Source organism: Thalassophryne amazonica, chromosome 10 (assembly GCF_902500255.1).
Source record: "Thalassophryne amazonica chromosome 10, fThaAma1.1, whole genome shotgun sequence".
NCBI classification, from domain to species: domain Eukaryota; kingdom Metazoa; phylum Chordata; class Actinopteri; order Batrachoidiformes; family Batrachoididae; genus Thalassophryne; species Thalassophryne amazonica.
The window spans coordinates 60,704,745-60,776,833 of record NC_047112.1 but is presented as its reverse complement, the minus strand read 5'-3'; the positions used below and the strand labels follow the sequence as shown (position 1 = coordinate 60,776,833).

Sequence of the window (72,089 nt, the reverse complement as noted above, 5' to 3'; positions counted from 1 at the left end):
GTTCTGTCCCCTGTTTGTTTCTTATGTATGTTAGGTGTCATAGTGGTCTGTCCCTATCTGTGTCTTATGTTAGGTGTCAGTGTGGTCTGTCCCCTGTCTGTGTCCGTTTCTCCAGCCCATCGCAAAAGTGATATATGTTTTTATGTATTTCCATGTGAGGACAGCAAGCAGGCGCGTGTCCGTCAAAACATGGTATATGTTCTGCAGCTGTGACATCCAGAACCAGAGATCTCAACACTTGCAGCTGTCGGCGAACATACCCCATCAGTCCAGCGCACACACCAACACACCATCTATACATCCATATCAGCAGCCCATGCAAGTGCACTGCCACTCCCCCCCACCACTCCCCGACAAGCCACATGCAACATACATGCAATTCACATGCACGGCACATGTGTGTGTGTGCGGGGAGCTGACACTCTGGCACCTCACATGTGTGTTGCTGTTTTGCAAAACCACACTTGTGGGGGCACTTAGACAAATTTCACTGCCAGGTCGAAAGTGATCGTCTGCTGACTGTTGTCGTGCTAATAGCGCGAATGTCCACACATTTTCTAAGTGCCAAGCGAGTGGTGTTAGATGTTCGTGTGTGCACATGCGCAGTTGCGTGGAGGACAGGAATGACATTCAACAGGAATGACATCTCATCGGAACACCGGTCAGGGCGCGGAGTAATACATCCAAATGTGAAATGGTTGAATATTTTGCCACTGTTAATTTTGCCACCCGATATTATACTATATCATACTGTCTGAAATCTCACACACTTAATCCTCTGGGGCAGACACCGTCGTATACGATGGCTGAGACCAAGTTTTACTAAATTATAAATAACTTTTTAATGATATGAGATAGAAACTTACTTTTTTTTTTGCTGTAAAATTAACTCCACGGACCTTCGAGCCAGCCATCCACCATCTTTTCCCTCCTCATAGAAGCTGTGTGATGACATGCACAATGTGAGTGTCCAATCGGAATTGGTTCACCGTCACATGGCTTTCCAAATCCAATCGTAGGGCAGATTTACCTCACGTGATACACCAAATATTGTTTTTAAGAGTGATGTGTTACTAGTTGGCCTGTTTGAATAGCCCCCTGGCTGCTGGCTCCAATGCGCCCTGCGCCATTACGCACAGCGATCAGTGAAAGTGAGCAGACGGAGCAGACAGAGGGACTCTCATACAATCTCACGTGCTCAAACAAAGAGTATGTGAGTATCTGGATTGCTCCACTAGTTTGCCTGTGAATGTTATTGGATAAACCTGTGGCAAGCTCTCTCGCTCCGGCGTAAAGCACTGTTTACCATATCAATGGAGTGAGGGGGAGGAGCCGCTCCTCAGAGTGTAAATGGGCCTCGAAGTGTGAAAGCTGCTTTCAGAGCAGGAGAGAACAAACACACAGTCAACTTCATAGAAGTATAAGTTTGTGATGTGACCTTTGTGTAATAGCAGACAGAAATTGCTTTGAGATGAAGACAAACAAAACGCATAGACCATTTTGTATATAGTGTTCAAAATGTGCATTTGTGTTTATTGTTTGAACCTTTTTGTTGTACAGTCTTTCACACAAGACCTCAAATTACCTTTATACAGTGTCAAAACAGTTGTTTATTATAGTTTGTTGTGTGTTTTGAAAAATGTGTGTGAAAATTATTTTCCGCTTTACTTTTTCCTTTCTTATTTCTGATTGGAATCCTTTATTACACTTATAAAACATCACTATAGCATATATATTCTTAAAGTACAGGTTGTCCTGTACTTTAAAAGAGACTGTAAAAAAAAGAGACATAAAACTTGATTGTGGGATGCAAGGAGAGCTGTTAACAGCAATAATAAAACATTTATGCCAGGCGAGTGAACTGTTCAAAAACCTTGGACCCCAGAGGGTTAACCAATCAGATTTGTGGAAAAAATGTAATTGGATTACATTTTTCATTGCAGTTCAATCCCCACACCTGCCACATTTCTCCATGTGATGTGGAGTTGGGTCAGGAAGAGCATCCGGCGTGAAGCTTGTACCAAATCAACATGCGGCTCCACCTTGGAACTGCTGTGGTGACCCAGAGTGAAAAACAAGGGAGCAGCTGAAGGGGCTTACCTTTTTAATGCAAAATTTTTGTTAAACCCCTTTAATTAAAGCTGAAATTAGACATTACAAGGACATTTTCGTTATTTCACTTCTGCACCATTCTGGTGATGAACAGAGGCAAAATTATATAAATTACCACTTTTCAAATATGGATGTGACTGTACGCATTGTGAGGGAGGGTCAACTCTGGCACTACGGCCATGTGATGCATTTTATCAAACATGATCCAGCACACAGAAGCCTTATTGCTGAATACCTCAGTGACCTGGGCCTACTGTACAAAGGCTGCGTAAGTACAAAAACATGCACGGCATGTTTTTGTCCTTCTCCACGCTAACGTTCAGATGTATCAAAAGTGAAATGTGGAAATGTGTGGTGCACCAAACCAAGTTCGTTTCTACAGCTATTGGTCCACTGGTGACACACAGAGGTGATGCTAAAAAACTGTTAATAATGTGAAAACAAGAAGTCATCAGAGTGATGTGCACATCACAGACACACTTATGAACAATTAAAACACCCACGTGTAGGGGTGGGCAATATTAGCTAAAATCCATATTGTCATATACATTGCAGCCTCTTGCAATAATGATATATATCACAATATATGAATTATAACAGCACTACTTCAGAACAGGTTACATACAACCCCTGGCAATAATTATGGAATCACCAGCCTCGGAGGATGTTCATTCAGTTGTTTAATTTTGTAGAAAAAAGCAGATCACAGACATGACACAAAACTAAAGTCATTTCAAATGGCAACTTTCTGGCTTTAAGAAACACTATAAGAAATCAGGAAAAATAATTGTGGCAGTCAGTAACGGTTACTTTTTTAGACCAAGCAGAGGGAAAAAAATATGGACTCACTCAATTCTGAGGAATAAATTATGGAATCACCCCGTAAATTTTCATCCCCAAACCTAACATCTGCATCAAATCAGATCTGCTCGTTAGTCTGCATCTAAAAAGGAGTGATCACACCTTGGAGAGCTGTTGCACCAAGTGGACTGACATGAATCATGGCTCCAACACGAGAGATGTCAATTGAAACAAAGGAGAGGATTATCAAACTCTTAAAAGAGGGTAAATCATCACGAAAATAAATCATGTTGCAAAAGATGTTGGTTGTTCACAGTCAGCTGTGTCTAAACTCTGGACCAAATACAAACAACATGGGAAGGTTGTTAAAGGCAAACATACTGGTAGACCAAGGAAGACATCAAAGCGTCAAGACAGAAAACTTAAAGCAATATGTCTCAAAAATCGAAAATGCACAACAAAACAAATGAGGAATGAATGGGAGGAAACTGGAGTCAACGTCTGTGACTGAACTGTAAGAAACCGCCTAAAGGAAATGGGATTTACATACAGAAAAGCTAAACGAAAGCCATCATTAACACCTAAACAGAAAAAACAAGGTTACAATGGGCTAAGGAAAAGCAGTTGTGGACTGTGGATGACTGGATGAAAGTCATATTCAGTGATGAATCTCAAATCTGCATTGGGCAAGGTGATGATGCTCGAACTTTTGTTTGGTGCCGTTCCAATGAGATTTATAAAGATGACTGCCTGAAGAGAACATGTAAATTTCCACAGTCATTGATGATATGGGGCTGCATGTCAGGTAAAGGCACTGGGGAGATGGCTGTCATTACATCATCAATTAATGCACAAGTTTACGTTGATATTTTGGACACTTTTCTTATCCCATCAATTGAAAGGATGTTTGGGGATGATGAAATCATTTTTCAAGATGATAATGCATCTTGCCATAGAGCAAAAACTGTGAAAACATTCCTTGCAAAAAGACACATAGGGTCAATGTCATGGCCTGCAAATAGTCCGGATCTTAATCCAATTGAAAATCTTTGGTGGAAGTTGGAGAAAATGGTCCATGACAAGGCTCCAACCTGCAAAGCTGATCTGGCAACAGCAATCAGAGAAAGTTGGAGCCAGATTGATGAAGAGTACTGTTTGTCACTCATTAAGTCCATGCCTCAGAGACTGCAAGCTGTTATAAAAGCCAGAGGTGGTGCAACAAAATACTAGTGATGTGTTGGAGCGTTCTTTTGTTTTTCATGATTCCATAATTTTTTACTCAGAATTGAGTGATTCCATATTTTTTCCCTCTGCTTGGTCTAAAAAAGTAACCGTTACAGACTGCCACAATTTTTTTTCCTGATTTTTTTATAGTGTTTCTTAAAGCCAGAAAGTTGCCATTTGAAATGACTTTAGTTTTGTGTCATGTCTGTGATCTGCTTTTTTTCTACAAAATTAAACAACTGAATGAACATCCTCCAAGGCCGGTGATTCCATCATTTTTGCCAGGTGTTGTAGACCCCAAGGAAAGCCAAACTACTGTTTATCCAAGTCTTTGCAAGCTGTACAAAATCTATCTTCATATGACAGAAACTTCTGTGCTGTGTGAGAGGGTCGTCTCCAAAACAGGAGAGGTAATAACAAAGAAAAGGAACAGACTCAAACCTAACACCACTGAAATGATCTTGTGTATAAATAAAAACCTGTGAAGTTGTTGGGGAAAGTGTAGGAGCACGGACCCACAACAGGGGGCGCAAATGAACGGACAATGGATAAAGCCAAATACAACACTTTACTGTTGTGAAAATGCACAACAACAACAACAGATTACAATAGTGAGTCAAATACAAGATGTCATGTGGGCAGGCTCGAAGATAGGAGACATCAGTCCGAAGTCGAACCGGAACCACACGATTTCCTCCGCCACCGAACCCCGGGAATACTGGAGCCGCCAAGTCCCGAACTCCCAGGTGGCCACTGCCTCCGCGTGTCGGATCTGGTACTGCTGGCGAGGAGCAAACACAGTTAGAAGTGGGTGCGTGTGCACCCAGCAATACGTACAGTGGAAAACCACCTCCTCCTCTCGTCGAATAAAGAGTTCACAAAAAACGCTCAAGCAACAAAGGGTTATTATCTCACAACCAGCTGAGGTACGTTACCTTCAAGGTAGAACGATATCTCGGCAAAGAGGTGGAGATGTCGTCTGGCTGATATACCAATGCTGATCCTGTTGAGTGGTGACAGCTGTCAAGGATGATGAGCGTCAGGTGTCACCCTGGCTGCTCCTGTTAGGCGGCAGCGCCCTCTGGTGCCTGGAGCCCGCACTCCAGGCAGGGCGCCCTCTGGTGGTGGTGGGCCAGCAGTACCTCCTCTTCAGCAGCCCACACAACAGAAGTGCCCAAATCCCCATCATTTTATACAACAATTTTCATAACAGTCTAGTCTTGTGGTAGTTGCACAAGCATTTCTCAATTTACATTTCTATAACATACAGTATTTTATAACACATTATACATTATCACATTATAACACAAGTATATTATTAATGTATTTAAAAGAAAATATAGTCAAAAATTTTAAGATGCACATAGAACCTTTATTATTAAACATACATAACAGTGCCTGTTTCATAACATCTTGCCCTTTATTGTTCCATGCAAGTGCTATGTTGAAGACTGACCAGCAGATGTCGCTATATTTATTGTATTAAATGCTTTGAAGCACTGAACCATTTCAATACAACTGCGTCATATTGATTCAAAAAGCTTCGGTTTCTCTAACCCATGGAAGTTAGAGACATGAACTGCAACCTGCTGCAACACGCAATTGTCATTTTAATTAAATATGGCTGAAAGCGACATGGAGGAAAACACTGGTGCAACATCCATTATTTGGACTTAGTTCAGATTTAAGCCACCCGACGAGCAGCAGTAAACTCTGTAGAGTGTGTGGGGCAACAGTTCCGGGTACGAGAATGCAAATGCACTGGGTTGGGTTGGGAACAGGCTCGAGGCTGGCACAATTTGCGATGTTTGGTTGCTTAGTAAGGATACAGTGTATTCATGTAATTGTTCCTAATGATTTGAATCTGCTGGATGTTAGAGGATGGACAGACAGATGAATTCTGTCAGGTCTGCAGCAATCTTTTATTTTATTTTGAAATACAGGCTCTTATTGTGGAAATGTGTATTGTTCTAATCACCTTGCTGTTTTCATGACTTGAATTGGGCAACGCAATCTTGTTTGGGGGCGGGCGCTAAAGGGGTAAAATATGACGCATTTGATGTAATTTCTCTACTTCCGGGGAAAGAAACACAGCACTTTCTCTGAGTTTTTGGGCAAACTACACGCAAACAAAGTGAAAATGGAAAGAAAAAGTGGCAATGCAGTGGAAAGTGGACATGTGTTGCGGTTTGATTATGACCCGGGACTCAAAGGTGTTGAGGCGGTTGTGCAGGCAAGAGAATTAAGCTACCCTGGTTGATTGTGTAGGCACTTACTGACACAACCTCTCACATTTGATTTGCCTCGTCTTCCCTTCTTCACTGTGAACTGAAAAAAAAACTGCACTTTTCTTGACTGCTTCAATGATTGCAGCCAAAAACAAAACAGTACACCATTTATCCATGTGAAGATATGCTGTGTATATATGAAAAAAAACAGTATGCCTGTGGATGAAAGTCAGCTCTTTCTGGATTTCAATTGATGCTCCGGACACACAAACACACAGAGGCAACTTTCCTTTTATTATATGGATGCCACAAACAGGGTTTGTTTCTTGAAATAAAAGAGTGCTCACCTCTTGCAGATTTTATTTGTGGTAACACAAGGCTTCTGTCAGACATCAGCAAAAAGCAAAAGAAAAAAAAACCTGTGTTTTCCAGTTTAGTTGGGGCTCATGGTTTTTTCTAAAATAAATTAAACTTCAACTAATTTCACTTTAATTGCATTACTACTCAACAGCAAAATGAAATGAAGGGAAGAAAATCAACAGCTCTGCCATGTGCTTTTCCTGAAAGTGTAAAGTGAAATAATTTAAACTTTATAAGATTTAAGGAGCTTAATAGAATACAAATATCCACAACAAAACAAAACACAAGCAAGAACAAATAAGATGCTTGGCCCTAATGATCAGCTCCCTACTTCTTTACCTTAGTACTAAACATATAATACCTCGTTATCCACTTGAATCTTTCTATTTGAACAACGTCATGTAGATGGGTTAGTAAGGGAATGCCCATCTTCTTTATAGCCGCGCTATTATTGTCATCGGAGCTAGAGACAAAAATGTCACGACCAAAGTTTTATAACCATAGATGAAGGTGGGAATGTAAACTGACGGACAAAGCAAGACCTTTCTGGCTCAGTGCTTTCCTCATTACAAAAGTCAAAACCAATATCTGCATTGAAGCTGACATGTCTCATAGTCTACCAAATTTGGATAACCTTTGGGTGCTGAAATATGAAGTCAATGTCAACTGTCAAATGTTGCCATTCCCAGAATGGCCACTTGAAACTAAAAAGTAAGTCACTCCATATGGACTCTGATATTAAAACCTCTGACTTTACTGCAGAAAAAACACAACGAAATCAAAAAACAAAACATGTTTACAGCTTAGTACAAAAATGTTTTGGTCTCTAAAATGAGCTTGCCCGTCCATGTGCGGAAGTAAATTTTTTTTAACTCATCAGTTTATGCTGTATTAAACCATAAATTTATGAATAATTAGGGGTATGTTTACTTTGACTGACAGCTAAGCTACATCCGAAAACTCACACTAGCATACTATATACTTAATATATAACTGCAAAAAAGCAGCATGTCACAATCCATAGGATATCCCAAATAGTCAGTCAGCATTTACTAGTAACTAAACGATACTCAGACAATTAACTACCTACAGTATATAGTGTACAAACCACACTACACTACATGATCCCATAAGGCAGCTGGAGACCGGTATCCTAAGAAGGAGAACTTCCTGAGAAAATTCAAATAAGGCAGCTAGCATACATGAGAAAGAAAGCAGTGTCCTACAGTGTCCTACAGTGTACTACAGTGTACTACAACCCCAATTCCAATGAAGTTGGTACGTTGTGTAAAATGTAAATAAAAACAGAATACAATGATTTGCAAATCCTCTTCAACCTATATTCAATTGAACACACCACAAAGACAAGATATTTAATGTTCAGATAGACTTTTTTGTTTTTGTGCAAATATTTGCTCATTTTGAAATGGATGCCTGCAACACGTTTCAAAAAAGCTGGGACAGTGGTATGTTTACCACTGTGTTACATCACCTTTCCTTCTAACAACACTCAACAAGTGTTTGGGAACTGAGGACACTATTGAAGATTTGTAGGTGGAATTCTTTCCCATTCTTGCTTGATGTATAACTTCAGTTGCTCAACAGTTGTCGTATTTTGGGCTTCATAATGTGCCACACATTTTCAATGGGCGACAGGTCTGGACTGCAGGCAGGCCAGTCTAGTACCCACACTCTTTTACTATGAAGCCACGCTGTTGTAACACGTGCAGAATGTGACTTGGAATTGTCTTGCTGAAATAGAATAGAATGCCTTTTATTGCCATTATACAATGTACAATGAGATTAAAAGCCAACTCCAAAATCAGTGCAGGCAAGTAAGAAGAAAAGCAGCAATATCAAATAATAAGTATTATATATATATATATATATATATATATATATACACACTCAACAAAAATATAAATGCAACACTTTTGGTTTTGCTCCCATTTTGTATGAGATGAACTCAAAGATCTAAAACTTTTTCCACATACACAATATCACCATTTCCCTCAAATATTGTTCACAAACCAGTCTAAATCTGTGATAGTGAGCACTTCTCCTTTGCTGAGATAATCCATCCCACCTCACAGGTGTGTCATATCAAGATGCTGATTAGACACCATGATTAGTGCACAGGTGTGCCTTAGACTGCCTACAATAAAAGGCCACTCTGAAAGGTGCAGTTTTATCACACAGCACAATGCCACAGATGTCGCAAGATTTGAGGGAGCGTGCAATTGGCATGCTGACAGCAGGAATGTCAACCAGAGCTGTTGCTCGTGTATTGAATGTTCATTTCTCTACCATAAGCCATCTCCAAAGGCGTTTCAGAGAATTTGGCAGTACATCCAACCAGCCTCACAACCGCAGACCACGTGTAACCACACCAGCCCAGGACCTCCACATCCAGCATGTTCACCTCCAAGATCGTCTGAGACCAGCCACTCGGACAGCTGCTGAAACAATCAGTTTGCATAACCAAAGAATTTCTGCACAAACTGTCAGAAACCATCTCAGGGAAGCTCATCTGCATGCTTGTCGTCCTCATCAGGGTCTCGACCTGACTCCAGTCCGTCGTCGTAACCGACTTGAGTGGGCAAATGCTCACATTCGCTGGCGTTTGGCACGTTGGAGAGGTGTTCTCTTCACGGATGAATCCCGGTTCACACTGTTCAGGGCAGATGGCAGACAGTGTGTGTGGCGTCGTGTGGGTGAGCGGTTTTCTGGTGTCAATGTTGTGGATCGAGTGGCCCATGGTGGCAGTGGGGTTATGGTATGGGCAGGCGTCTGTTATGGACGAAGAACACAGGTGCATTTTATTGATGGCATTTTGAATGCACAGAGATACCGTGACGAGATCCTGAGGCCCATTGTTGTGCCATACATCCAAGAACATCACCTCATGTTGCAGCAGGATAATGCACGGCCCCATGTTGCAAGGATCTGTACACAATTCTTGGAAGCTGAAAATGTCCCAGTTCTTGCATGGCTTCATGCTCACTGGACATGTCACCCATTGAGCATGTTTGGGATGCTCTGGACCGGCGTATACGACAGCGTGTACCAGTTCCTGCCAATATCCAGCAACTTCGCACAGCCATTGAAGAGGAGTGGACCAACGTTCCACAGGCCACAATTGACAACCTGATCAACTCTATGCGAAGGAGATGTGTTGCACTGCATGAGGCAAATGGTGGTCACACCAGATACTGACTGGTATCCCCCCCCCAGTAAAACAAAACTGCACCTTTCAGAATGGCCTTTTATTGTGGACAGTCTAAGGCACACCTGTGCACTAATCATGGTGTCTAATCAGCATCATGATATGGCACACCTGTGAGGTGGGATGGATTATCTCAGCAAAGGAGAAGTGCTCACTATCACAGATTTAGACTGGTTTGTGAACAGTATTTGAGGGAAATGGTGATATTGTGTATGTGGAAAAAGTTTTAGATCTTTGAGTTCATCTCATACAAAATGGGAGCAAAACCAAAAGTGTTGCGTTTATATTTTTGTTGAGTGTATATATATATATATATATATATATATGAGGGCTGTCCGTAAAGTATAGGTCCTTTTTATTTTTTTCAAAAACTATATGGATTTCATTCATATGTTTTTACGTCAGACATGCTTGCACCCTCGTGCGCATGCGTGAGTTTTTCCATGCCTGTCGGTGACGTCATTCGCCTGTGAGCACTCCTTGTGGGAGGAGTCGTCCAGCCCCTCGTCGGAATTCCTTTGTCTGAGAAGTTGCTGAGAGACTGGCGCTTTGTTTGATCAAAATTTTTTCTAAACCTGTGAGACACATCGAAGTGGACATGGTTCGAAAAATTAAGCTGGTTTTCAGTGAAAATTTTAACAGCTGATAAGAGATTTTGAGGTGATTCTGTCGCTTTAAGGACTTTTCACGGTGCGAGACGTCGCTCAGCGCTCTCAGGCAGCGTCATCAGCCTGTTTCAAGCTTAAAACCTCCACATTTCAGGCTCTATTGATCCAGGACGTCGTGAGAGAACAGAGAAGTTTCAGAAGAAGTCGGTTTCAGCATTTTATCCGGATATTCCACTGTTAAAGGAGATTTTTTTAATGAAAGACGTGCGGACGGGTCCGCGCGTCGGGACGCAGCCGACGCGGCGCGGCGGCACAGGGAAAACACCTCCGTGTTGATAACCATTTGTAAAATCCAGGCGGCTTTTGATGGCTTTCAGTGGAGTGAGTATATGAGAAATTGTTTATCAGCTGGAGATGTTCCAACTTGTCCTCAAGGCTTCCAACAGAGGTGTTTTTCCTGTGGCGGAGCGTCGCGGCGGCTGCGAGCCGACGCTGCAATCCGCCTGCACGTCTTTCATTAAAAAAATCTCCTTTAACAGTGGAATATCCGGATAAAATGCTGAAACCGACTTCTTCTGAAACTTCTCTGTTCTCTCACGACGTCCTGGATCAATAAAGCCTGAAATGTGGAGGTTTTAAGCTTGAAACAGGCTGATGACGCCGCCTGAGAGCGCTGCGCGATGTCTCGCACCGTGAAAAGCCCTTAAAGCGACAGAATCACCTCAAAATCTCTCATCAGCTGTTAAAATTTTCACTGAAGACCAGCTTAATTTTTCGAACCGTGTCCACTTCGATGTGTCTCACAGGTTTAGAAAAAATTTTGATCAAACAAAGCGCCAGTCTCTCAGCAACTTCTCAGACAAAGGAATTCCGACGAGGGGCTGGATGACTCCTCCCACAAGGAGTGCTCACAGGCGAATGACGTCACCGACAGGCGTGGAAAAACTCACGCATGCGCACGAGGGTTCAAGCATGTCTGACGTAAAAACATATGAATGAAATCCATATAGTTTTAGAAAAAAATAAAAAGGACCTATACTTTACAGACAGCCCTCGTATATGTAAACATTAGAAGGTAAGGTGCACAGTCCTGGATGGTATGTACATTGCAGAATAAGTATGTTATTATATACATTGTTAAAAATTATAAATATTGCACATTATGGGATGGAATGTTGCACATTATCGTTGGTGCATGCAGGAATTCAGGATGGTTACCGCTTTGGGAAAGAAACTGTTTTTGAGTCTGTTTTTTCTGGTCTTAATACACCTGTAGCGCTTCCATGAGGGCATCAGGGCAAACAGTTCAAAGCCAGGGTGGGAGCTGCCTTTACTGATGTTTAGGGCTCTGCTAAAGCAGCGGGAGCTGTAAATGTCCATCAGGGAGGGGAGAGGGCAGCCAGTGATCTTTTGGGCTGTCTTTATGACTCTCTGGAGCCTCTCCCTGTCTGCAGCAGTACAGCTGCCGTACCATACTGTGATGCAGTATGTCAGCAGGCTCTGAATGGATGCTCGATAGAAGGTCAGCAGCAGGATGGAGTCTAGCTTGTGCTTCCTGAGGACTCTCAGGAAGTGTAGCCGCTGCTGAGCCTTCTTGGTGACTGCTGTGATGTTCACAGACCAGGAGATGAGGACGCAGAGAAACTTGAAGGTGTGAACCCTCTCCACACGCTCACCATTGATGAAAAGGGGGGCTGGGTCAATGCTGTGCTTCCTGTAGTCAATGATGATTTCCTTGGTGTTCAGTGTGAGGTTATTCTCTGAACACCAGGTTGCCAGCTTCAGGACCTCCTCTCTATAAGCTGTCTCATCAGCATTAGAGATGAGTCTGACCACAGTGGTGTCATCAGCAAACTTGACGACCAGGTTGTTTTGGTTGGCCAAACTGCAGTCGTAGGTTTAGAGGTAGTATAGGAGGGGGCTCAGCACCAGTGGTGGGCACAGTTCCGATAATCCGATAACAGATAATTATCAATCAATCAATCAATTTTATTTATATAGCGCCAAATCACAACAAACAGTTGCCCCAAGGCGCTTTATATTGTAAGGCAAGGCCATACAATAATTACGTAAAAACCCCAACGGTCAAAATGACCCCCTGTGAGCAAGCACTTGGCTACAGTGGGAAGGAAAAACTCCCTTTTAACAGGAAGAAACCTCCAACAGAACCAGGCTCAGGGAGGGGCAGTCTTCTGCTGGGACTGGTTGGGGCTGAGGGAGAGAACCAGGAAAAAGACATGCTGTGGAGGGGAGCAGAGATCAATCACTAATGATTAAATGCAGAGTGGTGCATACAGAGCAAAAAGAGAAAGAAACACTCAGTGCACCATGGGAACCCCCCAGCAGTCTAAGTCTATAGCAGTATAACTAAGGGATGGTTCAGGGTCACCTGATCCAGCCCTAACTATAAGCTTTAGCAAAAAGGAAAGTTTTAAGCCTAATCTTAAAAGTAGAGAGGGTGTCTGTCTCCTTGATCCGAATTGGGAGCTGGTTCCACAGGAGAGGAGCCTGAAAGCTGAAGGCTCTGCCTCCCATTCTACTCTTACAAACCCTAGGAACTACAAGTAAGCCTGCAGTCTGAGAGCGAAGCGCTCTATTGGGGTGATATGGTACTATGAGGTCCCTAAGATAAGATGGGACCTGATTATTCAAAACCTTATAAGTAAGAAGAAGAATTTTAAATTCTGTTCTAGAATTAACAGGAAGCCAATGAAGAGAGGCCAATATGGGTGAGATATGCTCTCTCCTTCTAGTCCCCGTCAGTACTCTAGCTGCAGCATTTTGAATTAACTGAAGGCTTTTCAGGGAACTTTTAGGACAACCTGATAATAATGAATTACAATAGTCCAGCCTAGAGGAAATAAATGCATGAATTAGTTTTTAGCATCACTCTGAGACAAGACCTTTCTAATTTTAGAGATATTGCGTAAATGCAAAAAAGCAGTCCTACATATTTGTTTAATATGCGCTTTGAATGACATATCCTGATCAAAAATGACTCCAAGATTTCTCACAGTATTACTAGAGGTCAGGGTAATGCCATCCAGAGTAAGGATCTGGTTAGACACCATGTTTCTAAGATTTGTGGGGCCAAGTACAATAACTTCAGTTTTATCTGAGTTTAAAAGCAGGAAATTAGAGGTCATCCATGTCTTTATGTCTGTAAGACAATCCTGCAGTTTAGCTAATTGGTGTGTGTCCTCTGGCTTCATGGATAGATAAAGCTGGGTATCATCTGCGTAACAATGAAAATTTAAGCAATGCTGTCTAATAATACTGCCTAAGGGAAGCATGTATAAAGTGAATAAAATTGGTCCTAGCACAGAACCTTGTGGAACTCCATAATTAACCTTAGTCTGTGAAGAAGATTCCCCATTTACATGAACAAATTGTAATCTATTAGATAAATATGATTCAAACCACCGCAGCGCAGTGCCTTTAATACCTATGGCATGCTCTAATCTCTGTAATAAAATTTTATGGTCAACAGTATAAAAAGCACCACTGAGGTCTAACAGAACAAGCACAGAGATGAGTCCACTGTCTGAGGCCATAAGAAGATCATTTGTAACCTTCACTAATGCTGTTTCTGTACTATGATGAATTCTAAAACCTGACTGAAACTCTTCAAATAGACCATTCCTCTGCAGATGATCAGTTAGCTGTATTACAACTACCCTTTCAAGAATTTTTGAGAGAAAAGGAAGGTTGGAGATTGGCCTATAATTAGCTAAGATAGCTGGGTCAAGTGATGGCTTTTTAAGTAATGGTTTAATTACTGCCACCTTAAAAGCCTGTGGTACATAGCCAACTACTAAAGATAGATTGATCGTATTTAAGATCGAAGCATTAAATAATGGTAGGGTTTCCTTGAGCAGCCTGGTAGGAATGGGGTCTAATAGACATGTTGATGGTTTGGATGAAGTAACTAATGAAAATAACTCAGACAGAACAATTTGAGAGAAAGAGTCTAACCAAATACCGGCATCACTGAAAGCAGCCAAAGATTACGATACGTCTTTGGGATGGTTATGAGTAATTTTTTCTCTAATAGTTAAAATTTTATTAGCAAAAAAAGTCATGAAGTCATTACTAGTTAAAGTTAAAGGAATACTCGGCTCAATAGAGCTCTGACTCTTTGTCAGCCTGGGTACAGTGCTGAAAAGAAACCTGGGGTTGTTCTTATTTTCTTCAATGAGTAGTAAGATGTCCTAGCTTTACGGAGGGCTTTTTTTATAGAGCAACAGACTCTTTTTCCAGGCTAAGTGAAGATCTTCTAAATTAGTGAGACGCCATTTCCTCTCCAACTTACGAGTTATCTGCTTTAAGCTGCGAGTTTGTGAGTTATACCATGGAGTCAGGCACTTCTGATTTAAAGCTCTCTTTTTCAGAGGAGCTACAGCATCCAAAGTTGTCTTCAATGAGGATGTAAAACTATTGACGAGATACTCTATCTCACTTACAGAGTTTAGGTAGCTACTCTGCACTGTGTTGGTATATGGCATTAGAGAACATAAAGAAGGAATCATATCCTTAAACCTAGTTACAGCGCTTTCTGAAAGACTTCTAGTGTAATGAAACGTATTCCCCACTGCTGGGTAGTCCATCAGAGTAAATGTAATGTTATTAAGAAATGATCAGACAGAAGGGAGTTTTCAGGGAATACTGTTAAGTCTTCAATTTCCATACCATAAGTCAGAACAAGATCTAAGATATGATTAAAGTGGTGGGTGGACTCATTTACATTTTGAGCAAAGCCAATTGAGTCTAATAATAGATTAAATGCAGTGTTGAGGCTGTCATTCTCAGCATCTATGTGGATGTTAAAATCGCCCACTATAATTATCTTATCTGAGCCAAGCACTAAGTCAGACAAAAGGTCTGAAAATTCACAGAGAAACTCACAGTAACGACCAGGAGGACGATAGATAACAACAAATAAAACTGGTTTTTGGGACTTCCAATTTGGATGGACAAGACTAAGAGTCAAGCTTTCAAATGAATTAAAGCTCCGTCTGGGTTTTTGATTAATTAATAAGCTGGAATGGAAGAATGCTGCTAATCTTCCACCTCGGCCTGTGCTACGAGCATTCTGGCAGTTAGTGTGACTCGGGGGTGTTGACTCATTTAAACTAACATATTCATCCTGCTATAACCAGGTTTCTGTAAGGCAGAATAAATCAATATGTTGATCAATTATTATATCATTTACTAACAGGGACTTAGAAGAGAGAGACCTAATGTTTAATAGACCACATTTAACTGTTTTAGTCTGTGGTGCAGTTGAAGGTGCTATATTATTTTTTCTTTTTGAATTTTTATGCTTAAATAGATTTTTGCTGGTTATTGGTGGTCTGGGAGCAGGCACCGTCTCTACAGGGATGGGGTAATGAGGGGATGGCAGGGGGAGAGAAGCTGCAGAGAGGTGTGTAAGACTACAACTCTGCTTCCTGGTCCCAACCCTGGATAGTCACGGTTTGGAGGATTTAAGAAAATTGGCCAGATGTCTAGAAATGAGAGCTGCTCCATCCAAAGTGGGATGGATGCCGTCTCTCCTAACAAGACCAGGTTTTCCCCAGAAACTCTGCCAATTATCTATGAAGCCCACCTCATTTTTTGGACACCACTCAGACAGCCAGCAATTCAAGGAGAACATGCGGCTAAACATGTCACTCCCGGTCTGATTAGGGAGGGGCCCAGAGAAAACTACAGAGTCCGACATTGTTTTTGCAAAGTTACACACCGATTCAATGTTAATTTTAGTGACCTCCGATTGGCGTAACCGGGTGTCATTACTGCCGACGTGAATTACAATCTTACCAAATTTACGCTTAGCCTTAGCCAGCAGTTTCAAATTTCCTTCAATGTCGCCTGCTCTGGCCCCCGGAAGACAACTGACTATGGTTGCTGGTGTCGCTAACTTCACATTTCTCAAAACAGAGTCGCCAATAACCAGAGTTTGATCCTCGGCGGGTGTGTCGCCGAGTGGGGAAAAACGGTTAGAAATGTGAACGGGTTGGCGGTGTACACGGGGCTTCTGTTTAGGGCTACGCTTCCTCCTCACAGTCACCCAGTCAGCCTGCTTTCCCGGCTGCTCGGGATCTGCCAGAGGGAAACTAACGGCGGCTAAGCTACCTTGGTCCGCACCGACTACAGGGGCCTGGCTAGCTGTAGAATTTTCCATGGTGCGGAGCCGAGTCTCCAATTCGCCCAGCCTGGCCTCCAAAGCTACGAATAAGCTACACTTATTACAAGTACCATTACTGCTAAAGGAGACCGAGGAATAACTAAACATTTCACACCCAGAGCAGAAAAGTGCGGGAGAGACAGGAGAAGCCGCCATGCTAAACCGGCTAAGAGCTAGTAGCTGCGCTAAGCTAGCGGATTCCTAAAAACACACAAAGTGAATAATGTGTAAATAATTTAGAGGTGATTCAGCAGAGGGAGTGCTTTAGTTAAGGCACGTGAAGATTACACTGTGAAACAAATCGTTATCTAGGTAACTAGATCAATCTAACTGCGCAGATTAAACAGCTAACAGATACAGCAAAACACCGCTGTGCTCCGGAACAGGAAGTGATACAATACCGCAGTGAGAGCCAACCACCAGTAGAGGCAAGCAAGAGCGACCAAGTAAGCAAGCAAGCAATTATCGAAGATAATATTTTCATTATCGGATTATCTTTTTAGATAACTTTAAAAACCATTATCGGACTAATTATCTTCCAATACATTTTTGTCCGATAATTTTTAGACCGATAACATAGTAAACAAAGATGAACAGTGACAAACATTTTTAAAATTTAAAAATGTTGAGCACCTACCTGTTAACAGTTTCCTAACAGATGTATTGTTTAACCTCTGCAAACAGAAGAGAACTGTTTTTGAAGAAACCACTCTATCCTCTGCAGACAAAAAAAGAACTGGTCTCACAAAAAACAATCATTTCCTTTAACACCATACTGATACGCTGGCAATATTAGCCAAGTCATCCAGAGGCATACATTTTTAACTTATGGTTCAAATTTTAACTAACCTAATTTTGGACAAGTTATTTAAAATTACTGTCATGTCTGACGTTTTATAAAGTGAAAATATCAGATATACGAGGTCTATTAGAAAAGTATCTGACCTTATTATTTTTTTCAAAAGCCATATGGATTTGAATCACATGTGATTGCATCAGACAAGCTTGAACCCTCATGTGAATGCGTGAGTTTTTCCATGCCTATCGGTTGCGTCATTTGCCTGTGAGCAGGCTTTGAGTGAGGAGTGGTCCAGCCCCCTCGTCGTTGTTTCATTGCCAGGAAATGGCGGAATGATTTGGGCTTTTTTTCCATCAGAATTTTTTCAGAAACTGTTAGAGACTGGCAGCTGGAAACCATTAGAAAATTTATCTGGCTTTCGGTGAAAATGTTACGGGCTTGGTAGAGAATAAGGAGTGTTACTGTCGCTTTAAGGACGGCCCCAGCAGCTGTGGGGCGCGCCGCGCTCCGAAGCCGCCATCGACAGGCTGAACGACCATTTCATTTCTAAAAGGATGGCTGTCTGGATCCGTGACCATCGTGTGCCATTTCTCTGATTATCACAAGAGCTGGACATCAACCATTTTCCAGCAGATTTCACTTTTAACAAGAGATTTTGTCATGGAAAGCCAGGCGGAGGCTTCGCGCGTCACGATGGATTCGCTACTGGAGCAAGACAAAACCACCTCCGTTTTGGTCTGACAGGACGGCTTTGAGATAGCGTTCAGACAGCTGTCAGTGGTTTTTCCATCGAGTGATTAGCCGAGAAATTGTGGATGTGCCTGGACATGCCAGAATATGACCCGTGAGGCTTCATCACGGCGTTGCTGTGCGCCATGCGGCACTGCCGCGACGAGCGAAGCCTCCACTCCTCTTTCCATGACAAAAACTCCTGTAACAGTGGAATGTGCCATTCATTTCCAAACTGGATGCTGTGTTTTATCCGGGACGTCGTCTGACTAGCACAGGAATTGTGAAAAGACATGGACATCAGCACTTTTTCGGCACATTGAGACAGATGTGCGGAGTAATTCCGCGCGTCGCGGCGGTGCCGCATGGTGCACAGCAACGCCGTGATGAAGCCTCATGGGACATGTTCTGGCATGTCCAGGGACATCCACAATTTCTTGGATAATCACTCGATGGAAAAACCACCGACAGCTGTCTGAACGCCATCTCAAAGCTGTCCTGTGAGACCAAAACGGAGGTGGTTTTGTCTCGCTCCAGTAGCGAATCCATCGTGACGCGCGAAGCCTCCGCTTTCCATGACAAAATCTCTTGTTAAAAGTGAAATCTGCTGGAAAATGGTTGATGTCCAGCTCTTGTGATAACCAGAGAAATGGCACATGATGGTCACGGATCCAGACAGCCATCCGTTTAAAAATGAAATGGTTGTCCAGCCTGTCGATGGCGGCTTCGGAGCGCGGCGCGCCCCAAAGCCGCTGGGGGCTGTCCTTAAAGCGACAGTAACACTCCTTATTCTCTACCAAGCCCGTAACATTTTCACCGAAAGCCAGATAAATTTTTCTAATGGTTTCCAGCTGCCAGTCTCTAAAAGTTTCTGAAAAAATTCTGATGGAAAAAAAGCCCAAATCATTCCGCCATTTCCTGGCAATGAAATAACAACGAGGGGGCTGGACCACTCCTCACTCAAAGCATGCACACGAGGGTTCAAGCTTGTCTGACGCAATCACACGTAATTCAAATCCATATGGTTTTTGAAAAAAATAATGTCGGATACTTTTCTAATAGACCTCGTATTTTTTAGTTTTAAAGTAAAGTGCTACTTTTAAGGTTTTAGTGAGCACATGCTGTGCCCAGCAGTGCATTATGGGTGATAGGGTAATCTCAGTATGTTCACAACAGGACAAATGCATTTCAGACACTCTGTTCAGGCTCCACGGACAACAGCATTAAACTCTAGTGCCTAAAACTCTAGTGAATATATTCTCTGGGTTTATAGATGTTGTTGTATTTGCATTTGCCATCTACTGGCCAGTAGTGTTCATGGCAGTATTTGCCCTAAGTACTAAGCGTCTGGGCACCAGTAGATGGCAGTGTTCTATTTATTTTGACCCCGGTTATATCAGATGGTTGTCAAATCAACTTTTTTGGCTTTGGAAATGGCTTTTTTTTTTTTTTTTTTTTTTTTTTTACAAATTAAGTTTAAAAACAAAACAAAACAACAACAACAAAAAAAAAAAACATTACAAGACAGCTCTGCGGTGTTTGCACATGCACAGTGCGAGCGGTTGGACACTTATAGCTCTTCAGCAGCAGGATACAGAATAATATCAAACAGGTTTGATTTTCATTCGACCATACGATCGGCGATCAGGAGGTGGTCGTGAGATGTTGAACGCAGCTTGTTACTGCATGTATGGGTGATTCTTAGACTACGGGCACTTATTATGTCCTTTGATCATATTGTATGAAAAACAGAAAAAAGGGGAAATTTCACACTTTTATAGTTATCTTTACAATGAAAGTGTGTTAAGAAATTTGTTCTAGTAGTCTATGATGACTTTTTCACCTTTTTTCAGCATCATTATATGCAAATATTGCCGTTTTGTGCTTGTCCCACACCCAGACTATTGATCTTCAATGATAAAAATGAATGGTAAAGAAACGTTTTTTCTAATGTTTTAAAATATCTCTGAATAAAATATCAGTAAAATAATCAAAACATAATTGGGGTATTCAATGGCATACAACTGTTGTAATTTTTTTTAAACAAAATGTAGTTGTCCCACACTATTGCCGTATTTTCCACCACAACACTGTAATGTCCCTAAACAGTTTGTATGAAAGATTGTTTGGGTAGTTTCTATGGAGATAAACAGTGACATCAGAGCACATGTATATAGCGCCAAATCACAACAAACAGTTGCCCCAAGGCGCTTTATATTGTAAGGCAATGGTGTGGTGGAAATTACATTTACAAGTCCAATAGTGCCCGTAGTTACAGAATAACCCGTATACTACACAATGCAGGACACGCGATTAACCTGAAACTCGGTCCAAAAAATTCTCGCACGAATGAAAAATCATCTGAAGCCAACATTTATGTGTCAAGACAAAGTGCACATTTTACACCATCATCAAATGTGAGCACAGCACCAATTAAAATATGCTCTCTCTACATGCAAAACATTTTGCGATGACACTTCCAGGGCTCCATAAAAATGCCTGTTTTTACAAATAAAAAATGGAATATTTTACAAAAGCACATTTATCTGTAAACACCAACACACGTCACATTAACGTGTTGGTTTACATAATGAATGACTGAACCAATCAGTGTTTAGCAGAGGCACTTTTATCCAGAATCCTTTGCGATCTGTCTGTGTTTGTTACAAAACCTCAGAATTAGTGCATTATTCAACATTAAAAGATATATGTTAGATTTTAACTTTGTACAAATGACAGAATTGACATTAATGGAGTTATTCTATCGGTATTAATGTTATTTATAAATCAAAACCATAAGTCAGTATGACTTTATTTTCCAAGATTTTCCAACCGGACCATTGTGACTGATAGAGAGCTGGCTTTGTGGCTGCTCTCAGGGTGCCTCTGTGCTGGAAGATGTGCAGTAAACAAGAGCTGCCAGTAGGGGCAGGATGTTCAAAGATAAAAGTGTGGGTCTGTTATCACTTTTAGTATTACTAGACGTTTTTGTGGCGTTAAAACTTAAATACAGTTTATTAGTAGTTGCAAATGTACCAGAGACAATACTGGAATTTACCTATTATCGATTATCTGTAACTTCCGATACATTTTTGGGTGGTTTATCGTTTTATCTTTATCAAAGATAACTTTTCAGTTATCTGATTATCTGTTATCAAAGTTAATTTTTTTGGTCTGTGCCCACCACTGCTCAGCACACAGCCCTGTGGGGAGCCGATGCTCAGCGTGTGGGTGGAGGAGAGGTGGGGGCCAAGTCTCACAGTCTGGGGCCGGTTGGTCAGAAAGTCCTTGATCTAGTGGGAGGGGGAAGACAGAGAATGGCCAGTTTTGTATTGAGAATGTCCGGGATTATTGTATTGAAGGCTGAACTGTAATCCACAAAGAACATCCGAACGTAGCTCTGCTGCTGCTCCAGGTGGCTCAGCACAGAGTGGAGAGCTACAGCGATGGCATCCTCCGTGGATCTGTTCGCATGGTATGCGAACTGGTGAGGGTCAAAGTCTGGACGAAGATAAACCTTGATGTGCTGGAGAACTAGTCTCTCGAAGCACTTCATGACTACTGGAGTAAGGGCCACCGGACGGTAGTCATTCAGGCTGGTGATAGGAGACTTCTTCGGCACAGGTATTATTGTGGTTGCTTTGAGGCAGGACGGGATATCTGCCTGGTCCAGAGAGAAGTTGAAGATCCTGGTGAAGGTGGGGGCAAGCTGGTAGGCACACGCTCTGAGCACCTTGCCAGGTACTCCATCTGGGCAGGTGGCTTTCTTAGGATTCACTGCCAGGAGCACCTGTCTGACCTCATGCTCCTGTACAGTGAGTGGAGTGGAGCAGGACAGCGGTGGGGGCAGAGCTTTAGCAGATGAGTGCTGCTGGGATGTATCAAAACGGGCAAAGAAGCAGTTTAGCTCCTCTGCCAGTGGCGCACTCAGGTCTCCTGATGGCACATCACAGCCCGTGAAGTTTGTGATGTCTTTTATGACCTGCCACACCTCCTGTGTGTTATTATTATGGACTGTAGATGATGGAATCACTAAATTCCTTGCAATTAAACATTGAGAAATATTGTTCTTAAACTGTTGGACTATTTTTTCATGCAGTAGTTCACAAAGTGGTGATCCTCGCCCCATCTTCGCTTGTGAACGGCTGAGACTTTTGGGGATGCTCCTTTTATACCCAATCATGACAATCACAATTTGGCTATGTTCAGACTGCAGGCCTTGATGCTCAATTTTGATTTTTTTGTGAAATCAGATTTTTTTGTGAGGTCGTTCACATTGCAATTAAATGCGACCTGTATGTGGCCTGCTGTGTGAACGGCTTAACATCCCATACTATCCCGCATGCGCATAAGAGGGTACGACGACGTCATACGCAGCGAGCGTGCCCAGTGGAAGAAGAAGAGAAGAAGAAGCATGTTCAGTGTTTGCGGAAGTAAACATGGATGGTAGCAGTAGCGATGGAATATATCTAGTGATTTTACAGTTGTTGTCCAGCCGGAGCCAGCACATTTATAACGTTATCATTTTAAGGAGAAGATTGAAAAGGAAAAGAGCCAGGCTTTTGGCCCTAGCATTTTGTGGGGCAGTGGCATGAGCGTCTATCCAGAGAAACGTTTGGGTGCGAAGTCGTAGCCAGGAGTGGTGGGACTGTGATGTTAGCGGCTTTTCAGATATGGACTTCATTCATAATTTTCGAATGACAAGGGGGACTTTCATTTATCGAGCGCCTGTCTTTAGCACTGTCACGGCAAGATACACATCTCCGATGGCCCATATCGGTGAGCAAACGCGTTGCGGTTGGACTGTACTGGCTGGCAACAGGTGCTTGCTACCGCACGATTGCTAACCTCTTTGGCACAGCAAAGTCTACTGTCTGCTCCATAGTACACGACTTCTGCAGAGCAGTTCGTCGTGTTCTCATGCCTGAGTGCATAAAACTACCTCAGGGAGATGACCTGCAAGAGGTTGTTAAAGGCTTCAGGCAGAGATGGGGTTTCCCACAGTGTGGTGGAGCAGTAGATGGGAGTCATATCCCCATCATTGCTCCAGAGGAGAACCATGCAGACTATTTTAACCGCAAAGGTTGGCACTCGGTGGTCCTGCAGGCTGTCGTGGACCATCGGTTTTGGTAAGATATACTGATTTTTTTTATACGTAATAGCCCTATGTGCTTTACTTTCTAATTATTTGGTTTAGCCATAACATACTACTAATTAAACATGGTCTTCCAACAGTTTCACAAACATTTATGCTGGATGGCCAGGAAGCGTCCATGATGCCAGGGTTCTCAGGAATTCTCACGTCTACACATTGGCAGAGAGAGGAGAACTTTTTCCACCGGTGAGTGTTTAATATAGTAGTAATAATGATGTAACATCAATATCCAGTGAAAGAAGATGAAATACTATTATGATAATGTGGGAATCTTCCATTGCTATTACTTGAATATAGATATCTCCTAACATTACTTTCTTATGGTTTCCACATCATGTCTTCATTACTTTGCTTAAACATTATTTTATTATTTTTAAGGATACTGAAGAGATAATGGGTGTTCCGGTGCCAATCATGCTTCTTGGTGATCCTGCTTATCCCCTCCGAAGCTGGCTGTTAAAAGGATGTTCAGAGACAGGAACACTGACAGCTGAACAGAGGTACTTCAATGAGCGCCACAGCAGAGCCAGGATGACTGTGGAGTGTGCATTTGGCCGGCTTAAGGGCCGGTGGCGGTGTCTTGGTAAACGCCTAGATGTGAACATTGCCATCGTCCCCACCATCATAAATGCATGTTGCACACTCCACAATGTGTGTGAAATGCATGGTGAGGTCTATGAAGAAGCAGGTGGAGCTGTTCCTGGTGTTGAGAGAATGACTGAAGGAGGGGCCGTGGCAGATGTGCAGCCGACAAGAGTCAGAGAAGCACTTACTCAACTTTTCAATAGTCAACATTGAATCTTTGACCTATTTTATGTGTTCCTATCCTTAATTCATTCAACGGAGATAAAAATTAAGATATTACAAAATAAGTAGTTCTGAACTGTTATTTTTCTTTTTATTTACCATAAAACACTGGCTATGGAAATGCTGTTCTTATCAGTATGTAACACTGCAGACAAAGTGCATACAGGAAATGGTTTGTGCAATACAAAACTTATTTTTCAGTGTATTAGCAAAAAGTACTACACTGTCATACTGTACTTTGAAACCAACATATTCAAACAAAGTGTTCAAGTTGTCATTCATTTTCTTATTCAAGTAAAGTATTTTAAGTCAAAAACATTGCTTATGAAATATTTAAACATTAACATTGTGCAAAACTGCATTAAACAGTGAACATTTCAGAACAGTTCATAAGGGTTTAGATTGGTCTTCATCTTGAGATTGAAATGTGGAGAATGACCCTGGCTAATGAAAGCATGCTGATCTTGAGAATTTACTGGTGCCTGGAAAAATGGCTGACTTAAATCTTGCAAAAAGGACAGAGGCTGGGTGGAGGATGGAGTTGAAGCCATAGGAAACAGTGTGGAATGATGAGACAGGGGCTGCCTTTGGTTGTAAATGTGAGATGGCTGCATTGGCGGCTGGTAAAAATGTGGCTGTGGAGGGGCATTGGATCTCTCCATTAACTGCATAAGCATGGTGAACATTTTCCGATCATGTTCATGCTGAGCTGCTTGCATCTTCAACAGGAGGTCAGCATCGTCATTTTTTAAGGCACTACTAATCTTGTCAGCAAAGACCTCCAGTGTTGTCTCCATCTTTGATTTCCTTTTTCTGTTCTTGGCAGATGTAGCTGCTGAAAAGGAAAATAATAAAGCTTATACATGGCATATTTTAATTTGTTGTTTTTTTTAAGCTAGAAAAGTTAGTAAACTGCAACAGCATCAAATAATTATTTTACAGTAATATAAACAGGCTTAGCTTTCAGTAGTAGTAGAACCCTAATTTTATGAAACAGTCCTATAAACAAAACATTAGTCATCTTACACCGAGCGGCTGTGGAAGAGGTATTGCTGCATCCAGATGTGTCACTTTGGTTAGAGCTTTCCTCTGATGCACAAGTCCGCTGTGACACGTGTGTCCCATCACCTGTGTGCAGAACATAATAATACAGTCATCATCGATTTTCACGTCATATATTAAGCTCAGTCATAGGTGCCTAGAAGCCTAAAACCCACCTGTATCACAGGCGCTGTTAGCCGGGCTGGCTGGGCTAGCTGCGGTACCAGGACTCTCCTCCTCAGTTTCCTCTTCAGCAAAGCAGCTATCCAGCAGTTCTGTCGGCTGAACGCTGGGCTTGTCTCCCAAAATGCGGTCCAGTTCTTTGTAAAATGGACAGGTGGCACGTCCGGAACCACTTTTTTTGTTAGCGTCTTTAGCTTCCTTGTATTTAGCCCGGAGGCTTTTTATTTTCCTCTGGCACTGGATCCAGGACCGTCTGTACCCACGTTCGCACATTTCTTTGGAAATATTTTCAAACACTGCCCGGTTTTCGATAACAGCCCTCTAGTTTGGCCTGAATAGAGTTGTCTCCCCAAATATTAATCAAGTCTAAAACCTCGCTTTCCTCCACTGACCCTCTCCGCATTGTCGTCTGCCATGGTTGTTGTTGTTTCTTCCCGCTTGTGCCGTGTCGGGCGCAGAATAGTAACGTTCGTCACATAATGATGATGCATAGGTCGGATAAATGCGACCTGGCCGTTCAGACTGTAGTCGCATGGCAAAAGATCAGATATGTATCGCAATTGGGACCACATACCCAAGTGGCCTGGATCGGATTTGAAAAAATCCGATCTGTGCTGTTCAGACTGTAATGAAAAGATCAGATACAGGTCACATAGGGCCAAAAAAATCGGATTTGGGCCACTTCAGTGTGCTGTCTGAACGTAGCCTTTGTGTCCTCAGTTCCCAAAGGCTTATTGAGTGTTGTTAGAAGGAAAGTTGATGTAACACAGTGCTAAACATACCACTGTCCCAGCTTTTTTGAAACATGTTGCAGCCATCCATTTCAAAATGAGCAAATATTTGCATGAAACAATAAAGTTTATCAATTTGAACATTAAACATCGTCTTTGTGGTGTATTCAATTGAATATAGGTTGAAGAGGATTTGCAAATCATTGTATTCTGTTTTTATTTACATTTCACACAATGTCCCAACTTCATTGGAATTGGGGTTGTACATCCAAATTCTGTCCCTACTACTGACTTGGTTACTTCTAGTACATACTACAGTATCAGTTGGGTCGCAGGTTGCTACCTGACGTGAGTACAAATTAAGTATTAGGATGCAATAAATAGTGTCGGCCTGCAGGTCCACTCATTGACCCACAAGAAGAATGAGGTAGCTAACATTGGGTGCTAGCTGCTGTACACTCAAACATGTTTGTTCTTTTGGAACATTTTACAAATATCTGAGATAATATGGCTTGCTGTGTAGTTAATTGTAATCAGGGACCATCTAAGAAGTCAGTGGGTCAAAGAGCTTTTTCTTATCGTGTACCCCCTCTGTGGAACAATCTCCTTGCGACCGTGAGGCAGTCAGAGTCCGTGGACATTTTTAAGTCAAGACTTAAAACGGATTGTTATTCTCTTTCTTATGAAAGCTTTTATTTTTTTTATCTGTTTTATTCTTTTACTTGTTTTTTAATTATGTATTTGATTTTTTTTATTTACTCACTTATTTTAAATTTTATTTTGAACTGTTCTGTACACCCCAGTCTCATGTTTTTTTTTTTTTTTTCGTGCTCCCTTCATGAAATGAGTCCAATTTTCATGATGGGGGTTTTTTAAACTCATTATTACTAACCCTACTTCCACCTCTAACCCTAACCTTAACCATAACCTAACCCAACATCTCCCCCCAACCCTAACCATAACCCCCCCCCCCCCCCCCCCGCGCTTCACTTTTATTTTTGTGCAGCCATCACGGAATGAATTAGAATGAATTTGTGTTGCTGTGATGAAAATGATGCGCTTTTTGTCACAATATCATGAACCAACAGATTACTATATTTCGTGCTGCTAATCACAACATGCCGTGACCAGGTTGTTCTGTGTGAGGCGCCTTGAGGCAACTTTTGTTGTGATTTGGTGCATTATAAGCTGACTAAATTGAAATTAATTGAAATCTAAGAAGTCTGTGCTTGAGTATTTCCACTGAGTGAAATTTTTAGCATAGTTTAAATGGTACATTAGTGCGTCCAATTAGCAGGTGATGACAATCTGGTGCCATTATCGCCATTGTTAGAATTTTTAATAAGCTAGTCACCACCACCCAGTCTGCACAAAATATCTGTCATAAAACACCCGGACCAAGATTAGCTTGTTATCTTTATCTTGTTTTGTAACTCTGAGATGGGAGGGCGTGTTGGGCTTCAGTTGACCCTGCCTACGCTACCCCAGTCTTGCCAACATCCCACCTGTTTACCCATTTATTGGTTGGCCGGGAGTTAAATGGAGTCAGGCAAATTTGGAATCGCCACATTTGAGTTTCAAACCAGCTCTTCACTTAATCTGTACTCATGATCACACCCTATGGGAAATGGTACAATCTACTAATTTCCAGCAGAGTACCAAGATCTTAGTTTTAGAGGTTCTGATTCTCATCCTGACTGTTTCAGACTCAGCTGCAAACAACCTAGTGACTGCTGTACGTCATATTCTAATAAGAAAACAGACGTACAATATTTGCAGACAGTAGAAATGTCATTCGGACAGCATCATTACAGACATGCACAGAGCCTCTGCAGCACATTGAGATTCTGTCCATGACAACTGCCAACAGAGTCATGGCAAGACATCATGGACGGAGTCCAACACACACAGAGAACACTCTGCCGTTTTACCTCTGCCATGCAAACGGCAGAATTCAAAAAGTCTTTGTCCTAATTACCATCATTACTGTGTTAGTCAAGCTATAATGAGATGTTATTAAAAAGTTCTACTAGTTTTGTTGTATTGCTTGACTTCAGCCTTTTATTTGTCTGAAAACTGCCTCCAGAATCCAGGCTTATTGTTACCTACTAACAGGCTCTTTAAAAAAAACAAACCCTTGACACTTACTGGTGTCTCCCTTGACTTGCCTGTCTGATGATGTGGAGGAAAAGTGCAGACGTGTTTGTGCTTCCGTTGTCACCTCTTCAATAAACTGCGATGAGAATAAATCAATGTCTCAGCCACTGGACCCTCATCTCCACCTCTTACTTCCACGGGAATATACCTGAATGACTGTGTGGCTCATCAGTGAAAACACTGCTGACTAAAAGTGTTTAATCATGGCACAACACAATATTACGAAGTGACAGCAACGACTCCAATTTTTTAACCAGGGATTTGAATAGATTTCTAAAAATGCAGGAGAGCAATCATCTCATCCAAGTGAAAGACTTGATCATGATCTGCACGTACAGAGGGGACACAGCAGCAGACCTTGATGAAAAAAGGAGGAAGGGACTCTGTCATTGTACACACACACACACACACACACACCACACACACACACACACACACACACACACACACACACACCACACACACACACACCACACACACACCACACACCACACACCACACACACAAAATTGTCCTCTGCATTTATATAGTGCTTTAACAGTGATGCTTTTCTAAGCACTATACAATGATGCCTCACATTCACCCAATCTCACATATACACACTGATGTTAGGGTGCTGCCATGCAAAGCACTCAACTACACTCTAGGAGCCACTGAGTCCCACCTATAGACAATCCTAATTCAGCATAGATACAATCTAACCACTACGAGTAGTGGGCAGCCACTGTCAAGCACAAGTATTCGGCCCCTTGGTATTTTCACACATTTTAATTTATTTACGCCATTTCAGATACAAAAAGTAAATCAGGCTTCTCAATATTAAAAAAATCAAAAATTATTTTCCTTAGATCAAAGTCAATCTCTACAAATCTCTACAACTTGATATAAATTAATTCAAAATGTAAAAGCCAATATGATGGGTTGAATAACTAATGGGCCCCTTTTGGTATAATACCTGAAATAATCAGTTTTAATGCCTTCAGAAAAGTCACAGGATGGATGCATGAACATTTCCAAGTCACTGAATAGGTCTTGGACTCTTATTTAATTTAATTTTAAATTAGGCTTTATTTAACCAGATACAGTATGACACTCTATGGTAAATATGTGGGGCAGTTCTCAAAAACTGAGCAACTGTGCAAGAAGGAGAAGAGTGCGGAAAGCCACCAAGACACCCAGACAGCAGGGAAGAGTTGTAGGCTTCTGTGACTGTGACTGGAGAAATTGTGCACAGTGCATGTTTTGTATTTTGTATCCCAGTTATACGGCTTCCTGATGGAGTGATACAGAGGAGTGTTTGAAGACCTGACTGTGTAGCTCCAATTTGCCATAAGGTACATCTGAGATGCAAGCCTAGATTAATGTTTTGGTGAAAGAAAATCCTCCTCTATACCCACTTCATCATGAAGCTGTATATTTTTAATGAATTTCTGTCAAGTTGTAGAGATTTGCTTGAGTTTGAGTGTGAAGAAAATAATTTCAGAAATGTTTATATTGAAAAGCTTGATTTACTTTTTGTATCTGAAATGTCATAAATAAATTAAAATATGTGAAATACCAAGGGGCTGAATACTTTGTAAGGCACTGTAAAACCCCAATTCCAATGAAGTTGGAATGTTGTGTAAAATGTAAATAAAAACAGAATACAATGATTTGCAAATCCTCTTCATCCTATATTCAATTGAACACACCACAAAGACAGATATTTAATGCTCAAGCTGAATTATTATTTTTGTGCAATATTTGCTCATTTTGAAATGGATGCCTGCAAACACATTTCAATAGTTGGGACGGGGCAACCAAAAGACTGGGAAAGTTGGTGAATGCTCAAAGAACACCTGTTTGGAACATTCCACAGGTGAACAGGTTAATTGGAAACAGGTGAGTGTCATGATTGGGTATAAAAGGAGCATACCAAAAGGTTCAGCCGTTCACAAGCAAAGATGGAGCGAGGTTCACCACTTTGTGAACAACTGCATGAAAAAATAGTCCAACAGTTTAATAACAATATTTCTCAATTCAATTACAAGGAATTTAGGGATTCCAATCATCTACAGTCCATAAGATAATCAAAAGATTCAGAGATTCTGGAGATCTTTAAACACATAAGCGGCAAGGCTGAAACCAACACTGAATGCTCGTGACCTTCGATCCCTCAGGCAGCACTGCATTATAAACCAACACCATTGTGTAAAGGATCTCACCGCGTGGGCTCAGGAACACTTCAGAAAACCATTGTCAATTAACACAGTTTGTTGCTACATCTACAAGTGCAAGTTAAAACTCTACCATGCAAAGTAAAAGCCATACATCAACAACATCCAGAAACGCCGCCATCTTCTCTGGGCCTGAGCTCATTTGAAATGGACAGACACAAAGTGGAAAAGTGTGCTGTGCTCTGATAAGTCTACATTTCAAATTGTTTTAGGAAATCATGGACGTTGTGTCCTCTGGACAAAAGAGGAAAAAGACCATCCAGACTGTTACCAGCGCAAAGTTCAAAAGCCGCATCTGTGATGTTATGGGGGTGTGTTAGTGCGCATGGCATGCGCAACTTACACATCTATGATGGCACCAACAATTCTGAAAGGAACATCCAGGTTTTGGAGCAACACATGCTGCCATCCAAGCAACGTCTTTTTCAGGGACGTCCCTGCTTATTCAACAAGACAATGTCAAGCCACATTCTGCACGTGTTACAACAGCGTGGCTTTGTAGAAAAAGAGTGCAGGTACTAGACTGGCCTGCCTGCAGTCCAGACCTGTCACCCATTGAAAATATGTGGTGCATTTTGAAGTGCAAAATACGACAACGGAGACCCTGGACTGTTGAACAACTGAAGCCGTACATCAAGAATGGGAAAGAATTCCACCTACAAATCTTCAATAATTAGTGTCCTCAATTCCCAAACACTTACTGAGTGTTGTTAGAAGGTGATGTAACACAGTGGCAAACATACCACTGTCCCAGCTTTTTTTGAAATGTGTTGCAGGCATCCATTTCAAAATGAGCAAATATTTGCATAAAAACAAAGAAGTCTATCTGTTTGAACATTAAATATCTTGTCTTTGTGGTGTGTTCAATTGACTATAGGTTGAAGAGGATTTGCAAATCATTGTATTCTGTTTTTATTTAGATTTTACACAATATCCCAACTTCATTGGAATTGGGGTTGTATGTGCTTTAGACTGTGTCCTATATAGGGTGCATCTGGAAAGTATTCACGGTGCTTCACTTTTTCCACATTTTGTTATGTTATACGCCTTATTCCAAAATGTAGTAAATACATTTTTCCCTTAACATTCTGCTCCTAACAACCCATAATGACATCAAAATGGTTTTTTTTTTGGAAAATTTATAAAAAAAAAACAAAAAAAAAAACAACTAAGAAATCACATGTGCATAAGTATTCACACCCTTTGCTCAATCCTTTGTTGATGCATCTTTGGCAGCAATTACAGCCTCAAGTCTTTCTTGAATATGATGCGACAAGCTTGGTCTCTTTGGGCAGTTTTGCCCATTCCTCTTTGCACCATCTCTTAAGCTCCATCAGGTTGGATGGGGAGCGTTTTCAGATCTCTCCAGAGATGTTCAATCAGATGCAGGTCTGGGATCTACACTGGGCTGATCAAGGACATTCACAGAGTTTAACTTGTAGTTGTAGTGACTAAATGGTTTTCTGTAGTGTTCCTGAGCCCACACAGTAACATCGTTTACACAATGATGTTGGTTTTTAATGCAGTGGTGCCTGAGGGATCGAAGGTCACGGGCATTCAATGTTGGTTTGTAGCCTTGCCGCTTAACGTGTAGGAAGTTCTCCAGATTTTCTGAATCTTCTGATTGTATTATCGACTGTAAATAATGGAATCCCTAAATTCCTTGCAATTGAACATTGACAAATATTGTCCTATTTTCCATGCAGTTGTTAACAAAGTGCTGATCCTCGCCCCATCTTTGCTTGTGAATGGCTGAGACTTTTGGGGATGCTCCTTTTATACCCAATCATGACACTTACCTGTTTCCAATTAACCTGTTCTCCTGTGGAATGTTCCAGACAGGTATTCTTTGAGCATTGGTAATGTAACACAGTGGTAAACATACCACTGTCCCAGCTTTTTTGAAACGTGTTGCAGGCATCCATTTCAAAAGGAGCAAATATTTGCACAAAAACAATAAAGTTTATCAGTTTGAACATTAAATATCTTGTCTTTGTGGTGTATTCAACTGAATATAGGTTGAAGAGGATTTGCAAATCATTGTATTCTGTTTTTATTTACATTTTTCACAACGTCCCAACTTCATTGGAATTGGGGTTGTATCTCGAGATACTGTCCTGGTCAAGAAGCATGACCCTGGTGCATGTTTTGATGTTAGTGCCCAGAGGAAACCCACGCAGACACAGACCAACATGCAAACTTCACACAGAAGGGAACTTTGCACAGGTGGAATCAAAACCCAGACTTTCTTTCTGTGAAGCAAGAGTACTAACCACTGTGCCACTCTATTTCTGTAACGATTCCTATGGCAGTGCCATTTTTATTTTCAAAACAAGTAAGGAAAACGTTCCATAACACATTGGTTAGTGTGGAAATGTAAAACGTCTGAAAACCAAAGAGGATTAAGGTGAGTCCATCAAAGCTCCTGCATTTCACAGATGAATCAACCAGCATCCAGTGGTGGCACAGGCATTGAACTGAAATGAATGGAACTTGATACACAACAGCTGACATCTGCAGGTCATCTCATGCAAACTATCAGCGTTATATGATGCTACATTAGCTTTCACTAATCCTCTGAAGAGCAAACAGCAAATCCTAACATGTTTTGTGTGTTTTGTTAACACGGGATCGGTTAGATAACATTCAGCTCAATCAGCTTTCAATCTCGATAGTCGCACTCCCACTCTTTGATAAGTGGGGAACCCTTTATGGCGAAATCTTTGGAAATCAGATGGGCTCCATGGCAACAAGTGCCATTTTTCCACCATCCAAGCGTAAGAAGTGCTTTCAAAGCAGGCATTTGTTTCAAGTTGGTCATTGGATATGATTGTCATGTCACTGTCTCAGTGCTGTTGGCCTGGCAGTGTAGCAACTTGGAAAACACAAACACCCTGCAGATGTAGCAGCTTGAAATCATTCTGTAACTGAACAGCAAGCACCTCATTTATTTTAACAGCTGAAGTGCAATGCAAGCAACCTTACAGTCAGGTACATAAGTAATTGGACAGTGATAGAGATTTTGTAATTTTATTACTGGATACCACCACAGTGGAGTTGAAATGAAGTAATCAACGTGCTTGTGGTTTCACAAAAATATGACATTAACCCTTTAGGAAATACAGCCATTTTTAAATACATCTGCTAAACGTCTTTTGCAGCCAGTGAATGCCTGATGTTTGGAGCCCAGGGACATCATCAAATACAGTTTCCACCCTTGAGATGCTTTGCCAATTATTTACGACAGCCTCCTCCAATTGTTGCTTGTTTACAAGCGTTCTGCCTTCTGATTTGTCCTAAAAAATTGAAAAGAATGCTGTTTTTGGTTGAGACTGGGTGACTGACTTGGCCAGGGATGAATATTCCATTATTTTGCCTTGAGAAGCTCTTGAATTGCTTTGGAAGTGTGTTTTGGGTTAATATCCTTCTCCATACTCTTCTCTTCCCATCATTCTGGTACAAATTAATGTAGGTTTCATCTGTCCAAAGATTCTTGTTCCAGAACTGGGCAGACATTTTATTACGTCTGCCCCAACCCACCCCTGTGTCACCCCAAATTTCATAATACCATCATGATTTTGTGATGCCATCAAAAATATCTACTCCATTTCATGATGGTATCACAAACTAACTGATTAAATCACTTTTTGTGATGCCATCATGAACTTGACGTGAGGGCTGCCTTGAGCAAGACAGTTAACCTCGCCATAGTGTAATTTGTCTGACGACCATATGTCAGACAAAAGCCAAGCGTATGAAACACGTCAGCACTGTTAGTCTTAACTTCCTAAAACCTGAGCTTGAACAGAAAGTTGTTTTTGAAAAAAGAAACAAAACAAAACAAAAAATGTCATGCATATGTTTCAGGATGTTTACAGCACTATAACTTTAATGTAATGGTAAGACTCTTCGGCTGTTCCCTTATTTTCACTTGTGGTCCTACAGCAGAGCCGACATGGCTTTGCATGTTGAATTGTCACAAGCTTTAAGTAGAATGCCCATCTTAACACAACTTCACATTTCATGGGGAAATAGGCAGGGTGAAGATGGAACCGGGAACCTTCGGCAAGGAAACCAAATGGACTAACCACTTGGCCACCAAACCTGCTTATAACATTAATGTAATAAGTATCTTAAATTCCCTTTGTCAGTCTGTTTTGGATTTTACATTCTGCTTCAACATTCAATCAATCAATCAATCAATTTTTTTTATATAGTGCCAAATCACAACAAACAGTTGCCCCAAGGCGCTTTATATTGTAAGGCAAGGCCATACAATAATTATGTAAAACCCCAACTGTCAAAACGACCCCCTGTGAGCAAGCACTTGGCTACAGTGGGAAGGAAAAACTCCCTTTTAACAGGAAGAAACCTCCAGCAGAACCAGGCTCAGGGAGGGCAGTCTTCTGCTGGGACTGGTTGGGGCTGAGGGAGAGAACCAGGAAAAAGACATGCTGTGGAGGGGAGCAGAGATCGATCACTAATGATTAAATGCAGAGTGGTGCATACAGAGCAAAAAGAGAAAGAAACAGTGCATCATGGGAACCCCCCAGCAGTCTACGTCTATAGCAGCATAACTAAGGGATGGTTCAGGGTCACCTGATCCAGCCCTAACTATAAGCTTAGCAAAAAGGAAAGTTTTAAGCCTATCTTAAAAGTAGAGAGGGTGTCTGTCTCCCTGATCTGACTTGGGAGCTGGTTCCACAGGAGAGGAGCCTGAAAGCTGAAGGCTCTGCCTCCCATTCTACTCTTACAAACCCTAGGAACTACAAGTAAGCCTGCAGTCTGAGAGCGAAGCGCTCTATTGGGGTGATATGGTACTACGAGGTCCCTAAGATAAGATGGGACCTGATTATTCAAAACCTTATAAGTAAGAAGAAGAATTTTAAATTCTATTCTAGAATTAACAGGAAGCCAATGAAGGGAGGCCAATATGGGTGAGATATGCTCTCTCCTTCTAGTCCCCGTCAGTACTCTAGCTGCAGCATTTTGAATTAACTGAAGGCTTTTTAGGGAACTTTTAGGACAACCTGATAATAATGAATTACAATAGTCCAGCCTAGAGGAAATAAATGCATGAATTAGTTTTTCAGCATCACTCTGAGACAAGACCTTTCTGATCTTAGAGATATTGCGTAAATGCAAAAAAGCAGTCCTACATATTTGTTTAATATGCACTTTGAATGACATATCCTGATCAAAAATGACTCCAAGATTTCTCACAGTATTATTAGAGGTCAGGGTAATTGCCATCCACAGTAAGGATCTGGTTAGACACCATGTTTCTAAGATTTGTGGGGCCAAGTACAATAACTTCAGTTTTATCTGAGTTTAAAAGCAGGAAATTAGAGGTCATCCATGTCTTTATGTCTGTAAGACAATCCTGCAGTTTAGCTAATTGGTGTGTGTCCTCTGGCTTCATGGATAGATAAAGCTGGGTATCATCTGCGTAACAATGAAATTTAAGGCAATACCGTCTAATAATACTGCCTAAGGGAAGCATGTATAAAGTGAATAAATTGGTCCTAGCACAGACCTTGTGGAACTCCATAATTAACTTTAGTCTGTGAAGGAAGATCCCCATTTACATGAAACAAATTGTAATCTATTAGACAAAATATGATTCAAACCACCGCAGCGCAGTGCCTTTAATACCTATGGCATGCTCTAATCTCTGTAATAAAATTTTATGGTCAACAGTATCAAAAGCAGCACTGAGGTCTAACAGAACAAGCACAGAGATGAGTCCACTGTCCGAGGCCATAAGAAGATCATTTGTAACCTTCACTAATGCTGTTTCTGTACTATGATGAATTCTAAAACCTGACTGAAACTCTTCAAATAGACCATTCCTCTGCAGATGATCAGTTAGCTGTTTTTACAACTACCCTTTCAAGAATTTTTGAGAGAAAAGGAAGGTGGAGATTGGCCTATAATTAGCTAAGATAGCTGGGTCAAGTGATGGCTTTTTAAGTAATGGTTTAATTACTGCCACCTTAAAAGCCTGTGGTACATAGCCAACTAACAAAGATAGATTGATCATATTTAAGATTGAAGCATTAAATAATGGTAGGGCTTCCTTGAGCAGCCTGGTAGGAATGGGGTCTAATAAACATGTTGATGGTTTGGATGAAGTAACTAATGAAAATAACTCAGACAGAACAATCGGAGAGAAAGAGTCTAACCAAATACCGGCATCACTGAAAGCAGCCAAAGATAACGATACGTCTTTGGGATGGTTATGAGTAATTTTTTCTCTAATAGTTAAAATTTTGTTAGCAGAGAAAGTCATGAAATCGTTACTAGTTAAAGTTAATGGAATACTCAGCTCAATAGAGCTCTGACTCTTTGTCAGCCTGGCTACAGTGCTGAAAAGAAACCTGGGTTGTTCTTATTTTCTTCAATTAGTGATGAGTAGAAAGATGTCCTAGCTTTACGGAGGGCTTTTTTTTATAGAGCAACAGACTCTTTTTCCAGGCTAAGTGAAGATCTTCTAAGTTAGTGAGACGCCATTTCCTCTCCAACTTACGGGTTATCTGCTTTAAGCTACGAGTTTGTGAGTTTATACCACGGAGTCAGGCCACTTCTGATTTAAAGCTCTCTTTTTTAGAGGAGCTACAGCATCCAAAGTTGTCTTCAATGAGGATGTAAAACTATTGACGAGATACTCTAATCTCACTTACAGAGTTTAGGTAGCTACTCTGCACTGTGTTGGTATATGGCATTAGAGAACATAAAGAAGGAATCATATCCTTAAACCTAGTTACAGCGCTTTCTGAAGACTTCTAGTGTAATGAAACTTATTCCCACTGCTGGGTAGTCATCAGAGTAAATGTAAATGTTATTAAGAAATGATCAGACAGAAGGGAGTTTTCATGGAATACTGTAAGTCTTCTATTTCCATACCTAAGTCAGAACAAGATCTAAGATATGATTAAAGTGGTGGGTGGACTCATTTACTTTTTGAGCAAAGCAATAAAGTCTAATAATAGATTAAATGCAGTGTTGAGGCTGTCATTCTCAGCATCTGGTGGATGTTAAAATCGCCCACTATAATTATCTTATCTGAGCTAAGCACTAAGTCAGACAAAGGTCTGAAAATTCACAGAGAAACTCACAGTAACGACCAGGTGGACGATAGATAATAACAAATAAAACTGGTTTTTTGGGACTTCCAATTTGGATGGACAAGACTAAGAGTCAAGCTTTCGAATGAATTAAAGCTCTGTCTGGGTTTTTGATTAATTAATAAGCTGGAATGGAAGATTGCTGCTAATCCTCCGCCCCGGCCCGTGCTACGAGCATTCTGACAGTTAGTGTGACTCGGGGGTGTTGACTCATTTAAACTAACATATTCATCCTGCTGTAACCAGGTTTCTGTAAGGCAGAATAAATCAATATGTTGATCAATTATTATATCATTTACCAACAGGGACTTAGAAGAGAGAGACCTAATGTTTAATAGACCATTATACCAATAAAATGCATTACACCAATAAAATGCTCATTTTGAGACCTAATTAGATGTAGAACTTCTAATGTCATCAGTTCTTATCCATTCAATCCACACATGTTCTGCTAATATTAGCATCTAAACAAGAGCAAGCGCGTCCCTCTGGACGTGAACTCATGATTCCCGGCATGGGAGGTGGACTCTCTAACCAGAAGACTAAAATCCAGGGCTCGGGCCATTTGGACAGAGAATCCTTTTAGCTGTTAGGGAGTGAGGTTTACTAACTACTTATGCACAGCAACTCCTGCTGAACTCCGTTACACTTGAACCCAGATTTTGTAGCGTGCAGCATGTGAGAGTTTACAACTCGTCCGGGAAGCGAGGGTACCAATTACAGCTCAGTGAACTGGAACAATGGAGATGAAGTGCTGTGTTCAAGGACACAGTCAGGTAGCATGACCGGGAATCAAACCCAGGTCTACATATTGGTAGCCCCAACTCTTATCCCAAAGAGCTCTCTGCTCTCCCCAAAGTGATTCTGGCAAGTTTGAAATTCATTTTCAATTTATAGCATTCATTTTACTTTCAAATGTTGTCCAACATGTTCAAAATAAAAGATTAATTTCTCCAGACTTCATCAAAAACTGCACTTAAAAATAACTGAGTTCTATAAAAGATAGAGAAGTTATTGGTGCTGTGTGATAAATTAAGTTGTACAATATTTGCTTCCATCCATTTTCATTTGTTGATTGACAAAAATGATTGATCAGTTCTTCCAAGGAAGCAGCTGTCATTCATCAAAAATAAAAGCAATGTGATGTGATGCTTCATAACTCTGTTTTTCAACCTGCGATATATGAACATTTCAGTTTTCATCCTACCCGTGTAGACAATGTTTTGTATTACAGTGATATGAGTCATGTAGAAGGAAAAACATAAACTCTGGCATTCTGGAACAAATAAGGCACGGATGTATACTTATCGAGGGCTAAAAGCAGCAGCTGCGCATGCAGTGGTGGTGGAAGCTATAATGCTGTCTGACTCATTGGTTTTACTCCCACCTCCAGCTCAACCTATTTGTATTTCTACAATCATCATTCAATGTCAGACAATCGGTGCCAGGAAGCATTTGCACTGGCTGGATTCACTTGTCCAGGTGGCATGATAATGACCAGGAGAGTTTCAGCTCTGGCAGCCAATAACAGGCCAGCGATTTCCAGCATTCATTTTCCTGTGTGGAAGCTGGTGTCAGTGAATTCTGGCTGTCCATTTGCATTTGTATTTCTATTTTTAATTGTGGTTTCACACAGACACACTGACACACACAGTACTGTATCCTCTCACTCCCACAGTTTCAGTTTTACTGTCAGTACGGTCCTATCAATGCTACTTTTCCATTATTACACTTTCTATACATGATATAAATTCTGACCAACAGCTGGGATAACACCCCCACCCTGACCCTTAATTGCAACAAGTTGCTGAAGATGAGTGTGTGTGTTCTATCCATAGTTAGATTTTCCACGACTTATCTGGAACCAAGTCACAGTAGCAGTAGGTATAAGTAAGGTAACACAGACATCCCTCTTCCCAGAACCTCCTTCTGCTGCCCCTGGAGGATGTGACTGGCATTGGCAGGTCAAATTGGATTCCAACACACATGGGGACTTTGTGCTGAAGGCCAAAGTCCCTGTTCTTGTTGTGCTGCCTTGGTGTATGCCTTGTCCTGCTCCCTTGTTCTGCTGAGCACACTTGAGTTATTTAACCCTCTGGGGTCCAATGGCATTTTTGGACAGTTCACTCACCTGGCATAAATGTTTTATTATTGCTGTCAACAGCTCTCCCTTGTCTCTTTTTTTTCAGGACAACCTGTGCTTTCAGAATATATATGTTTTGTTGTGTTTTATAAGTGTAATAAAGGTTTACAATCAAAAATAGGCAAGGAAAAAATAAAGCAAAAAATAATTTTCCACACATTTATTCAAAACACACAGCAAACTATAATAAACAACTGTTTTGACACTTTATAAAGGTAATTTGAGGTCTTGTGTGAAAGTCTGTACAACAAAAAGGTTCAAACAATAAACACAAATGCTCATTTTGAACAATATATACAAAATGGTCTATGCGTTTTGTTGTCCATTGATATGGTAAACAGTCCTTTACGCAGAGAAAGCAACAGAGTTATCCAGTAATTCACATGCAAACTAGTGGAGCAATCCTAATAGTTACACACTCTTTGTTTGAGCACATGAGATTGTCATCAGAGGCTCTCCGTCTGCTCCTGCTTTCACTGATCGCTGTGCGTAATGGCACAGGGCACACTGAGTATGTACTAATAGTATGTACTCAGTGGAGCACCCAGGGGGCTATTCAAACGGGCCAACTAGTAACATATCACTCCTGAAAACGATCTTTGGCTTTTCACGTGAGGTAAATCTGCCCTACAATTGGATTTTGGAAAACCATGTGACGGTGAACCAATTCCGATTGGACACTCGTACTGCGCACGTCATCACACAGCTTCTATGAGGAGTACAAAGATGGCCGATGGCTGGCTCGAAGGTCCGCAGAGTTAACTTTTCAGCAAAAAAAAAAAGGTAAGTTTCTATCTCATATCATTCAAAAGTTATTTATAATTTAGTAAAGCTTGGTCTTAGCCGTCATATACGACGGCGTCGACCCTAGAGGGTTAATGTGAGTGGAGCAGGGAAAGTTAAAAAAACATGGAGGGCGGGTGCCCTCCAGAAGCAGCGCTGAGCACCCCTGGTCCTGATCTGACTCGTGTGTGAGACTTTGAGATGACCTATGTTCGAATTTGGCATTACATAAACAACAGCAGTGGCCTCAGGGTGTACTCAGACTATGCTCAGGTGCCCTGGACTGTGCCTGCACACATCAGTCTATCAGAATCCAAGTTAAGTTAGTTACTAACTGTGACCCACTCACTCACTCTCTGATCAACTCCATTATGCCATTATTTTAGACCTGACTTTTAGAATTTTCATAGGATGGGACAACCAGGAGAAGACAACACAACACAGGAGCCCCAGTGATGAGGACTCCAGTGGCTGGAGAAGGCAGAGGGGACACTTGTGCTTCATCTGGCTGTGGCAGACAGATGGATACCTTCTAGAGGTGGGTTGAACTGGCGGTCTGCCTGGCTGGTTGCCATCCAGGACCAGAGGTAGTTCTGTTGTGTAGTGGATGCAAGACTGCACACCTGTTCTCCTGTGCATCTGGTTTTTTTTCTCCCTCTTCCTGTCTCTCTGGTAGTCAGCTCTTCTCTGCCTGCAGAGGATGGAGCTCTACCTCTCACAGCTGTCTGTCTGCTACAAAACATGTAACAGGCAGACACTAAAATCAATGATTTCAGGCTTTACAAATGTTTTAACTGTTAAGCTTTATTCACTATGCCCGCAAAAACATGTTGGGGGAGGTCTCGTCTCATCTCTCGTCTCGTCTTGTGTGCGTTCCCAGGTCTGCAGGGTGCTACCCTACCATTTTGAGGGGGGAGCAGCACATTAGTATTTTAGATTTTCCTCGATCCGTGTAAGAGCTTTCGTAGTTTCTCTTAGTTTGGTTGTATCCTCTTCAAAGATATCCTCAGTTGTTACTTTCGGGTACTCTTGCCTATTGATTTGCTGGCATTCTTCTAGTATATATTTTTGGGTTTCCTCCTCAGCATTGCAGAATCTACAGGATACATTGGCATATTTATTCCTATAGTTGCATTTTACTACCAGCATTCTTGTTCTTGCCATCATGATGCTGTGTGCTTCCATCCTGTTTAGTTTGTCCAGGTAGGGTTTCCTTTTTCCTATTTCCAACGTTTTTACATTTTCAATGTAGTGTTTTACCTTTGATTTGATCTCTCTTTGTTCTTTGATATTCTTCATTAGCTGTTCACCTATTTTCCTTTTCCTTTTGCTTGTTTGATCCGTTATTTGCAGTTTTTCCCTAAAATTGTTGACTTCCCTTTTCCATGGTTTACTGTTGTTGTTGATTATACTTTTCATTAGGTCTGATCCTACTGTATTTATCCTTTTTTGGAAGTTGACCTTGTTTTTTTGTATTATATGGTCTATATCCCAGAGCCCTGTTTCCACATACATGGTTTCTCTCGGTGTTGTTGTTGTTGGTAGTATTAGGAGCCATTTTAATATATTGTCCAAGATTTGGTTCCTCATTTTCCCCTCCTTTTTTTGTTGCCACTGATTCTTCTGTGTACACAATTATTGGGATTATGCATGATTCCACTAGTTGCCAGATAACTCTCATTTCTATTCCTTTTAGATCCGAGCTTCCTGCTATTTGTAGGATGGTTTGTAAGGTTCATTCTGCCTTAGCAAGCACCAGTCTACGATCTATGATGGTCTAGTGGTTAAGCGTTGGGCTTGAGACCGGAGGATCCTCGGTTCAAATCCCAGCTTGACCGGAAAATCACTAAGGGCCCTGGGGCAAGGTCCTTAATCCCCGAGTTGCTCCTGGTGTGTAGTCAGCTCCTTGTATGGCAGCACCCTTACACTGGGGTGAATGTGAGGCATTATTGTAAAGCGCTTTGAGCATCTGATGCAGATGGAAAAGCGCTATATAAATGCAGCCCATTTAAATGATTAAACATACAAAGTACCAAAAACCCTTTTGCTTCACAATACACCATTTAATAAGGAGAATTTAAATATTTTGTCCTTTCTCTTTGACCCCTCATTTGGCCACTTCATTCAGCCCCCCAGGTCACATGTTCTTCTGCCAACAATGTTATATTTACGTGTGATGTGCAATCTATCATCAACATTTACATAACACTGTTTCTTTGTGTATACATGTACTGGTGAAGTTCTCATTGAGTTGACTGTTACTGCATGATCTGGCACTCACACAAGCATTAAACACCAGGAGCCTTTTATCATGCACAGGAAATAGCAAAGCCTCTTGTATAATTGGTCATATGCGTGAACAAAGATAAATAATTCTTAACGATACACGAGTTTCAGCTATCCGCAACCCGGCGTCTCACAAAGAAAAGTCAGACCATTGAGAATCATTGTGAAGGATCACATTATAATGGGATTGGGGGAAAACTGCATAAAATCTGTAAACAAGATACACTGAAAATCTAATTAGCCATTTGCCGAAGAGGAAGTCCAACACACATTTGATAACAAAGTGCACATAATCCACTTACTGGACATCATGCAGATGGAAATAGGTGTCCATATACAGAGCCAAGCCGGAAGCTCAGATCAGTCAGAACATAATCATAATGGATCAGTGCTGTGAACATGTCAGACACTGTGAGAAAGTACGAAAGAAATCTGATTTCCATAGCCAAACAGATTTTGTTGCCAAGTGTAATCCCACTGCATCTAAAGTAGACCGGCACAGAAAAAAGAAAACCTGTGTTTGTGCCACCATAATTAATACTGATGAGCAACATGCTGCAAATTCAATGCTCCACTGGTTTGGCAGCTTAAAAAAAACAAACAAAAAAACAAAAACATTTTTTTCCTCATGTTCATGGTCTAGAAAGTAAAATAATTGTTGTGTGAAATTGTAGTGGCCCCTTGTCTTCTCAATGCAACAGCAGGGGATTAAAATGACACCTCAACATGTGTGCAGAAAGCCTATGAGATACATGTTGACGGTGAGGGGTGCACAGGGAACACAGCTATAACATGACAGGCGTCATGCCTGCTCGAGTTCGGTTTCCAAAACATTTAACAGTCTCATTTATTCAGCAGAACCTCCTTTGTTGTATGGCTGGGGGGGCCTGGCTGCCTTTTTGTTTCTCTTTTGTTTCTCCTTCCAGGTGGCTTGCATTTGGGACTGAGTGGCTGTGTAGCTGAGTTTATCAGGACCTCACCCTGATCACCTGCGGCTCGTCAGGACTCACAGCTGTGGTGCATCTACAATGGATTGGAACATGGTGGCATTTAAGACTGGAGTACACAGTGTGTATTTGCCAGAGACTCGACCTTGTGACCAGACGGGTGAGATCGTCGTCTCGAGAGCCATCTCATCATCAGTGGATGCAGAGAATGTCCAGGTTTGATGCATGGTCTGTGAAAGAGGAGGGGGTGAGGTCTCACGCTTGTCAGCACACTTCCTGAGGTACGTTAGATTTTGTGACTAACATTTATACAGTCAGTAAATGTGGTGTCCCTCACACCTTATTATATTGAGCTGTATGTAGTCGTTTAATCAGCTTCCACTGCTGTGGAGTTTTGTGAACTGGGTGTTCCATGCCTGCAGGGTGGGAAGCTGATTAGTAATTAAGCCAGGAAGTGTTTGCTGTTTGTGCACCTTTGAGCGTTCTGTGTGTTGAGTGTGGACTCACATAATGATTCCTTCTTTCACAGACTCGGTTTGTCGCGGCCACCTGGGGGGGTGTCGGCGGGGTCCTTGGGTCCGAACCAGTTCTGGCTCCGGACCGTTAGCGCTGCTGGGAGCGCACCGCAATCCACCACGCCAGACCGCGCACTTTTATATTTTTCACCTCACTGTTATGTTTATTAAACCCTGTTATCCTTTGTACCGTGCTCTGCTTATTTTATACTGGGTCCTTCAAACGCTGGTCGGTTCTCCGGGCTGCGTCCGACACATAACATCCTTCTTGTAAAGAACAGATATTACCTCAATATTCCCGCTAACATGAACAAACACAGCCTTGCATGCAGAAAGATCAAACTGAAGATCTGCTGTATGTGTGGATGGAACATTATGATCATCATTTCAGTAGACATCTCAGTAAAATGATGCCAGATGATTTTTTTTTAAACCTCTTCAATTCCCAGGCACAAACAGAGGAACTCAGGGTTAACTTTGCAGAGAAAACCTGAGCTAATCCATAACTCCCTGTTTTTTAAATCATCCCTCAAAGCACATGGATTTGAACTTAAACCCAATCCTGCAGAAGCCTCTGCACAAGAACTCAATCATATAACGTGACTGAAAATCCAAAACACCTCAGGTTTCTTTGGTTAAATGATTCAATTGCTTTGATTTGACTATTCAATTAATGTATGAGGCATAGGGTACCACAGCACCATAATTATTAGGACAGTGACATAATTTTTGCAATTTTACCTGTGTAAACCACCACAATGGATTTGAAATGGACCAATGAAGATGTGATTGTAATTTTGATTTTCAGGTTTCATTCAAGGGGTTTAACAATAATATTGCATTAAGCAATTAGGATTGAGTATTTTTTACACACAGTCCATTTTCAGAGGCTATACGTAATTGAACAATCTAAATATAAAGATTACTGTGAATTTAAATCATTAGTTTTAAAGCCAGGGGATGGACGAGTGAATGTTTCCAAATCACTAAATATGTATTTGACTTCATTTTCATCTGTCACTCCATGTCCACACCATGGCCCACTTTAACCCTTTAACGCCCATCGTCGCATATATGCTACAATCTCTGACTCAAATATGCAACTTACCAAACTGACCTGTATGCCTGTTGTCGCAAATTTGCAACATACCATCATTATTATTATAACATTATAACATAACATTATAACATAAAGTCATTACCAGAATACCCAATAACTATCTAGTTTTTGTGCAAAAGTGAAATTAATAATCTCAACATTATTTACCATCTAAAGGCAAAAACACACACAAAACATTTTTTTATATACAGCTATATAAATTCGGGCGTTAAGGGGTTAAAAGTTAAAACCCTTCTGGGGCCCAGCCCCAAACCATTTGTCAATGCCTGATCCAGCACATAGGTGCCTGAGTCTTGATGATCCCAGTAGCTGGAGAAGATGAAGGGGGACGTCCAGGTTTCACCTGAATGTGGAAGATAGATTGTTACTTTCGAGAGGTGGGGATGAACCGGTTGTCTGCCAGGACCCAAGGCAGTTCCATCGCTACGTGACACCAGCGTATCCTCCCACTTGACTTTCCACTTTACCACAAGATAGAAATTAAAAATGTTTTTATTTATTTATTTTAATGACCTCTCACAGTGACAGCACGGTGGCTTAGTGGTTAGCACTATTGCCTCACTGCATGAAGATCATGGGATCAGTTTTCACCTGTGGCCTTTCTGTGTGGAGTTTGTGTGTTCTCCCCATGTTTGCGTGGGTTCTCTCTGGGCGCTTCAAATTCCTCCCATATCCAAAGGCACACAGGTTAGGTGGATTGGAAAGTTACTGTCCATAGGTGTGCGTGCAAGTGTGAATGTGTTTGTCAGTCGGTATGTGGCCCTGTGACAGACTTGCATCCTGTCCACGGTGTACCCCACCTCATGCCCTATGACTGCTGGGATAGGCTCCAGTCCCCATGTGAGCCTTAAGTGGAGTAAGCGGGTATGGAAAACGGATGGTTGTACCTCTCATAGCCCCACCTGCAGCATCACTACAGCACACTAGAGGGCTGCGGCCCACACACTATGAATAGATAATTTACATCAATCATGAAGAGGTACAAGCATTTTGGTAATGTGTGATTAATCTGTCTGGAGTGGTCAACGACAACTGATTGTACAAATTGCACATGTAGTGCAAGTTTTGTCTGTTGCAGTTAAACACCAGTTACACACAAGCTAATCAGCTTAATGCTGCGTTTACACATAACAACAAGAAGTCACGAATGCCGCGAAGTATACATTCTTGGCTGTTGATCACGAATGTGATGATTCAAAATCTGCTGATGGTTCCACACACCGTTTTTCAACCAGAGGAGAATGACCCTTCCAGGCTGTTGCTCCCAGGCTTTGGAACGGTCTCCCGCTCTCTCTGGACTCTGTTGACACTTTTAAAAGCCAACTTAAGACTTTCTTTTTTACACAAACTTTTGCTGAGTTTTTTGGGCTGCTATGCTATGTTTTTAAAAGTCTCAGCCATTGTGTGGTGTATTGTGTTGTTTGCTTTTTTTTTTTTTTTTTGTGAAGCACCTTGTGGCTCTTGTCTGTGAAAGGTGCTATACAAATAAAGCTTACTTACTTACTTACTATTCGGGGCAGAGGCATCAAGAGTCCTCAGGAACTGTTGCAACCTGTTACCACGTGTTACAATTAATGGCAAATGTTGCTGAAGAATTATCATGAACCATTACGCGTGGTCGATAATAATGTCCCACACTATTGCGCATAACAGCGCATCATTATGTTCTGACAGGAATGTTGTGAATCAGGTGAATTGTCTCCACCTCCCCCCCATATTCATCCTACCATCAGCTGCTGATCAGTTCACATCACTACAGATTACTCCTCAACACCCAGATGAATCCACAGCAGAAGAACTTTGTGATTGTATGCTTAGTTGGGTTCTGCGCCATGGAGTTGCACAGAAGGGAGCAGGAAGAGACGGAGCGAGCCAGATGTCTGGCTTCATGCGGCTCTCCTCTGGCTCAGACTTGTTCATCCGAACATAGGCACAACAGCAGGTGGAACACCTGCAGGAGCGCGCTGAGGAGCACTGGAACGCGACTTATCCGACTTGGCGTCTGACAGTATGGGCTCCAAGAACCATCACAGGAACCACCACAAACGCTGTCACACTCTATTAAGGATCACCACTAATCAAGACGTATCAACACACTCAGTTGCGACCTCCACGACAGGAGGCAAAATGAGGGTGGTGCGTGACATTCGTGGAAGATTTTTTTGACAGCCAAAAACATGCTCCATGAAAATCACGCACCAACACACACTGTTAAGAAACCTATTCAGATGCGTTAAGTCATGTTAAGAATGCCAGGAATGTGCCATGGATGACAGAAAAATTACATTTGTAACACGTCCTGCCTATGAATAAAGCAGCATTAGGGATGGGTATCGATAAGATTTTATCGATATCGATGCCATTATCGATTCCGCTTATTGATCCGATTCCTTATCAATTCCCTTATTGATACCTCTTGTGAAATTTCTGTGTACTAAAAGTAGGCTTTACAGGTTTTCTATGTCAACATTTTATTGAGTCTTAAAGTAAATAAATATGAAATTGGTCACTGGATCCTTGATTTCTGGACATAAATAAAAATCAAATAAAATCTGAATCAATAAAATCTGTAAGTGGTCACTAGATCCTTGATCTCTGGACATAAATAGAAATAAAATCTTGAGTTTTTGTCAAAAGTATTTCATTTCGGACATTAATGGCATCAATGTCACTCCATACCACTGAGCTGAGTTCAGCCGGCTGCACGTCAGGTTCAATGTAATTCATAAATAATGCAGGAAGTCTCACTTGAGAGGGAAAAAAAAACATTTTGGCTGATTCTAGTTTAGTGTTTGTATTACAACATTTGGAAAGAGGTGTTATTTGATTTAAAACAGTTATGCGCTTTGAAGTTATAATTCCGGCTGGACTCGGCAGAGATTGTGGCAGCTTTTGGAGCTTTGCGAACGTAACAGAACGATTGTCGTTTCTTATCTGCAACAAGACAAGAGTCCCAGATAGTGACTTTAATCCACACATAAGTGATTCATGATTGACATTTTTAAATGGCTTTGAAGCGGACTTGCCGCTTCTGAAAAGCATAGAATCAGAGAACAAACAAAGCAGCAAGTCAGCGCACTGCTTCATTGGTTCAAGCTTCAAAGCGGAGCCGCGCTGCAGAAGCGGTTGATTACAGAACCACTGCAGGGTCTGTAATCAACATAGAGAAATGATCATCTTCCTGATAAACACCCTCAAAAATTACGCTCCCCCCCTCCCCCCGAAGGACCGATAAGGGAATCATTAAGCAAAAAGGCTATTGATGTCAGTGGATTAAATCATTTCTGAGCAATTCTCGAAAAGAACCGGTTCTCAATACCCAAGCCTATGCAGCATTAGGGTGGAGCGGCACAGAAAAGTATTTTCTTAAAAAGAACATGTGAAATTGAAGCTATACAGTTTGCCAGAAGCCACACAGGAGACTTGAACCTAGATTTAAAATTTCAACTGCATTGTGATGATGTAGATAGGAAAAATTCCAAAAATTGTCGCTGACACAATATTTATGGAGCTGACTATACAGTGCACCGGAAATTATTCACAGATCTTCACTTTTTACACATTTTGTTATGTTACTGTTGTGAAAGTGTAGTGACACGGACCCACAACAGGGGGCGGTAATGAACGGACAATGGATAAAGCCAAAAGTAACAATTTAATGTTGTGAATTGCACAACGGAATACAGACAATTGCAGTTGAGGAGTACAGTTAATCATACACAAGGTGACGTGTGGGCAGGCTCGAGGATAGAAGACGTCTGTCCAGAGAAGAGCCAGATCCCACACGGCTTCCACCGCCAACGGATCTGAAGAACACCGGAGCCGCCAAGTCCTGGGTCCCAGGTGGCCACCGTCTCCAGCTGTCAGACCTGGTACTGCTGGCAGAAACAGAAACAGTTAATGGTGGGTGCGTGGATACACACCCAGTAATCTCTCTGTACTCAGTTCCTCCGGGAGGGAGAACCTCCACCTCCAGACACAGAATCACCCGTGCAGCTCCTGTCAGTCACTTCCCTGGAAGAAGTGAGAGGCGAAGACGTCGCACTCACACTATCCGCCAATCCAGTGTCAGACTGTAGCCACAGGAAATGGCTGCACAAAGAACAATGTTTTAGTTTCAAATAACCGCAGAGAAGGTTACCTAAGTAGTAGCTGATTTCTCGGCGGGCAGGTGGAGTTGCAGTCCGGCCTTTATGGTGGTGGTGATGTGATGTGGATGAGTGACAGCTGGTGCTGATGACGAGTGACAGCTGTCACTCCCGGTTGCTATGACGCCCTCTCGTGCTTGAAGCCCGCATTTCAAGCAGGGCGCAATCTGGTGGTGGTGGGCCAGCAGTACCTCCTCTTCAGCAGCCCACACAACAGGACCCCCCCCCTCAACGGGCGCCTCCTGGCGCCCAACCAGGCTTGTCTGGGTGCCGCCGGTAGAAGTCGGCCAGGAGGGCCGGGTCCAGGATGAAGCTCCTCTTCACCCAGGAGCGTTCTTCGGGTCCATACCCCTCCCAGTCCACCAAATACTGGAACCCCCGGCCCTTCCGACGGACGTCCAGGAGCCGGCGTACGGTCCAAGCCAGCTCCCCGTCGATGATCCGGGCAGGAGGCGGCGCCGGTCCGGGGGTACAGAGGGGTGAAACGTGGTGAGGTTTGATGCGTGACACATGAAAAACTGGGTGGATCTGCAGCGAAGCTGGCAGCTTCAGCTTCACTGCGGCTGGACTGAGGATTTTGAGTATGGTGAAAGGTCCAATCTATCTGTCCTTTAACTTCTGGGATTCCACTTGCAGGGGAATGTCTTTTGTGGAAAGCCAAACCTCCTGCCCAGGCTAATACGTAGGGGCCGGGGCACACCGGCGGTCTGCATGGTTCTTGGCCCTCGTCCGGGCTTTGAGCAGGGCAGAGCGGGCGGTACGCCACACCCGACGGCACCTTCTCAGATGGGCCTGGACCGAGGGCACCCCGACCTCTCCCTCCACCAGCGGGAACAATGGGGGCTGGTACCCCAAACACACCTCAAACGGGGAGAGGCCGGCAGCAGACGATACTTGGCTATTGTACGCTATGAGCGTACTCGATCCAGGCCAGATGGTTACTCCAGGCCGTCGGGTGCGCGGAGCTCACGCAGCGGAGGGCCTGCTCCAATCCTGGTTCGCCCCGCTCTGCCTGTCAGTTCGTCTGAGGATGGTACCCGGACGAGAGACTCACGGTGGCCCCAGTTCCCTGCAGAAACTCCTCCAGACCTGAGCGGAGAACTGAGGACCACGGTCTGAGACAATATCCGACAGAATCCCATGCAGACGCACGACGTGGTGGACCAGGAGGTCTGCAGTCTCCTGGGCCGTCGGGAGCTTCGGGAGGGCCACGAAGTGGGCCGCCTTGGAGAACCGGTTCACTATCGTGAGGATGGTAGTCATGCCCTGGGACGGCGGGAGGCCCGTGACAAAGTCCAGGCCGATGTGAGGCCAGGGGCGATGAGGCACGGGCAGAGGCTGGAGGAGGCCTTGGGCCTTGTGGTGGTCGACTTTGCCCCTGGCACAGGTGGTGCAGGCCTGGACATACTCCCGGACGTCGGCTTCCATAGACGCCCACCAGAAGCGCTGCCAGACCACTGCCATGGTCCTTCACACCCCTGGATGATAGGAGAGCTTGGAACCGTGACAGAAGTCTAGGACCGCAGCCCTGGCCTCTGGTGGGACGTACAACTTGTCCTTCGGACCTGTCCCCGGGTCCGGGCTCCGTGTCAGGGCCTCCCGGACGGTCTTCTCCACGTCCCACGGTCTTCTCCACGACAGTGGACTCGGGGATGATGGTTTCCGTCAGGTCTGACAGCTCGGTCTTGACCTCCTCTTTGTGCACCTGGGACAGGGCGTCAGATCGTTGGTTCTTCGTCCCGGGGCGGTAGGTGATCCGAAAGTCAAAATGCCCGAAGAACAGTGACCAGCGGGCTTGCCTGGGGCTCAGACGCCTGGCGGTCTGAATGTACTCCAGGTTCCGATGGTCCATGAAAACCGTAAATGGTACCGATGCTCCCTTCAACAGGTGTCTCCACTCCTCAAGAGCCTCCTTCACCGCAAAAAGTTCCCGATTGCCGACATCATAGTTCCTTTCAGCCGGGATCAACCTGCGGGAAAAGTAGGCACATGGATGGAGAACCTTGTCAGACTCCCCGCTCTGGGATAGCACGGCTCCTATCCCTGAGTCAGAGGCGTCCACTTCAACTATAAACTGGCGATTGGGATCGGGCTGCACCAGAACTGGTGCAGTCGAGAACCGGCGTTTCAACTCCCTAAACGCGGCTTCGCACCGATCCGACCAGGTGAAGAAGACTTTTGTGGAGGTCAGGGCTGTCAGGGGGCTAACTACCTGACTGTAGCCCTTGATGAACCTCCGGTAGAAATTTGCAAAGAATCACCCGTGCAGCTCCTGTCAGTCACTTCCCTGGAAGAAGTGAGAGGCGAAGACTTCACACTCACACTATCCGCCAATCCAGTTTCAGACTGTAGCCACAGGAAATGGCTGCACACACAACAATGTTTTAGTTTAAAAAATAACCACAGAGAAGGTTACCTAAGTGGTAGCTGATTTCTCAGGAAGTGGAGTTGCAGTCCGGCCTTTATGGTGGTGGTGATGTGATGTGGATGAGTGACAGGTGGTGCTGATGACGAGTGACAGCTTTCACTCCCGGTTGCTATGACGCCCTCTCGTGCTTGAAGCCCGCACTTCAAGCAGGGCGCCATCTGGTGGTGGGCCAGCAGTACCTCCTCTTCAGCGGCCCACACAACAGTTACACCCTTATTGCAAAATGGATGAAGTTCATTTTTAGTCCTCAAAATTCTACTCAATACACCCCATAATGACAAAATGAAAAAAAAAGAAAGAAAAAGAAATCGCAACTACAAAAATAGTCACAGCCTTTGCTATGAAGCTCAAAATTGAGCTCAGGTGCATCCTGTTTCCACTGATCATTCTTGAGATGCTTCTACAGCTTAACTGTTGCCCACCTGGGGTAAATACAGTTGATTGGACATAGACATTGGACTGCATTTATATAGCACTTTTCCATCTGCATCAGACGCTCAAAGCGCTATGAATTCCACGCATTCACCCTCACACACCGATGTCAGGGTGCTACAATGCAAGGCGCTCACTACACACTGGGATCAACTTGGGGATTAAGGGCCTTGCCCGAGGGCCCTTAGCGATTTTCCGGTCTGGCTAGGTCTTGAACCAAGGATCCTCTGGTCTGAAGTCCAACACTTAACCACTAGACCATCACCTCCCCATCTAATTAACAAGAAGTGATTTCACACACAAAAAACCTGAAATATCAAATTAATATAGAACCAACCTGTAAAATTTAATTTAATTATTCACCCGACAGCTGATTAATTTATAGAGAAGACCTGGCACTTCAGGATTGGCTGATGAACAAACTGCCCCCTTACTTTACACTAAATAAGTCATGTTTGCTCTAAACAGCATATTATTTTTTCTTTTTTCATTATTTGTGTTTAGCGAAATTCCACGTTTTCTAACGTCACATCACAGGCCCGAATCCAAACAGTTCCCTCACACTGTGATGCACTTAATGGACTCTTACAAAAAGTCAAAAGAAGCCCCGCCCACCAGTGATAAAAATGCATCATCTGTTTTATGTTGTTGGTCATCAGGGTTAATTGTTGTTGTTGCTGTCAAGTACGTGAGGTCTGACGGGGAAAACCTGCATTAAATGTAGTCTATAATAACACCAACAACAACAACGTAATTGCTATAATGTGAAAGTAGTTTCTGATAACTCCAATATTTTGTTTGTGGAAAATTTCTGAATGCATCTAAACCCACAGTAACTTGGTTTAGCTTTAATCTCTTTAAATTATACACCATCAGCAACCTGAGTTTTAAAGTGCTGATGAGCTGCTTTGAAAGATACTTAATCCACTTGAAATTAAATACAGCCTGTTTTAAGTGAATTTGCAAATTGGAATGAAATAATTCAAACCCGCTGTCAAAAAGTACTTAAATCTTGCCCATTCAAAAGCAGTTTAAACATATAAAACTGAAGTATTTTAAGATTAACTCCCCCCATTATCACATTTTAAATAAATTAACACTGATTATTACCACCTGTTATCTTTGTGGCCTGTGTGACCTGCAAATTAATCAGGATTTTGTTTTTGTTAATCTGAAACATAAGGTTGTCCTTAATAAACCTGAAAATTCTCTTATACTAATAATTTCATTTTCTTAAATTAATATTTGGAGCGCTGACATTTTGTGTTTTCACTGACATTCATGTTAAGGATAAAACATAAATATCCCAAATTAATAATGATGATTATAATAATAATAATAATAATCTGGGGAGGATATCAAAGATGAACTTGCTCCCACAACACAGAAAAATGAGGATCTGCTCCAATTCTAAACAGACTTTGACTGATTTTAAATTGGTTTACGCCAACAGTGTTTTGTAATGTGTTCATCCGACTTTAAAGATGATAGAAAGTTTGATTTGACAGATAAATGGCTTTAATTCATAATACAACCAAATTCCAATGAAGTTGGGATGTTGTGTGAAATGTAAATAAAAACAGAATACAATGATTTTCAAATCCTCTTCAACCTATATTCAATTGAACACACTACAATGACAACATATTTAATGTTCAAACTGATAAACTTTATTGTTTTAGTACAAATATTTGCTCATTTTGAAATGGATGCCTGCAACATGTTTCAAAAAAGCTGGGACAGTGGTATGTTTACCACTGTGTTACATCACCTTTCCTTCTAACAACATTCAATAAGCGTTTGGGAACTGAGAACACTAATTGTGAGTGTCATGATTGGGGATAAAAGGAGCATCCCCAAAAGGCTCAGCTGTTCACAAGCAAAGATGGGGTGAGAATCACCACTTTGTGAACAACTGTGCAATTGCAAGGAATTTACGAATTCCTTCATCTACAGTCCATAATATAATCAGAAGATTCAGAGAATCTGGAGAACTTTCTACACGTAAGCGGCAAGGCTGAAAACCAACACTGAATGCCCGTGACCTTCGAACCCTCGGGCGGCACTGCATTAAAAACCGATATCATTGTGTAAATCATTGTGTAAAGGTTCTTACTGCGTGGGCTCAGGAACACTTCAGAAAACCATTGTCAGTTAACCCTATGGGGCCGACGCCGTCGTATACGACTGCTGAAACCAAGTTTTACTAAATTATAAATAACTTTTTAATGATATGAGATAGAAACTTACTTTTTTTTTGCTGAAAACTTAACTCTGCGGACCTTTGAGCCAGCTATCCACCATCTTTGTACTCCTCGTAGAGGCTGTGTGATGGTGTGCGCAATGTGAGTGTCCAATCGCAATTGGTTCACCATCACATGGTTTTCCAAAATCCAACTGTAGGGCAGATTTACCTCACGTGATACACCAAAGATTGTTTTTAGGAGTGATGTGTTACTACTTGCAAAGCGGAAAAGTGTGCTTGTGGTCTGATGAGCCCACGTTTCAATTTGTTTTTGGAAATCATGGAGGTCATGTCCTCTGGACAAAAGAAGAAAAAGACCATCCAGATTGTTGCCAGCGCAAAGTTGAAAAGCCAGCATCTGTGATGTTATGAGGGTGTGTTAGTGCCCATGGCATGGGCAACTTACACATCTGTGATGGCACCATCAATGCTGAAAGGAACATTCAGGTTTTGGAGCAACACATGCTGCCATCCAAGCAACATCTTTTTCAAGGACGTCCCTGCTTATTTCAGCAAGACAATGCCAAGCCACATTCTGCACGTGTTACAACAGCATGGCTTTGTAGTAAAAGAGTGCGGGTACTAGACTGGTCTGCCGTCCAGACCTGTCGACCATTGAAAATGTGTGGTGCACACTGTGAAGGTCCTTGATCGGCCCAGTATAGAGCCCAGACCTGAATCTGACTGAACATCTCTGGAGAGATCTGAAAATGGCTGCGGCCTGACACTCCCTATCTAACCTGATGGAGCTTGAGAGGTGCTGCAAAGAAGAATTGGCAAAACTGTCCAAAGACAGGTGCACCAAGTTTGTGGCATCATATCCAAGAAGATTTGAGGCTGTAATTGCTGCCAAAGGTACATACAAAAAAGTATTGAGCAAAGGGTGTGAATACTTATGTACATGTGCTTTGTTTTTTTGTTTTTAATAATTTGCAAAAATTAAACAAAAAAACTTTTTCATGCTGTCATCATGGGGTGTTGTGAGTAGAAAAAATTAATTTACTCTGTTTTGGAATAAGACTGTAACATAACAAAATGTGGAATAAGTGAAGTGCTGTGAATACTTTCTGGATGCAGTGCAGCTACAAATGAACATGATTTTTAAAAAATTGCAATGATGCATTCATGTAGCACTGGATGGTGCTTTGCTTGACCCACTGAGCTCCATCCAAATGCATCACAGTTCATCAACAGCAAGCAAACTCACTGCTCTGTAACAAAAGCTTCTGCCTAGTTGACAAAATAGATTAGAATTCATATAATGACATGTTCCCAAGGTGGCAGGTCAAGTGGCATAAATTGTGCAAATTTTCCTCAACAGCTCTCAGCGTCTCCATGCTTTCACATGTCTAATTGGAGCGTGGGGAACCTGACTGAGTTGACATGCTAAAAGATGTCAGCGGGGGGGGGGGGGGGGGGGTTCACACCATGGACACAAATGTGCAGATAAACACTGCTCACATCTCAGACTTCACAAAGTCACCAAAACAGGTAATGCGTAGAAAATGATAAATGGTGCAACCAGAATTTATGATGTGATAGTATCATCACCATCAAGAAGAGTTATTTACCCAAAGCTGCCACACTAATCAACTCTGCTAGAAGATAAATTACACCTGAAAGTGTGCTGCACTCCATATATTATCACTGTAGTGCACAGCTGATATGCATGGTTCTCACCTTATATACTGCTGCTTTCTGCACATAAATGGCAGCTTCTGCACTTTAATGTTGCTCAGAGTTGTTTATATACAAAGATATACAGATGCATTATTGTCTATTATTATCACTTTACCGAGGCGTTGCTAGGCCGGTAGCGTAGATTTACATCGACGCTACCTGGCTATACCCGCCCACTGTGCGTAAACAACTGACGTCATAGCGCGCGCGCAGCACAAGAACTGTCCGCAGAGGAAAAGATAAAAAGGTGAGAAGTGTGTGTTGGTCCCAATATGGATATTCCGGATGATTTTCTCATGGATAGTACGACAATGAACAGCAGCCAAAGCAGCCAGCTTGACGAGGACGCACTGCCGAATTTGGAGAGCAGTGCGCGCCAGCCGACACGACAAAAGTTAAAGTGAGCCAACTTTTTATGTATGTGTTACATGTTGTGTATCTCAGTAAGTGATAATAATGCAAATAATATATTCACCCTTGTCTAACTCGGGTGAATATCTGTCATTTTGGGTGACGGCATGGACGGAGGGACTCAGAAAATGCATACCGCCCTCCAAAAGCATGTTATTTTATTATTATTACTTTATTTCTTCTGATTGCACTGGTCTGACAAAAAATAGTTTTTGTGATTATGGAATGACAAACTGCAATTGAAAGGATGAGGTGAAAAACACGTGGCAACCATTCAAATACTGAATTGTTTTAAGTCATAAAGGAAAATGCCAAACATTGATTACTGCATCTCAGTTTCAATGATTTGCTATTTTCCTCCATAATTTCAGTTTCAATTCATGTGATTTTGGGACTACTGTGTCAACAAATGAGTAATTTGAACATGTTCCTTTGATCTGTGGCCAACAGTAAAAAGAGCTTTAACAAAACTCAATAGATTGAACAAGAAAAAAAAAAAAATCCCACAATAATCTATGGTGAAACTAACACCTTCTGTTGCAATACACTCAACATATCTATGCATTAAGCACTGCAGCATGAAGATGCAGAATACGTAACCTGCATCATCTTGTCTAACCATATGAAAGATGTATAGAAAGAACTCTGGTGCTGCATACTGTAAATCACAACAGAGCCCTCCAGCTGCAATACATCTATGATTCATACTTGTCCTGTTCTTCTGTCCCAGTTTAACTGCGAATACAATTGTCAGAAGTATAATAGGCATGGCATTTACAGCCATATTTAAGTGCTAATACTAAAAAAAAAAAAAATCCAAATATTTAGAAACGTACCAACTTACATGCATTTTAAACTGCATTTTCCACTCATCAGGAAGCATCATGCATAACACTGTCCACAAGCTGGAAATGCTTAGGATTAGAATAATCACACAGTTGGCAAGTGATACATCATCCCTCCTTTTTGTCATGCAAGTCCACATTTCAAAATGATATACAGGAAAATAAAGGAGAAATTTCATCTTATCAGATTTGAAAATTGTGTTAGAAGGCTTGCACAAAATTATCTGATGGTTTAATAATCAGTATTTTCAAATGCCATTTAGTAGTGGGTGCAGGGTCCATATACGAGTACCTTTGAAACTGACAAATTCATGACTCAGTTGCTGAGTGATACCTTAACAGCCAGCACTGCACAAACCCTCTCATAGTGAATATCTGTTTATGACTGCAGAGGCAGCAAGGACTTTTTGCAATATGTTGGGTCCACTGAGCCGAATCATCACCATGCATTATTTAAAAAAAAAAAGTAGGCTGCAATGCAATGGTAAAAGTAACGATGACTGTATTACTGTTGTTGCTGCTGTTTTTGTTAATGAATGAATGAATCACTGAATTTAATAAAAAGTCTCCTGGTTATGTGAAACTAAATCACTGCATCAGAAAGTAAGTTTCACATAACCATGATACACACACACACACACACAGATATCTGTATTATAATAGCCAAGTGGCCTGTGTGTGCGTGCATGCGTGTGTATATATATATATATATATATATATATATATATATATATATATATATATATATATATATATATATATATTCCGACGTCTTGTGAAAGTTCTCTGTTCTCTCACGACGTCCTGGGTCTACAGAGGCTTAAATTTGGAGGTTTTCAGCTTGAAACAGGATGACGACGTCACCTCGGAGCGTTGCGCGATGTCCCGCTCCGTGGGAAGTCCTTACAGCGATAGAAACAATCCAAAATCTCTCATCAGCCGTTAAAATTTTCACAGAAAACCAGCTGAATTTCTCGAATGGTGTCCACTTGGATGTGCCTCACAGTTTCTGAAAAATTTTGATCAAGCACAGCGCCAGTCTCTCAGCAACTTCTCAGACAATAAAAATCCGATGAGGGGGCTGGACCACTCCTTCCACAAGGCGTGCTCACAGGTGAATGACGTCACCAACAGGCGTGAAAAAACTCACGCATGCGCACGAGGGTTCAAGCTTGGCTGATGTAATCACACGTAATTCAAATCCATATAGTTTTAAAAAAAATAAAACTGTCGGTTTCTTTTCTAATAGACCTCATATATTGGGGGCTGCAGCTATCGATTATTTTAGTAATCGAGTATTCTATCAATTATTCTGGCGATTAATCGAGTAATCGGATAAAAAGTACTTTTGCGTTTTTAACAACATCAACAGTCCAGGGCTCTCCCTAAGCAATGGCACAATGTCGCTGCGTCATCACGGAGATTGTCAAATTTAGTGTATCCCTTCCTGTTTTCCTGGGTAATCATTTATTTTTTCACATCTTTACAAGTTTTGGATCTTTCCTGGTGTCAGGAGCTCAGCCAAAGTCTTGACATTTTGCTGAAATGGTGATGGGATGTGGCTTTCTGTTTTTTGTTTATCCTAACTTGTAAAATTCAACCATTTTAAGTGTTTTTTTCTTTTTTTAAGGTTGATGAACTGGGTCCCTGCGTGATTTTTTTTTTAATCCCTCTTTCTCTGTGATTCAGTCAGTGCATTTCAGCTGGAGGTTGAACATGCAGCCTCGCAGTCAGGTTTTTTAAAATTATTATTATTATTATTTTATTTGAGTTACTGTGTTTGTGAAGCGTTGTGTGAAAATTAAAAAGTGAAATGTTCAGTGCGAGTCTGAGCAAAACACAGAAGGAAGAGTGTAATTCTTCCAAAGACTGTTTGTCAGTGTTGCCGGGACGGAGCTGTGAGGGCAGTGCTGAGCCGCTCACACAGGGCAAAGAGAGGCAGCCACCGGCTGCCACGGGAATAGCCACTCCCCACGTAGAGCGGAGAGCAAGCAACGGACGAAACGGTGGTTTGTTTTATAAACAAACACACTGCTTCACTTTAAATGCGCAGTAAACTATTTCAGATGATCAGCCTGGACCGGTTTTCTCTTAAAGGGCTTTATTTTACTCTGTGTCGCGTTGGAAAGCTGTAGCTTTTGTGCTAATTTGATTAGCGCTTACACGGCTCATGCATGCTAGTCTTCTTCTGTTTGTTTTTCTGGGGACATTACAGTGCCACACACAGGCCTGGCATATGTACTGCAATGTTAAATGAAGCTTCGAGGCACAGAATTTGTCTCGAACATTTTTTGTAATCGAATTATTCGAGTTACTCGACTAATCGTTTATATATATATATATATATATATATATATATATATATATATATATTATGGCTTCAATCATGCAGAAACTGGGAAGAGCTGATTTGCTATGCTCATGTATTTTGTGTGAAGGATGAACACTGTGAAAACAGAAAGTTGATAGAACTAATATTTTTGGAGATCTTAGCAATATTAGCTAACAAAAGTGAACAATGGATGTTGTGCTGCAAAGCACCATGTTTTTTGTAGTTTGATTGGTTTTGTCAGTTTAGGTAAGTGTCATGTTGCCATTACCATGAGTGAGAAGTGCATTGCCTTTGTCTTCTGCCACTGTCTCTGTTTTCTGGGTGTGTAAAAACAAAAGCATCTGCTTGCGGCAGAATGCAGAAAAGATAAAAAAGCTCTGTGTGCATGTGTATAACTTCAATTACAGACAAACTGGGGAGAGCTGACAGTTGCCATTTGGTATGCTTATGAATTTTGGGTCAAGGATGAACACCGCCAAAACAGAACGTTAACAGGACAAATATTTTTGGAGAAACTATAGATATTAGCTAACACCACTGAGCAATGGACATTGATGATTACATTCTGGACTCACACGCCATTCCAGCTAGGGATAGTGAGAGGATTTTCTATATATTAGCAATATGATTATCAAATATTAATGTCTTTACTTTGATTGTTAATGCCTTTACTTTGATGTACTGTCTTTGATCTTGTCTTTGATTCTGTTCTCTATTTTCATATATACATATATGCATGTGTGAGAGTTCATGTACCATTATTCTTTTAATTAATCACTAATTGTCAAAGCAACCATATACACTGAACTGTTCAAGTAATCATTAAAACTACTCACACGAGAGGGTGAACAGATGATCTTTGGCTTAGTGAATGTGCAGACTGTTTAGCTAAAGCTATGTTTTGCTGAGTGCAGATGTGGGTCTTTAATTAACGGTTCAGCCTTGAGGGAAAAGGGGTGTGACCGGCACACTGGTTCAGGGCTGGAAATTGTTATGGGAAGACTAGGAGACTGAAGGCTTAAAGCCATAACAGTTTTCATATCAATATGAGACCAGACTCTGTGTCTTTTCCTTGTTTGTGATATTGCCGCTCCTATATGCTTGTATGTAACTTTTTGTCAATAAATAGGAGAAGCAAATGGGTGGGGCCCTTCAGAGCAGACGGCGGTTCTTCATGAAGGGACTCGCTCATTTGTTCTCTCCTGATCAGGAAATGAAATTCAGTCTCTTGCGTGATAATTTTTTTGTGCTGAGTTGCTCTTTTACAGATTTCAACTCTGACAGATGGGTACTGATAAGATTTTATCGATAACGATACCATTATTTTATTGAGTCCTAAAGTAAATAAATATGAAGTTGGTCACTGGATCCTTAAACTCTGGACATAAATAGAAATAAACAAAATCTGTAGTTTTTGTCAAAAGCATTTCCTTTCAGACATTACTGGCATGAATGTCTTTCCATACATCTGAGCTGAGTTTGTCAGCCCAGTCTCACGTTTTTTTTTTTTTTTCGTGCTCCCGTGACGAAATGAGTCAAAGTTTTGTGACTTTTTTTTTTAAACTCACTATTACTAACCCTACTCCTACCCCCGACCCTAACCTTAACTATAACCTAACCCTACTCCTTCCCTCCACCCTCACCATAACCACCCCCGACTTGCCGTGAGAATGGGTTGCGCTTGTAGCTGGCTGTGCTGCACGTCAGGATGTAATTCATAAGAATGCACGACGTCTCATTTTGGGAGGAAAAAAACCCGTTTTATTCTACTGTAATTTATTGTCTGTATTACAGCTTTTTATTTAAGGTGGCAATTCGTTTTGAAGTTATTGATTCTGAGCGGACTCTGTCTCAGCAAAGAGCCGTGCAACAGTTTGAATTATGCCAACGAAACGGAGGATGATTCTCGTTTCTTGACTGCAACAAGACAAGAGTCCTAGTTAGTGACTTTAATCCACACAAAAGTGACTCGAGATTGACATATTTTAGTGGCTTTGAGAGGGGTTAAGAAATGGACTTGCCGCTTCTGAAGAGCAGCAAATCAAAGAACGAATAAGCCAGCATGTCGAAGCAGTGCTTCACTGGTTCACGGTTCAAAATGCAGAAATGGTTGATTACAGACCCGCTGCAGGGTCTGTAATCAACATAGAGAAATGATCATTTTCCCGACAAACACTCTCAAAAACAATGGCTTCTTTAAAGGACTGATAAGGGAATCATTAATAAAAAAGACTATTGATATCGGTGGATTGAATAATTTCTTAACAATACCTGAAAAGAACCGGTTCTCGATACCCAACCCGAATTCCAGCAGGGGGCGGTAAATAATCTGTATATTAAATTATTTATTAAGTTCAATATAAGTACATAATATAATTGAAAATAATTTAAAAATACATGGATGACACAAGAAAGTGAAAATGCCTATTTCCATAATTTAAAAATACATGGATGACACAAGAAAGTGAAAATGCCTATTTCCATTGTGGTCTATTTAAAAATCAAATGACATAATAGAAGTAATAAAAAACTAATAGATAATAATAATAGTGTGTATATGATAACAAGAACCTAAACAAATTATAAATACATTAAGACAGTAAATTAACATAAAAATATGTAATTAACAGAAAATAAATAGGTTGGGTTCTTCTTCTAAAAACTGTTGAGCTCAAAGGTTCTAAAAACATTCTGAACTCACACGCCATTCCAACTCATTATTCAAGCTTTGCTTAATTTATTACCCTTGAAAAATGTCAGCTGCCTATTTTATAAACACTACCCAATCTAGAGCCTGTGAACACAGATTTAGACAGATTTGTGAACAATATTTGAGAGCCATAGGTCTTTTGTGTATATAGAAAATGTGTACGATCTCTGAGTTCAGCTCATGAAAAATGTGAGGGAAAACAAGTGTTGTGTTTATATTTTTGGTCAGTATATATATATATAGAGAGAGAGAGAGAGAGAGAGAGAGAGAGAGAGAGAGAGAGAGAGAGAGAGAGAGAGAGAGAGAGAGAGATGTGTGTGTGTTATATATAAAACAAAAATCAAAAACTCAGTCACTTCAAAGCTATATTACTGTGCAAAAATGATGGCTAAAATAAAATTATTTTTCAGCAAAATGAAAAAAAAAACTAAATATTTAATAATTTAAGACATGCATTTCTCTATATCTTAAAAAGTAGTAAGCATGAAATGTAAACAGAAACATCTTGTGTGACTACTGAATTATGTTTATTGCTGTTTGTAGGGCTGTAAAGCTACAATAATTTCATTAATTCGCAAAAGCCTTGCTACTTTCTTTAATAAAGTGGACACAATTCTCTAACACGGTTTTTTTTTTCTCAAATTAGCATTAGGGATTATTAGACACATATTAATGTCGACCAAACAACGAATCCCACTCAGAAATACCAAACTGCTTACCAAACCACTGGACTTTTCCATGAATCTCCCAATTAGCGTTTGGCTATTTTTAAAACTTTCAGACCTTGTTTCTTTCCACCCGAAGCGGCTTTAAAGGGATAAATGACGCCGATTAAATCTTCGTCCTCTGAATTAATTGTGAGGGTTACTTGTTACCGTTTCAGGGAGGAAGGCCACGACATGCGGGGTTTCTTCAGACCGGGTCGCAGCTTCTCCAGGGTCCGGTTGTGGCACAGGTACCGCTCGTTGTCCGAGTTGAAGCGCTGTTTGATCCGGATGTGAGTCCTCGGCTGCCGCCACAGATGCTTCGGCGGCTTCGCGAGCCCCGCTCCCTCTCTGCTCAGCGTGGCACACTCCATCCTTTACTTTCTTTTAGTTCTTGGTTTTTAAAAGCTGAATGCTGAAGTCGAGTTGGTTTAAAGTCGATAAATAAGTGTTTCAGGTTGAGGAGTTACAGAGTAGATGCGCGCGACGGCATCATGCTGCTGTCTGTCCGCACCGGAGCGATGATGAGACCAACCGGAGAACCAGTATCTCTCTGTGTCTGCCCTGGTCTCGTTGTCGTCCCGTTTCCTTCTGCTTTTATTGCTCTCTCATCTTTCGCTCTCCCTCTTCCCCTCACACACCTCTCTCTCTCCCTCCCTCAGTTCTCTCTCTCCTGCAGCCTGAGTGTTACCAGAAGCACCACACTTCCTGATAAATATTAGAAGGGCACTAATTAGAATCTTTTCATCTACCAAAGCCTGAAAGATGTCAATTACTAATGTTTTTTAAGGTTTTAGGTGTAATATTTATGGGTTCTACTAAGGTTGGGAAAATGAGCCATAACAGTTGAATACAATCAATCAATCAATCAATTTTTTTATATAGCGCCAAATCACAACAAACAGTTGCCCCAAGGCGCTTTATATTGTAAGGCAAGGCCATACAATAATTATGTAAAACCCCAACGGTCAAAACGACCCCCTGTGAGCAAGCACTTGGCTACAGTGGGAAGGAAAAACTCCCTTTTAACAGGAAGAAACCTCCAGCAGAACCAGGCTCAGGGAGGGGCAGTCTTCTGCTGGGACTGGTTGGGGCTGAGGGAAAGAACCAGGAAAAAGACATGCTGTGGAGGGGAGCAGAGATCGATCACTAATGATTAAATGCAGAGTGGTGCATACAGAGCAAACAACCAGCTAGCTGACTAATAGTTAGGTTTTCTTGCACAGAGTGTCCTAGCAGATTGTTTCACAGAGGACAGAGATCAAGCAGAAAGCCAGTACTTCATTCACTTAAGGTCTTTGAATAAATATCTTATATCTAACAATACTGAACATCGATTCCACTGTGTTAATGTCATAATTTAATTGTTCTACATTTTTTTGGTTTTGTTTTTTTTTCAGGAATTTCACTGCATACACTTGACCTTATTAATTTATTGTCAAGATTGGTCGATGTTTATTGGTACCTAACCTGCTGACTAATGACTTTCATTAGTTGTCAGAAACCCTTGTTCGATCCCAGTGCAAAGCAGCACAAGGCAGTGAGTGGACTGCAGCACACAGCTCACCCATATGCCACTTGCAGTTTCCCCTTAGTGAAGTCCCCACACAGAGGTGACTGGAATAGGGCAGCGCAGTCTCATTTGTGGACGATGTCATTTCTCTACTTCCGGGGGTACAACCCACGGCATTTTCAATGGGTTTTTGGGCAAATTACACACAAACAAAGTGAAAATACAAAGAAAAAGTGACGATGTGGTGGGAAAGTGGACATGTGTTGCGGTTTGTTTATGATCTGGAACACAAACATGTTGAGGCGGTTTAGCAGGCGAGAGAACGGAGCTACTCTGGTTAGCTGTGTAGGCTAACACTTACCGACACAACATCTCCCACCTCCTCCGCATTTCCTCTCCACAGGGAACCGAAAAAAAAAAATCTTTTGCGACTGCTTTGGTGAGCTCAGCCGAAAACAAAACAGTACACCATTTATCCATGTGAAGTTATGCTGGGTATTAAATGGAGGTCCCTGTAAGTGGTCAAATCCTGCGATATCACGAAGGGTTCAAATGAGACTACGGTGTCCTATAGATGATGCCTTTGCAGGAGAATGAAGGTCCAGTAGGTCTTTAAGGTCCTGGTGCATCCTATATACTGAATGGTTATGAGACCTAAACACTCACCAGTGATCTACGATGATGACTGGATTTTTTGGTACTGGGTATCTTAAAAAGGATTCTTGAGTACTGATAGAATGCCTTTGTGTCAAACAAAATCATTCTAAGGAGACTGAGATGAAGCTCCTTACATTGTGAGGGAATGTCAGCTGTATGTAATATGTAATTAGTATTGCTGGTTCCTTGCCCTACAAAATTCTTAGTCAATTTAATCATGATCCTAGGTTAACCAGGGGTCCAGAAAGTGAGGTCTCAAAGGTTTCCACTTTTCAGAAATTCAAGATGGCCACCATAACAACCTTTTTAAAGAAACAAAAACAGTTTGTTTGGGTTTTTTTTTTTTTTTTTTTTTTGGATTACTCATTTCATAAGCCTGCTAAAAATGTATAACTTCCCAGATCTCCCCAAATGTTAACAAAATTATTCAAGGAACCTGACTATTTCCAAAGGTTGTCATTTTTGGAAATCCAAGATGGTGGTCATAACAACCTTTGGAAAAAAAATGGATTTTTTAAATTTATTTCTCATTTCTTATGCTTTCTAAAAATGTAGTTTAAAAAAAAATCTAAAACCATAACCCCCCACAAACCTCTGAATCATTTCATAAGGCACATGATAAATTCATCAATCACAGCCTGAAAAACCAAACGAGTGTGACTGACCGGTGCTCATCATGGCTGGCTAGTGCTCTGAAATATAGCACTTCTAGGCGGTCCAACGGCAGCCCCGGTATTGCGCTCTGCCTTCGGCTGTCATTTGGGCGCTCCTGGCAGGAGTGTCGCCGCCACAGTGGAGGCAGAACAAGCGGCCCAGAGAAACGCCGCCGAACCACCTGGTGAACCGCAGGAAGAGACTCCCGTCGTTTCTGCTCCACAAAAGAAACAGACAAATGACATTAGTGATACTAGTTTCTTAACTGTTACAGAGTTAGTCTCTATCTTATGAACAGCTACAGTTTTAAAATCCTTTAGTACATCCAAGATAGCCAACATCCATCCTTGAACAAGATGCTATAAATCATACACTGTGGACAAATGTGCTTTACTGCTAAGATGTATGGCGGAGTGCGAGTGTGGTGAAACTGGTCACTGTGAATAAGAGAAACATGAGGTGAGAATATTTAATGTGTTGTGATAAAGTGATGAATCAGTGGCAGTAAGTTGTAATTATTCTGTGCCAAAGGTAAAGCTCAAAAAGTACCATTGATAATGCTGCAGTTTTACAAGAGTAGTGTATATCAGCATATAACAGAAGGGGTGTAACAATACACAGGTTTCACGATACGATACATATCATGATATACCTAACACAATTTGATATATATCATGAAACATAATTGCATCACTGCTCCCACTAATTATGCTAAAAGTTATCTGTGGTAAATGTTTTAACTTTAAAGAAACAAAGACTCAAAAATTCATTCGTCCCCATGTCCATCAAATTGCTAAACAATAATGTCTAAAACTGGAATTGTGCAATACTTATGGTGTTTCTCCTCACTTCCTGTCATGTTAATTTGTTATGGATGTGGTTGTGTTTTTACTTGTATCTGTTTGTTTTCCTTTTGTAAAGGCACTTAGCATGAGTCCAAGACAAATTTCCCTGAGGGGACAATAAAGTGTATCGTATCGTATCGTAAACAAATGATTCTGTACTGAATATTATGTCATCTGTTTCCTATTTATGTATTTAATAAATCATAGGCTTCTTTTGCAAGAGGTCATTATTTCTTCCACACAGTATTTAACTTTTATGTTATCACAATACTAATTTGTTAAAAATATTATTTGATACAGGCTTCATGATATGATTTTCACAATACATTGTTACATCCCTATATACTGGACCAATATGTAGACTTGGATTTGATTCCCAGTTACGCTACCTGTGCTTATCTGTGCCCTCAGGCAACACATTTCATCTACCGTGTCTCAGTCCATCCACTTGTGAATGGGTACACTACTGACTTATGTAGGGTAAACGCCAGTGGACTGATGTCCAGTCCAGAGAAAAGAGAGTCATAGACTGTCATCCACCTCATGTAGTGGGGCATATATCTGGGAAAAAAAAATGTCAAGAAAGTGTGGCAGACGGCAGAAAGTGTGAAATTTTGCATACAGGGGTATTTTCAAATGCTGAATTCAAAAATTGCCAGATCCAAGATGTCTAACCATTGGGTTGGCTGCCATCTTGAATTCCAATATGGCTGCTATGTTGAAACATTGATAGTCACTTATCTTGGGACACAGGTTACTGAATTTTGGTACACAGGGTATTTTGATATGCTGAATTAATAATACAGTTATTAATACATAATAATTAATACATTAATTATTCATGCATTAGTGATTAATTCATAATACAGTCAATTTCTTATTCTACTCTACATTCCATCCATCACCAGATACCATCACTACAAGTCCTGAAAAATAAAGAACATAAGTTCAGAAGTTATTGGAAAGAAGAGTGTCAGGCCTATTGTTATTCAAAGCTTCTATTGCCTTCAAAAATATTATTGTTTTATCAACAACCTGAAATGGACTCTCAAGCCTTTCACATAGGAACAGCCACATGACAATTGAGAAAAATGACAGGTTAAGGTATGTCATTCAGTCTTAAGTGTAAAATGTCTGCCTAATTTACCTGTAAATGCACTCAATGACATTGTATGCCATCAAAATACTGCTGCATATAGTTTGGATTTCATCAAAACCAACAGATTAAAACCTGTTTCACATTGTTAGCATGCTTACACAGGACTTCTGCTTCAGTTCATTTGAACTGGTCTCCCAGGAGAGCCTGTATTTTATCTGGATTAGTGGACCAACACTCTAACCATTGAGCTATCCTGACTCCTACTGACAAACTGTCCTACTGACATTCAAAGGTGATGATGTGTCAAAGATTAGAGTATGAAATCTAATGAACCAATAATAGTGGCAGCCATCTTTAATTCTCATTTTTACTTCTGAATTCCTTTGGAAAAGTGCTTAGATCCAGCAAAATCTGAAATCACCATACTTCAAATATTCTGTAAGCAAATTTACATACTTTCTGCTTGATATGAACATCTCGGGAAATTTTTTATTACATATCTGCCCCACTAATGCTACAGATTCCAGGGACAAGCACCAGTATCAATGGCCCTCAGAGCCTACATATGACTTACTACTTCCACTGTCATCAATCTGCTTGCTTACAAGGTGGGTATGGTCTAGACTGCTTGTGTACATTACATTGTGGTAACTTATAGTTTGGTGCTTTATAAATAAATGGAAATGAATTAATGTGTCTATTAATTATGTACAAAAAAAACCCCAATTCATTCACTCACTCATTTTCCGTACCTGCTTATTTCAATTAATAGTCACAGACTTCAGACTTCAGACAACTTTATTGATCCCAAAAAAGGGCAATTATGTTTACACTCCAATTACCTCAGACAAGATACAGCAATTAATCCACAATTATTACTTGTTTACCGTAATAATGGCACACATCAAAATTAAAGACAACACATATACATTTGACATTGTTTATGTGCACTAAACTTGAAGCAGTCCGTCATCCAAATGGAGGCAAAGTGGGTGAAGGCCGCTGCAACTATAAGTCGCGCCGCCAGGCAAGCTTGAGAGACGACGAGGCCTGCCGCAGGGAGGGAGGGGCAGAACTGACTGCACTGGAGCTTATCCCAGCAGCCATTTAGTGAAAGGCCAGGTACACCTTGGACAGGCTGCCATTCTCTCACAGGGCCGACACATGTAAAGAGACAAACACATTCACACTCCCACTCACACCTACCAGTCAATTTAGAGTCACCAATTCACCTAAACTGCATATGTGGAAGGAAACCAGAACACCTGGAGGGAACCCACACAAACACAGGGAGAACATAAAAGCCACACAGAAAGGACCAGGTCAGAAGTGAACCTGGGACTTTCTTGCTGTGAGACAACAGTGCTAACCACTAAGACTGCTGCCCAATATAATTTAATTCAGTTAATTTATATTCTGCCAAATCACAACATAAGACTTCACAAAGTTATTGTATAACCTTACTCATCCATCACATACAAATGATAAAAGAATTGGACCCAGGACCAAGCCCTGAGGCACTCCACATGCTATTAAATCTGAGAAAATAAAACCATCACATGATGCAAGAGATTTCCTATTAGTCAACTGTGATGTACTGTAAAATAAGCAGTGCCTGAGATGCCCACCCAGAGTCTTTATCTATCTGTTTGAATTCTGTGGTCCACTGTATCAAAACCTGCACTGAGATATAGAAGTAGTGAAGCCAATACAGTATATGTGGGTATTAAAAAAAAAAAAAAAACGGAACGTATGCCTTCTTTGTTGAGGTGACAGCATTAACCGCTACACCACTGTGGTGCTGAAACCAACACATCAAAAACGAACCAGCCTGTATAAGTCTGATTTCAGGGTCTGTGATCGGTTCAGGGACATCTTGAATTTGTCTGAACTGCCCAACCTGTACTATTGGTAATCCTAGTATTCACATCTGACAATAAGGAAGTACTTTGTCTTCTTTGCTGAACATTAAATTGGCCTTTTTCCCGCATGCACCCTGTGAATCCAGTTAATATCCTGCGATGTGGCAGAATGGATGGTGAAAGACAAGAGGCACAGACAGCACTTTTGTCTGGTTGACAAATGGCAGTATACTAACCCAGAGGGAGTGTTTCTCTACACAGTAAATGAGAACACGCTCTTTAAAGAGTGTCAAATTAGACCAAAGCAACCAAGAAAATGGACAAACAGAAAATCCATAATCATTTCGGGCTGATCCCCAGCAGCTCAGAGGTTTTGTTTTTGTGTAATTTGTGCCTCAGTTGAGAAAAGTTGTCATGTGGTATTTCAGTGAGAAGTGATGATATCGACCTGCCACCTTGCAAGCTAAAAAACATGTCTTGCTTTTTTTCTGCTTGGAGACGTGAAGCATCAACAACTAAACACAACAGACGGCACTGTAATCCTTCAGAGGCTAAAGACACCTGACGTCTCAAACCATCCCCATATCTACCGCTATCAGATATCAATTCAACCTTTTCCTGCGTACATACAAAGTTTTTTAAAGATCAGAGTTTCTGCTCCAAGAAGACCTTTGGATATTTCTTCTAAGTCCATATGAATAAAAGATTTTGGCTTGGGTACTGAATGTAACAGTCCACAGATTTGGAAATGTTGGCTCTCATCCAAATGGTCTCATACAGAGCCCTGGTGCTACATCTGAAATTCTCCCATTTCAAAAGATTGTGCTCTCCAAGTAAAATCAAGTGTGACCCAGTTAGCTGTGTGCTCATGTGGAGAGATTGGGGTTTTTACTACCATCTGAAATGAAAGGAACAATGGGCTGAAACTCTGGGATGGCTTGATTGGAACAGAATCTAAAAAGCCCCCCCCACCCAAATAAAAAGATTTTTTTGGTCATTATGTGCAAAGAGGAAAATACATGCACGCTGTCCCTTAAATCCCCCAAACGCGCACAATAGGACCTGTCAAATACAGAGGACGTTATCTTTCACCGCACACAAAGCAGCACACAGCACAATGCAACTGCCGTTCTTTGTTTCCAACAACATTTTTATTTGCACACCCATTTGTACACCAATGGATGTGTTGGTTCGTGAATTAATGAAAGAAGAAATCAAAATGTTGTACTTGGGATGGCAAGATGATGGTCGGGTGGTTATGGTTAGGGTGGGGGGAAAGAGTAAGATTAGGTTATGGTTAAGGTTAGGGTCAGGGGTAGGAGTAGGGTTAGGAATAGTGAGTTAAAAAAACCCCGTCATGAAAATTTGACTCCATTTGTCACGGGAGCACGAAAAACAAACGTGGACTGGGCCTGCACATATCAGCCCGATTCAGGGACCTTGTTCGGAAAAGGTACTATCATCCAGGTCTAACTCTAACTTCCACTGCACCAGATGAGGGATAGAAAAATTCTTCCAATACTACAAACACTGTAGACAACACGTCAGATTCAGATGTAGTGGTGATCATGGGTGATTTTAAATACCAAAGTAGGTAACGGATTGGAAAACCCGCAAAGGAACCCATGGGGAAATTTGGATATGGATCAGAAAATGAAAGGACACAGACAAACTGCAATTCTGCTCTAGTAACAATTTAAAGATCATGAATACATGCTTTTAGCAATGTACGGCAAACCTTAAGTGGCGTGGGAGTCTCCGGGTGGAACATTCAAATATGACTGACTACATAATCGTCAATAGAAGTTGGCAAAGCAACATCTCTACATGTCGGTCATTTCCAAAAGGCAGATGTGGGCTCAAATCATCAACTCATGTTAGCCGGGCATCAGACTGAAGCTAAAGAAAGTAGATTCTCGACAGCAAAACTGGAAATTTGATGTAGAGAAAGGATAACCAAGTCATGTGAGCATTCAAAGAAACGTTGCGGGAAAAGACATCAAGGATAGCAGGTACCAACAGCATAGAGAACTTGTGGA

At 41.5% G+C, this 72,089-nt stretch overlaps 3 long non-coding RNA genes across 10 annotated transcripts in view; 2 read left to right on the top strand and 1 right to left on the bottom strand.

Moving 5' to 3' along the window:
* Positions 1–23,293: 23,293 nt before the first annotated feature.
* On the top strand, positions 23,294–24,204 carry LOC117518851. The gene is made up of 3 exons (XR_004563102.1): positions 23,294–23,403; positions 23,510–23,615; positions 23,808–24,204. It is a non-coding gene; the product is annotated as an uncharacterized LOC117518851 (long non-coding RNA).
* A 1,679-nt stretch (positions 24,205–25,883) lies between these two features.
* On the bottom strand, positions 25,884–50,503 carry LOC117518849. 8 transcript variants are annotated; one of them, XR_004563093.1, is made up of 4 exons: positions 50,493–50,503; positions 39,326–39,332; positions 34,359–34,363; positions 25,884–26,166 (listed from the first exon to the last, which is right to left on the bottom strand). It is a non-coding gene; the product is annotated as an uncharacterized LOC117518849 (long non-coding RNA). The 8 variants fall into 8 exon arrangements; XR_004563096.1 differs by lacking the exons at positions 34,359–34,363; positions 39,326–39,332; positions 50,493–50,503 and adding exons at positions 34,446–34,450; positions 37,027–37,031; positions 48,234–48,244; XR_004563097.1 differs by lacking the exons at positions 34,359–34,363; positions 39,326–39,332; positions 50,493–50,503 and adding exons at positions 36,370–36,380; positions 41,147–41,149; positions 46,450–46,463.
* A 19,926-nt stretch (positions 50,504–70,429) lies between these two features.
* LOC117518853 overlaps positions 70,430–72,089 on the top strand; it is a 5,720-nt gene continuing 4,060 nt past the window's right edge. Inside the window, exon 1 of the long non-coding RNA XR_004563104.1 lies at positions 70,430–70,440. This is a non-coding gene — a long non-coding RNA (uncharacterized LOC117518853). The remainder of the gene's footprint in view (positions 70,441–72,089) is intronic.